Here is a 72,089-nt window from a genome sequence, read left to right as displayed (position 1 = left end):
GTCCCAACATTTAACAATATAATCAGTCCAAAAGTAAATTAAATATCAAACTAAACCAAAAATGTCATGCTTTTGAAGGCCTACCAGTATGCCGCTCCAAGAAACGCATGTCTCAAAATAAAAGAAATAAAGGGCTGTCTCGAATACAATCCTGCCCCTATAGGGCTGTACTTTGTCTTAAGACCCCGGCCATAATTTGAGGATTTACTGTATCTAAGTAGACAAACTGGCTTCAGATATCCAACAGAGTGAATAGAGATTGTGCAGTCTTAGCTGTGGTTAGTGACGTCATGCTGTTAATGGGGAGTTTTACATAGCTTAGCGTAAACCTATAGGTTATTATTTATTTGGCGTACCTATAAGGCTTTTTACCTTATCAAAAGTGAGGGGGATGACTGATCGATCTCTTCAACACTGCGGGGGATTTGGCGCTTGTCACTGTGTGTGTGAAAGAAGAGGAATGGGAGAATGCGTGTAACAAAAAAAATAAAGTTTATGAGCGATTTACGCGCAAATGGGAGAATCCAATGAAAATGACAATGAAGCACTAAACAGATGCTGAAAACAGCACTGGTATTTCGCACGGCAAAAGTGTGTGGGGGGGGGGTCAAAACTAACAATTTTAAAAAGTGTGTGTGTGTTTTGTAAGAATTTAAGAAATGTTTGTATATTTTAACTTTTAAATGCATCAATCAGGTGCACTTTCAAAATAAATTCAGAGGTCAGACTTGCTTATTTTTATGGAAATATTTGTGCTGTAGCCATGCACACACAGGTGGAATAGTTATGGTGATATTGCAATAAGTTCACAACCACAAAAACATATGCTACATTTCACAGTTCAGAAATGTTCAAAAATGTGTGTACATTTCAGCACTCCATGAAATTATGCAGAAGTGGTCACCTGTGTTATTCAGCTAGTTTATTTAAGATAATATATTGGTCATTGTAATGGCCATAGCCTATAGCCTACATGCTATTCCTTTTTCAGGATGTAGCCTACCCATATCTGCATGATGTGAATGTTTGCATATGGCTTATGTCAGGCTTTATATCAATATTTGTGTCTCGTTATTTGATTTTCTTCATATTTTTGCATTAATGTCACTAGGAAGCATGCCAATATAAATATATTCATTTATGGGATTGGCTGGAACCTGACAATATAAGAACCATGATAGTGGGATAATCTATGGCTGAGCAATTTACAAAAATGTAAACATTAGTTAACAAATAGTTTACATTAGAATACATTATAATTTCGCTCCAATGAGGCTATGTAGAAATGTGTTGCAATTTCAAAACCAGATTACTCAGGAACCACTTATTGCACAGAGGCATGCTTTATATCCTCGTATTCGGTACGGTTTGCTGTTTATTGTGATATTGGGTTTGCCACGTGTTGTGTGAAGGGTTAGTGAAATATTAAACCGAAAGTAATGGGTGTGCACTGTGTGCAAAATGCAAATATGATTAGCCTAAATTGCACGTCAGTTCAATGTTAATTTTCTTGCGAACCATTTATCACAGCAACTATGGCGCTAATATCATTGGAAAGCTTAGATTCCGCACGTTCACCTGATGTGTGATATGTGTATAGGTTTAGTTTAGTTGAACCTCATCTGCCAGGTATTTGACCTACCATGTTGACACTTCAGCGTGAAAAATATTTAGTTTGATCTACTGCCCTCTGGGAAGAGGTACAGAAGCCTGCGCTCCCGCACTACCAGACTAACCAACAGCTTCATACACCAAGCTGTCAGGATGCTGAACTCTCTCCCTCCTCTCCCCCCTCCACCCTCAGCTACATAACATCCTGGACATTGGACCCACAATGGCCGCCTGCACCACTCCACTTGCACACTTGTACACTTTGCAACTTGTTGTTGTTGTCCTGAAAACACAACACTTCTGCTGCTCTTACATAACTTGCACCACTATGCCACTTTATTTCTTACTTAGGTCAAACAGAACTACCTCAGCCTTTTATTGGCCTGACTTTGCACTAGTATTTTATTTTATTGACTGTCTATGCACAATTTCAACCAAATTTTGCTGCTCTTATTTTTTCATTATATGTGCCCTCTTATTTACTTATTTACTTACTTTTTTGTTTACTTGAATGTTATGTTTGTCTGTGGACTTAAAATTGGTAAAATATGTCTTGTCTCCACCGTGGGATAGTGAGAAACGTAATTTCGATCTCTTTGTATGTCTGGAACATGTGAAGAAATTGACAATAAAGCTGACTTTGACTTTGACTTTGACTTTGACTTTGAAAAATACTCAATAAAGCATACCTGAAGCCGGGGAAATGCCGGGGGAATGTGCCTGGGACGGCTTCTGAAGTAGCATCGCAAATGAGAGAAAATTTAGAAAATTCCACAGACGGGGTGCTCTTGAACCCTCTCACCGTCTCTGAAAGCATAAGCGTGGCTCAACAGGTAGATCTATAGATAGGCTAAACTCATTTTTCAGGCATCTGACCGACCGGGTTGACACATCAGCGTGAGAAATCGGGGGTGTGGCGTGTGAGTGTGTGAAACTAATCAAATGCGTGTGTCTCACGGCCAATGCGTGAGAGTTGGCACCTATGGTATATTCACGAAGTTTAGCGTTTGCAGCCATCTTAAATTTAGTCACGATAAGTCGAGCGATGAGTAAGAATGAACAGGTATGATAAGGGATCAGATTCCAAAAATAATTCAGTGGAAATGCATGGATTCCAGTTGCTGCTACTGGAAGAAACTGGAATCCATGCATTTATACATTTATTAAGTTCGGGAGAAAAGAGATAAAAGCCCGCCTACACTGAAAACTGATTGGTTGATTTAGCGAAACAGGCCAATCAGGATGCGCTCTGTCTTGGATGCGCTCAGACACACACGCACCACCCCTCTCTCTCTCCCGTCGTGTGCGCGCTACACTCAGATGCACACGAGGTCTCGCATGCGCGCTCTTGATCGCTCACTCTAGATTCCGGGAGATTTTATCTAATTTGCGGGCGTCAGGGTGCCGCTATCAATATGCGGGAGACTCCCGGAACTTCCGGGAGACCTGGGATGTCTGGAAATGAATGAAGTTATTACCTGATTATCCTGTTCTCTTCCAACTCCACCTCGTTTACCACCTCCGCTATGCATTCACCGAAGGCCGAGACTGCTCACGAAACTGAAACTCAGAGTTCGCCCGGCAACAAAACAAATCTATTTCCTGATTGGTTGAGAAATCCTATTTTCTGATTGGCCGATAGGCTAGTACCTGAACAGTAGCTCTCCGCAAAAGGTCCCACTCCTGGCAACAGACACTCCTCAGTAGACATAGCTACATAGCAGAGGCAATTACACCACCAGTTCCCCGAGGTTCGAGGCGGTCTGGGCTGTTTGCTTTTGATGCTTGCTGTACAAGGATACAAGATACAAGGAAGTTTATTGTCACATGCATATAGTTAAGTAAGAAATGCAGTGAAATGCTGGGGTCAGCCTATTTGTGCATTAATGGGGGGGGGGGGGGGGGGTAAAAAGTGCAGTAGAAGAGGGGTTTAGTAGATTAAGTGGCAAGGGCTGCACAAAAAAGGTGGGGGAGGATTGGGATTGGGGGGGGGGGCACCAACAAGGAGCACCCAAGAGCAACAGGGGCAAGGAAAAAGTCCCTTACCAAGGAAGAAACCTTGGGCAGATCCACGGTTCAAGGGGCTAACCCAACTGCCAGGGGTCTTGGTGTGTGTGTTGGGGGGATGACAGGGGAGATGGGATAGTGTGCTGTGTATGTGGGGAGAGGGCAGTGTGCAATATGTGTGTTGGAGAAGCTTCCTCATGAGACAATGTGCTGTGTATTGAGGGGGGGCAGTGTGCTGTAAGTATGTTGGGGACGTGTGTTGGAGAAGCTTCCTGATGAAATAATGTGCTGTGTATGTAGGGGGGGGGGGGCAGTGTACTGCAAGTATGGTGAAGGGACTTACTATTGCAAGCAGAGTACTGTATGTATGTATGTATGTGAGTGATGACAGTGAAGATGTGTGTGTGGGCGGGAGGGGAGTGGAGCAGTGACTGTGTTTGTGTGTGTGTAGTGTGTGTGTGTGGGTAGGTGGGGGCAGTGTGCTGTAAGTATGTAGAGGATGTGTGTGGGAGAAGATCCTGAAGACAATGTGCTGTGTATGTAGGGAGGGGGGGGCAGTGTGCAGCAAGTATGTAGAGGAGGCTTACTGTAGCAAGCAGTGTGCTGTATGTATGTGAGGTGATGACAGTGATGATGTAAGTGTGTGTGTTTTTTGTGTGTTGGGGATTGGGGTGGGATGGGGGTGGGGGGCAGAAAGGCTAGGCAATCAAGGACATGGGTAGATTGAGGAGAAATCAAAAATAATAAATAAAAAGTTCTATGGAGATGTGCAAAAGTTGGAGAAAATCAGATGTGTGTGTGTGTGTTTTGACGTGGGATGAAATAAGAAAATAAATAAAAGGTCTGTAGCATAGGGTGAGGGATGTAAAAGTGCTAAAAGTCTTGTAGTTGTGTGTGTGTGTGTGTGTGGGGGGGGTGTCATGAGTGCTGAGGAGTGAATGAGTGCAAAGTCAGTATAGTGTGAGTTCAGAGTTGGGAAATGTTTGAGAGTGCTGAGGAGTGAATGTGTGCAAAGTCAGTATAGTGTGAGTTCAGAGTTCGGATGGCCTGGGGATAAAAACTTCTCCTGAGTATCTCAGTTCTGGCTTTGTGACTACATAGGCGTCTTCTTGATTTCAGCGGTAGGAATAATCCATTGTTAGGATGAGAAGAGTCCTTCAGAATCTTTTGGGCTCTTAGGAGTACTCTTCTGGAATAGATATCTTGTAGAGCAGGGAGTTGAGTTCTTATAGTACGTTCAGCTGAGCGCACTACTCTCTGCAGAGTACTACAATCTCTAACTGTGGAGTTCCCATACCAGGTGATGATGCTACCAGTTAGAACACTCTCAACCGCTGAAGTGTAGAAGGCCTTCATGATGGATGTAGAAACTTTGAATTTCCTTAGCTGACGAAGGAAGTAGAGTCGTTGTCTGGACTTCTTCAGAACATATTGAGTGTTAACAGTCCATTTTAAGTCTTCAGTAATATGGACACCAAGGTATTTAAAACTTGTGACTCTCTCTACAGGTTGCCCGCTGATCATTAGTGGGGTGTAACTGTAGTTCTGCTGCTACCTTCTGTAATCCACTACCATTTCCTTGGTTTTATTGATATTCAGTGTCAAGCTGTTAGATTGACACCACTGTGCCACCTCATCTGTTCATTGTTGTTACTAATCAGGCCCAAGATCACTGTGTCATCTGCAAACTTGATGATGGAGGTATGACTACTGTTGGCTTCGCAGTCATGTGTGTAGATGTTGTACAGCAGTGGACTCAAAACACAGCCTTGGGGAGCACCAGTGCTGATGGTTAATTAGTCAGATGTCAGACCCCCCACTCTAACCACTTGTGAACGGTTGGTGAGGAAGTCAAATATCCAGTGACACAGGGTGGTGTTCAGTCCTAAGGCCTTCATCTTTGTGACCAAGGTGAGAGGTACTATCGTGTTGAATGCTGAACTAAAGTCAATGAACAGCATCCTCACATAATTCCCATTCCCCTGCTCCAGGTGAGTTAAGGTGGTGAATGAAAAAAGATAATGTCCGCAACACTGCTTTTGACTCCCAATATTTAATGCAACGTTTCGACCCTGCTGGGTCTTCTTCAGGCAAATGGTGGACACATTTGGTGAAGGGAATATGTAGGCCTTACAATCAGCTGACATACCATGTGATGTCAACTGGTGATTGGGTCTAAGAGCCCCACTAGTCACTCAATTAAGAGAACACTTACAGGTATTACATACACCTATACATTTCAAAAAGGGCTTACAAAAAACAATATCCCCAAAGGAGTACATGGCATTGCTATCAACAGAAAAGAATGAAAAGAAAAAAGAAAAAGAAAAAACAATCAGTGAATAATCAGTTCCATATATACAAGCCTACCCAAACAATGAAAGGACATTACCCCCACAGTTGTAAAACATGTAAATACACAGACAGTTTCTTATCAAATTATACTACTACTATAAGAACGGTTTTATATCAAATTCCTCATTAAGACCATGGGGGGACATTGTATTTAAAAAATGAATCCAAAAGGTTTCGCGTTGGAGCAACCTCTTGTCATGATCACCCCCTCTAGGTGGTTTATTGACCCGCTCCACCCCAATATATCTGAGGGCGCTGACATTATGTCCGGCTAGTTTAAAATGAGCAGCGACAGGACTGCGCTCATCCCCTGTTCTAATAGTGCTCCTGTGCTCACTGATTCTGGTCCGAAGCGCTCGCGTTGTTTTGCCCACATATGCTAGGCCACAAGGGCAACGAATCAAATAAATAACATGTGTGGTGCAACATGTAATGACACCGCGAATGGATAACGTCTTGCCAGTATGTGGATGATTAAAACTTTTGCATTTATGTGTGTACGAACACTGGGCGCAACTGCCACATTTATAGTTACCATCAGACATACTCAGAAAGGACGTCGCGGGTTGCGGACGTATGTCATTTTTGACTAGGCGGTCTCTTAAGTTAGGAGCACGCTTAAAAACCAGCTTAGGTTTTTCTGGAAAAACTCTCATAAGTTTAGGGTCCGAATCAATAATATGCCAGTGTTTGTAGACAGCTTTTCTGAATTCTGACACAAGCGGAGAATATTTTATGCAACATAGAGGGGACTTACTTGGATCTTTGGTACGCTTTTTTGATCGAAGACACTCCTTGTGTTGTGTGATGAATTGTCCCCCAGAAAATTCTGAATTTGTGTGTGTATTCTGGTGCATTTTTGGGATGGTCAGCTGGAGAAGGGCAACACCCAAATTTGTTCAGATTCATAGCCTTTTGCTTTTTGACTTATAGAGGTAGTGACTTCACGCAACTACTTTGGCTTCAGGGCCCCTTTACCTCTTGGGCTCGGTAGACTCATTCAATAATCCATCCTATAATCCATCCTTGCTCACATGCCAAAAATATTTTGAGGCTCCTCTCTAGACCTCTGGCTCCCTGGGCTTGGTAAACCCCTCTATTAATATAGTTGTTACTTACACCAAACCAGTCACCTTTTAACCTTAGAGGGTATCAGCACCCCTGGACCATCATAAGCCAATATGATCCACAATATTAATCAAAATAGTAATAATAACATTAATATCAATACAATATAAAATATCAATAGTAATAATTTAAAAAAAAATGAAAAAACTGTCTGCAGGGAATGTGTCTGACCAATTATGGTGCGTGTGGGCCACCTGGACCAAAAAAGCCAGGGCCGATTTTTTGTCCCAGTCCAGCCCTGTCTTAAGGGGAGCTGTCCACCTTAATAGTTCTGAAATATCCTCTAATTTGATGGTGATGTCAGGTGTATGTCACAGCTACTGCTTAAACTTCGGATCTACACATAAATTCACAATTGTAATTATTTAAGATTAGATTGTTGCGCCGTTTTTTATGTTTGTTGGAAGATATATGAACATATTAGGCTTAAACGTCCCACATACTCGACGCACCCGACCAGTAGCACGACAATGTGACGTCACAGAAGCGCCGTAACCATTTATACTCGCGCGTGGTGGTCGCGACACTAGTTGCAATATGTGAAAAGACTAACGCTAACTACGTTACACAGCAGAAGAAGCTGCAGTAAGAAACACTAGTAGCAGAGCCCGTTTACGGAGAGCCGGATCACTCCCTATTAACTCCATTGTACCTGCAATCTGTTGCAGTTCCGCTATGGGCGATCACGAATAAGTGCAAAAACAATGGGGGTCTATGGAGCTAGATGGCTAAATTTGTCTCTTTCACCTGGTTGTCGTTGAAAAATCGAAGATTTGATTGTGTTTTCTACAAGCTCACTATGGATTATAGGTCAAAAGTTGAATGAACGAGTACTTACGTCCTTTCGATTTCTTACAGGTTGGGTCGTTGTTGCCCACAACACACTAGCTTTCTGCTAATGAATGACATCATTGACGCATTTGAAAGGCTTTTTAGAACAAATAAGTGACTCAAAAAATATAATACTCAGCGGTGTGTATTTTCTCTGTCCCCTCTTTCGCATGCAACATTCAAATTTCTGGGCAAAAAATTTTATCCCGAGAAAAGTGGATTTGAGGGGTACAGCTCCATAGACCTCCATTAATGCTGCACTTATTCGTAAGCGCCCTCATGTGGAGGAACTGCAACCAGTTCAGAAACCGGAAGTTTCCCGAGAGTGGCGGTTCTCCCCTTATTAGACATTCTCTGCTAGTAGCCTCTGTGATGGTACTTCAGACTTTTGTTGCTATATTCACAACTACCATCATCATTATCATCTAGTTTCCAAGTTGTGTGCACAGGTAGATAGATAGATAGATAGATAGATGGATATATAGATAGATACTTTAGTCATCCCGAGGGAAATTTTAATAATTTAAACAGTTTAGTTAGCTGGCTAGCTAGCTAGCAGCTGGCTGAGTTTGTGTACTATCCTGAAGTGGAAAGAGATTTTGTTCAGGCCTTAATAGATATCCTTTGTTTGAAAATAAATAGTTTCTATTCCTTCCTCTTAATTCCATGTGTTGCAACTCTCACTGGTAACTTTGTTAAATTATCCAGCAAACTATTAAAAATTCATGACTGTAACAAAACACTGCAACTCTCGCTTGCCCTCGGACTAGGTGGACTAAACAAAAGGTAAAGATTTTATCATCACAAGGCTAGCTGGTTCGTTATATGGCGAAGCATATAGCCAACTTTGTTTGCAGCAGTGAAACTGAGTTTGTTGTTAACATTGTTGGTAACTGTCAGGGAATTTAACCCCAACATCTAGATACAAGAACCACAACACGTAGTATGGCTTTGCCCACAAACTCTGGTACCAAGAGGAGATGCACACAGAAAATAGGAAGCAAGACATAGCGACTTTATTGTGACACTCTTATCTCATCCACACACACACACAGACAGGATACAAGGATACAAGGAAGTTTATTGTCACATGCATATAGTTACTGGAAGTAAGAAATGCAGTGAAATTTTGTCTGGTGTCAGCCTATTTGTGCATTAATGGGGGGGGTAAAAAGTGCAGTAGAAGAGGGGTTTAGTAGATTAAGTGGCAAGGGCTGCATAAGAAAGGTGGGGGAGGATTGGGATTGGGGGGGGGGGGGGGGGCACCAACAAGGAGCACCCAAGAGCAACAGGGGCAAGGAAAAACTCCCTTACCAAGGAAGAGACCTTGGGCAGATCCACGGCTCAAGGGGCTAACCCAACTGCCAGGGGTCTTGGTGTGTGTGTTGGGGGGATGACAGGGGAGATGGGATAGTGTGCTGTGTATGTGGGGAGAGGGCAGTGTGCAATATGTGTGTTGGAGAAGCTTTCTCATGAGACAATGTGCTGTGTATTGGGGGGGGGGGGGGGGGGCAGTGTGCTGTAAGTATGTTGGGGATGTGTGTTGGAGAAGCTTCCTGATGAAATAATGTGCTGTGTATGTAGGGGGGGGGGGGCAGTGTACTGCAAGTATGGTGAAGGGACTTACTATTGCAAGCAGAGTACTGTATGTATGATGTATGTGAGTGATGACAGTGAAGATGTGTGTGTGGGCGGGAGGGGAGTGGAGCAGTGACTGTGTGTGTGTGTGGGTAGGTGGGGGCAGTGTGCTGTAAGTATGTAGAGGATGTGTGTTGGAGAAAATCCTGAAGACAATGTGCTGTGTATGTAGGGAGGGGGGGCAGTGTGCAACAAGTATGTAGAGGAGGCTTACTGTAGCAAGCAGTGTGCTGTATGTATGTGAGGTGATGACAGGGAGCAGTTCCTGTTTGTCTGGTTGCACACTTTTACTTGTACTCTCTGTTCTTAGAACTCAGCACAACAACATTTAACTTGAACTCTCTGTTCTTAGAACTCAGCACAACAATATTTCTGCTTACACAAATGGTTATACAATGATCAGGGTTCTCAAGTCTCACGCAATGGGCATGAGACACCCAATTCAACAAGTTCACATGCTTACACGCCACACCGTGCATTTCTCATGCAGAAATTACTAGGGATGTCAAGGTATCTGCATAATTATTAGTGGATGCGCAGGGATACGAGAGGATATCTCGCAGGGTTCGGAACTAGCGCACCACTCACCAGCCAAATCAAAAAAAATAAATAGCCACCGACATCCAATCAAAAAATAGTGTTCGTTGTATCCGGGTAAAATTCCAAAATAGGACACCACGTTATGTTTGTGCACTTATGTGGGGTTACATGTTTAAGATGTCAAAACTGCACCAACATTATTTTTATTCAGAAATTCAACTGCCTGTCATTTTGGTAAACCAGCCTACTTATGGCACTTTAAAAGTGTGTGTAAATCAGGCCTTTCTACAAACACCTGTAACGCTGTAGGCCTAGCTTACATTATGGCAAAATTATTTTCCTATTTATAAACTAAACTAAACTGTCGGTCATTAAAAAAACATAATGAAGTGTCGTTGTAGCTTTGCGTAACCCAGACATCAGCAACGTTCATTTTATACGACCTATCACTCTCGTGGCTGCCTGCATTTTCCCTGTCGTCGCGGCTGCAACTTTCGCACTCGTTTGTGCTTTTTAGCGGCATGTTCATCAGGTCCCGGGACACCCGTCTGAGCCTCTATGGCTGGACCATGTCAACAATGAATGAAATTAGCTTATTATCAATGAGTGTTATCAATTTTAGCGAGTATTCTACACATACATTTTTTTCTAAAGATACAGGACTGCTACAGACAATGAGCTGCCAACCACCATAATAAAAAATAAAAAATAAAAAGTTGGTCTCGGCATGCCCATTCTTGATCCAATGGTTATTTCTACTGACATGCTTCCTGGTGACATAAAACACAAATGGTTTCCCCTTGATATAAAGGCTGACATAAGAGACATAAGCTATGCAAGATACAAATCCCAGACTGTCCTGAAAAATAAACAAAAACAAGAGGATGTATACAATGACAAATTCAAGGTCTCAAAGTGTTAATGCTTCTTTCCAAAAATCTCACCAGAAGTTGTTATTTAAGGGGTTATTTTTTTAAAAATGCAGGTTGTCTGAATCTCAAGCTCTTTAGCCTATCATCTTAATGCTCTATTCACAGCACGGTGAATGACAAACGGTGACAAAATGCTGTTGTTTATGAGCTCATAGCCTGGTTATTTATCAAGGACTATATCACGTTTTATATGTTATTATGATCACTCGCATCGCATTACCATGGGGTTACTGTACCATGGGGTTAGCAGGCTACGGTCTGGAATTTAATTTAATATTGCTGTAATTGTAGGATAACTACACAGTTTACACAATAATTACACTGTGTTATAAATATTGTATATCAATGCATTTATTGTCTGTCAATTACCCAAAATTGTGGCTCTGTGTCTCATTGAACAGTAGCTCAATTTAATGCATTCTAATCCATTGTCAATCACTTCCGGGAACTTTTTGAAGTTTACATGAACCACGTGACCTTAACGAATTTTGAACACCCATTATCGCAACTCTACCTTTATATGGCTCTAGATAGGACCAAAGTTCAAAGAATTCTGAACGGAATCAGTTCAAGAACGCATTCTCTGTTGGTCGAAAAATGCCTTGAGTAGTCAAGAGTAACTGCAAGCACAAAATGGTCTAACTACAATGACAGACAGACAGACATTTGACAGAATGACAGACATTTACATTCTTGTAGTTAGACCATTTACACCTAAGCCTCTACTGGCAGGCACAGAGCCCGAAGCTCATTGTAGAGAGGCCAAGCACGTAGTGTGCTCTCATACAGTCTATGTATTGTGCCCTCCACATGTATTGGTCCTCCTAAGCTGACTAAAACCAGGTATATAAAAAAAATCATCTTTTTGCGATTTATCTTAATCTCACAATGACAGCAATGAGGGAAAATCCAACATTAAAGGGAAGCAAGGAATGAGAAAAAGGAATATCTCATAAATATATTTCACAAAAACTAAAAGTGCCACATTTATTGGTATCCCCCAGAAAATCGTATAAACAAAATGCAACACAAGCTTTTTTCCATTTATATTTAACCCTTACGACCCTTAAAAAAATAACTATGAATCTATGGTATTTTGGGACAAAATATTAGTAATCTTGTAGGAATACCATAGTATTTTTGGAACATACTATAGAAGTAGGCCTACTATACGATTGTAGAATAGGAACTCTGTAGATGGTAAGGATATTATGGAGGTATTATACTACCATATAACTACTAAATCTTATAGTATTACTGGAGTTCTTTTTCGTAAGGGAAGTGAGGACCTAGGAATCTGGACCACCCAGTTTGAGAAAATGCTAAGAAGTGCTCTAGGGGTTGGGTTTTGAGAAGGGGGCGGGAACATTCACTTAAGCTTAAAGTCATGCACTACCTGCCTCAGACTGACCCATCTTTCAGTGTTAACATTAGTATAAAGGACACAACACACATTTTACAGTCTGCTTATCATGGACAGCTTCTTGCCCCAAAGCTACTCGACCTTGCAGCAAATATTATGTGAACTTGCTCTTCCCAAGACTAGAGACCGTACTCAAAACCCTAGAAAAGGTAAGAGCTCATTTATATGTACAGTATAAAACAAGGCATTGACAAATATAATTTGTAAATAGGCTAAAGATAGTGTATTAAAAAGGACTGTTTATACAAACAATGGCTTACTTTGAGTCGTTTGCCGGTCATAGTTGGTTGACCGAGTCACTTAGCTGACAATACAAACTAAAACCAAACAAAATAGGCCTATATGACATATCAGAGTCAATCGTATCGATGTAACGTTTGCAGGATACTCAGCGGTTAGATGTCCATTTCCCTCCGGTAGCCTATGGGTCTCCGGTTCCAATTAATTTTTGGCAAATGAAACGTTTCCAGATTTTGCCATGTTTGCCAGGTTTACAAGGGAGGGAAACACTTCAATTGATGCCACACAACGTGTGTCTGGAGTTTCATTGCGCAAAACAGGGCTCTCAAATTTTGAGGACAGGCAAGAATGAGATCCCCCCCCCCGGAGGGTTAAAGGGGTGGCTGGTCAGACGGGTTAGTTGCGAGAATGGGGGTGTTTCATTATTAATACTACAACTTTGTGTTGCTGTTATTAATATGCCTTCAGATGTTCAGATAGAGCCTTTTGGGGGCCCTATAATAAGCAGAATTTGATTTGGGGGCCCCCTATGAAGGTATATTGGGTGCAAAAGTGGCGAGCACATTTAACTGCAGATTTTGCATGTGCACACTAAAGTCATAAATGTGTAACAGTAAAGTTGAAGTTTTTTTTTATATCTTGTTAACACAAAATAGGGGCTACGGGTTCACAAATCCTTTTTACAGGTACACAAATCCTATCCTGTGAGTCACAACTTTCAAGAGTCACGCACTCGACACTTTTGCTCCAATCGTTGCAGCGCAGTTGGTGCGAAACACATTTGCACATCCGTGTTTCATAATCTGAGAACATGCACAACATTCGTGCATTTGTAAACCCAAATGTGAACTAATGCATCCGAAGTTGTGCATCTGAGAAATATTTATCAAAATCTGCAGTTAAATGTGCTCGCCACTTTTGCACCCAATATACCTTAATAGCCCCCTCCCACAACGCGGAGTCACCTGTGCTTGGTGATTATTGACACAAATGTCACGCTGTAATGTTACATTATACATTAATACAGTGAGGTTATGTATTAATACAGTGATGGATTATTAACTGTCTCCTTGGGTACATATGAATAAGGACCCTAGGGGACCCTATTTGTGCAAAAGTGGGTATAGACGGTCGGGGGGGTTCTGGGGGTACTCCCCCAGAAAATTCTGAATTTGGTAGATGTGATTTCCTGTATTCTGGTGCATTTTTGGGATGGTCAGCTGGAGAAGGGCAACACCCAAATTTGTTCAGATTCATAGCCTTTTGCTTTTTGACTTATAGAGGTAGTGACTTCACGCAACTACTTTGGCTTCAGGGCCCCTTTACCTCTTGGGCTCGGTAGACTCATTCAATAATCCATCCTTGCTCACATGCCAAAAATATTTTGAGGCTCCTCTCTAGACTTCTGGCTCCCTAGGCTTGGTAAACCCCTCTATTAATATAGTTGTTATTTACACCAAACCAGTCACCTTTTAACCTTAGAGGGTACTAAAATCACAGATCAGCACCCCTGGACCCTAATAAGCCAATATGATCCACAATATTAATCAAAATAGTAATAATAACATTAATATCAATACAATATCAAATATCAATAGTAATAATTTTTAAAAAAAAATGAAAAAAAATGTCTGCAGGGAATGTGTCTGACCAATCATGGTGTGTGTGGGCCACCTGGACCAAAAATGCCAGGGCCGATTTTTTGTCCCAGTCCAGCCCTGTCTTAAGGGGAGCTGTCCACGTTAATAGTTCTGAAATATCCTCTAATTTGATGGTGATGTCAGGTGACTGCATGTCACAGCTACTGTTTAAACTTCGGATCTACACATAATTTCACAATTGTAATTATTATGACCGCCGCTAGTGAAGCTAGCGAAGCGGTCATATAGGGATTGTCAAAGTTTTTTTTTTTTTTTCCCGTCATCTACTTCCTGAATTTTTGGTCAACGATACCCGGGACACCGAACCACCGGGGTACATGAAATTTGGTGGGTATGTAGCCCCACTAGACTTTTACGGAACATTTTTGTTTCGTCCCCGGGGGCCACTCCCCCCCCGTGCTGGGCCCCCCGACCCGCAAAAAAAGCAGTTTTTCCTAAATAACTACCTGAACCGTGGCACTGAGGATGAAGAATCTTTTATGGTATGTTGGTCTCAAGGGCCCACATCAATCTGGCCCATAATCACTCATTTGTGATTTGCACCCCCCCGGTAAAAAATGAAAATGCAATATTATTCTGCTTTAATCGCCCCTATCTTATATCTTATATATGTTCAGAAGTGCACCAAATTTTATGTGTATGATTGACCTGGCATTCTCTGGGGGTATGCCAAGTTTCGTAGAATTTCATCCATGGGGGGGGTCTAAAAAAATTAGGTTATGTGTACATTTAGTGACTGTACACTCATTGGCCTGTAGATGGCAGTGCACACATATAAACATGCACACACACACAGGCACCCACATACTATCGGTATTAGAACGGCCGATACATAATTACAAATTCAGTAGGATTAAAAGAAAGCCAAAAAACATTTTCATCATCATCATCATGGCTGCATTTCCAGTATTGGCGATAAGTAGTCGTTTGTCCACTAGATGGCGCATCATTGCAGTGAGACGTAATTATGTTGGAAGTTAAAAGTGGGTTGGGAAAACAATGGACGCTTCCTACAAGGACTGTATTTAAACTATAGTTTACCGCAGAGAACGTCTAATAAGGATAGGATGATGTTCACATGAAATGTAATTCCCATTTCTTCTTGAAGCCGAAATAAATCTGAGGATGTTTATCGGACACGCTTGGTTTTTACTGCAGGTAGGCTACGTTAATCTTATAATATCAATAAGGACCTAGGTAATGTTACCGTTAGCGTTGGTTGAGTGATGGAGGCCAATTTGATTGATTGCATTTGTAGAAAACTATAAATGCGGTTATACCAAGCAAATTGATAGCAGCACTGTAATTGTATCTTTCGACTGTCATTTGTTGCACGTGCTACAAAAATCATTCTGTGCAATGGAAGATTTACCAACGTTACACCGGTCTGATACAGTTTTGCCTATACATGCGTGAGACTGAGCCGCCTGTTTATTTAGTTTTAAGTGCGTGCAGGGTGTGAGAGGAGAATCGATGTGCTTTGATTCCAGCTTGGTAGTTGTAGTCTGTGAAATTAAAAAGCACGTGTGTGTGAAGTATCCAAACAATGACACACACCTTCATTTCATTATGGCTGCTTTAGCAACACACCTTAAGCTACTGTGTAGTGGGTCCCATTTAGAAGTGGCTACTTCATTCGCGCTTTCCTTGACTCATGGAGCTGCGTGAATTTTTTTACAACTTTTCGCCACGATATGGCAGTTTAAGTCCGCTTGATACTGTAAGGCGTAAGCCATTGGTTTGCAAAGGGGATTTTATTTGTGTCGCCAGCATAGCCTGTTGACAATTTATTACCTTATAAGCCTACCTGTAGCTTAGGGAAGCTAACAGCTTTCTATTAGGATCTAGTTTGTTAGTTACAGTTTTGTCATAACTCCCTGATGCATTTTTGCATTTAGAATAGCCAGAGCGTGGATATCTCAATCGGAAAATTAAACAATATCGGGTGCCTATGGACTAGGCTGGGTGAACCCAGCCTGATCTGCCCGCTATTTATTTTTTGATTTCTTAAAAGATTGAGCTTGGTCTGGTGAAAGCCAGACTAGCCATGGACCTCAGTTACACAATGCAAGGGAACATGAATCAGCCTATATTTGCACGAACAATAACGGACAACAGCTCTTCAACTTTGGCCCGTTAAAATGTGTATGAACAGTCTAGCGACGCATTTCATCAAGGCCCATTTGGACATGTCAGTTATTTGCACCACTGGTTAGATGTAAAACAGCATTTCGTTTCAGACTACTGTTACTTAATTTGTGCATTAACAATAACGTTTCAGACTACTATTACTTAATTTGTGCATTGACAATAAAGTATTACATGAACTAAAGATGACTAAAATCTTATGTAGAAGAAGAAACATTCACAAAAAATCCATCCATCCAAAAATGACCTTTGTTTTTGATAGCTGTTGAAAACGGCATGGAACTGACAGAGATGTTTTTGTTTATAAATAAATAAATAAATAAATAACATTATGCTGATACCTTTTGCTTTTCCCAAATACAATGTAGCCTACAGGTGTAAGCAGGGTAGGAATTTCACGGCGGCCACGACGGCCATGGCCGTTGTAGCCCCTTGCGTTGGCCGTGAGGCCCCTTTGAAAATCAGAGGTTTACAGGCCACGGTGGCCTTGGTGCCCCCTTTCACTATTCTGCTTTGCGTCCTACTAATAGCGATTTTTATTTAGCCTGTGGCCTGTCAAAATAATCTTAGCATTCACAGCGCAAATTAATTTAGTATTTTACACAGTGGAGAAAGTGATAGCGCAAGAAAGAAAGTGCGTCCAAATTCACCCATTCTCAGTTGAATTACTCGCGAAGTAGCCTATGCATCACACAGACATCACCAGTATCACATGAAAGAGCTTTTTCTCAGCTTTTAAACGATGTTAGCCGATAATTGCTGTGTTGAACGGTTCGCGAGAAAAGTAAATATAATTCAATTTAACCATACATTCTACTGAAGGTTATGCGTCAGATCTCCCTACCCATTCATCTCTGTGGAATACTTCACGAACCCTTCTTTTAACACATGACAAACCATAGCAAACAGCAGACTTTACCGAACACAAAGGTGTAAAGCAGTCCCCTGTACAGTTACCCGTTCCAGAGTAATCCAGTTTTGAATTTGCAGTAAATTTCGACATGCATGGATGTCTCCAAATTTGTGCTTTAAGTTTTACAATGTGTTTAAATTGTTCCACATGATTTCATAACGGGCCAAATACAAAATAAATGTTACAAATATCGCCTAGATATTAGTAAATCAGAGGACAGCTGACTAAGAGTTTGTGAAAGTAGTGATCACAAAATGCTAAGCATGCATCTAGGCTATTTGAGTTTCTTAAAGCTGAGCTGTGCTTTTCTGTTCAATACATGATTTCATAGCAGGCCAAATATAAAATAAATGTTATATATTGCCTAGATATCTGTAATTATTAGATGATCAGATGATTTACAGTTCTATGTAATATGCCATGTTTTTGTAATGTTTCATAGGCTACAGTGATGCAGGTCTACTGCAGTGAATGGGCAAAATACAACTTTGATAATTTTTATAGCCTACTGTATAGTTAACTTTGGCCTTGGTGCCCTGACATGTGGCCTTTGTGCCCCCCACCAAATATACCCAACTGAAGGCCAAGTGGCCTTGCCCCCAGAATGGTGAAATTCCAAGCCTGGGTGTAAGTGACCTTTCATCAATCCAGTTGCAATGGATGAACTGTGATGAACTGCCCTACTTGTGATTGTTTAGAGATTTTAAAGGTTTTATAACAATGCTACATCTTCTTTGGCAGTGGTGGATAGAGTACTGAAAATCTATACTCAAGTACAAGTATATTTACTTCCTTCAAAATCTACTTGAGTAAAAGTAAATATTCCAATTGGACAAACCTACTCGAGTAAAAGTAAAAAAGTACTTCTTTATGAAACTACTCAAATTTCAAGTTACTTTTCATTTTTGTATTGATGTGCTTGGATCAGTGAAAAAGACATAACAGGCCCTATTTTGGTGATCTAAAACACATGGTCACTTGCGGATATAGCTTAAATACATTTAGGGGTTTGTCCAGTCCACAGTCCAGTGGTTTTGTTATCAAACGTCAGGCGCCTGGTGCAAAAACCAGGCACCTGGTGCTTAAACCAATAAAAATGACACCTGTCATTCCCTTTAGAAGCAAGCACTGCAACTTCAAACAGCGCATCTGTATTTTGATAGTCAGTGGCGCATTTGAAGGAATCAAATTGAAACACAACTACCAAAGGAGGGAGAGAGAGAGAGAGAGAGAGAGAGAGAGAGAGAGAGAGAGAGAGAGAGAGGAAGAATGGTAGAGGGAGATGATAGCTGGAACAAGTTCCCAACTATTACATTTTGGTTAAGCAATCTACAAAATCCCATTCAATAATTGCTGCATATAATCAGTTGTCAACCCTTCCTGAAGCATACATTCTACTAGTTATACCATGCAGGGTCTCCAACCTTTTTGGGATTGAGGGCTATCTGAAGGATCCAAAATCATAGGGCTACTCATTTGAGACAAACAGACCCTCACTTCTTTTTTGCAAGGGTGATCCTCCTAAATAATAGACCTATGTGATTTTTACATTTAAGATCAATATTATATAGGCCTATGAGCCTTTATATATTAAGCAACTGTATTTTTATCTGATTCTTCAATACATCAATATCAATATGCAACACTGACCGTTTTTGTTCAGTTAGTTCAATTCAAAGCTTCCATGAGGAATCTGATCTAATTTTTTAAACGAAAAAAGCCATATTTAATGCAATTAATAATGTAGATTACTAATAGCATTCCCACCATTCATAATTCAGAGGTTGTTTAAGTTCTGATTTCAGTGAACAATTCGGTTGTAACATTTCAATAGCAATCACCAACACCAGACTAACTTATGAAGACGCCTTATTGCACATCTGAAATCTCTCCATGATCTGACAGTCCTATTGGTATGCATGCCACAAGATTTTCAACGCTATTGCTACACCAGTAGGCTACGGAGGAGAAAGGGCCCGTGACCTAAAGCAATTGTTTTACAGTCCTTGAACAATCATGCACGAACCGTACGGACACGGAATAGCCACAGAACTTTTGCAGAGATATGCTTGCATTGGCTACACCAGATGAGCAAGCTAATATAGCCAATATTACAGATGTATGGTCTACAATTAAATATCTATTTAAAAATACACAATGGAGGATGTTTTAGAGCGTGATCTGCAGGCGACTTGTTGGCTATTTTTAGAAAGTGCGCTGTGGGCGCCGTAAAGGCATCCCGCAGGCTACATGGTGCCCGCGGGCACCGTTTTTGGAGACCCCTGAGTTATGTCAAGAAATAGCCTTTGTTTCAGTCGAACACAGCTAGGACTAGCTCGCTAAGTAGCACTACGAGAACCACTGATAGAAAACAATGCAATTTACCTCAACATTTTGAAGGCTGATATTGTTATGCTTAGGCTGACACATTCCTTTCATTACGGTTGTCTCCCTTCCTTCGCATGGGACGGAACAGTGTTGCAGATGTGGTCAGACGTTGACCATGGGAGTGGGGGCTGCTTTTGGTAGTAGGCTACTAACGTTCATCTCTGCATCCATGGCGTTTCTAGTCCTCAGTACCAACTTAGCAGACTCGTCTCCTCTGCTGTGTAATCGCAACAATGTTGCAACCTAGGGAGGGCACGTCGCTAACGTGTATGCTTGTATTCCAGTCAACAAAGATATGTGTAGCCTACTTCTATCGAAATACTCATTTTAATGAAGGCCCAATGGGAAATGTAATTGAGTAAAGAGTACAATTCTAGTTCAAATATTTACTCGAGTAAGAGTAAAATTACAGCCTTAAAAAAGGAATGTGGAAAGTATTCGTTACCCGAAAAAAGTACTTTTTTACTCATTTGCGTTACTTGTAACGCGTTACTACCCACCACTGTTCTTTGGCTATTCTACAATCTATTCACCTTTTCAGCACCAGTAGGCTACTTTCTATGCAGCCGCACACACACACTCAGGCATGCCAAACAAGCATACACAAAAGTTTCAAGAGTGGGGGATGGAGTAAAATATGGAGACAAATTGAAGTGTGATTTATTTTCGCAGAACGGATGTACAGGACTGAACGGCGGTCATATTTTGTACCGCTATGCGGTACATCTAGTTTAAGATTAGATTGTTGCGCCGTTTTTATGTTTGTTGGAAGATAAATATACATATTAGGCTTAGGCTACTCGGTACATTGGTCATGCCAGTTTTTTGCTACTTGTGAGAGTCCTACTGTGTGTGCTGCCTGTGCAATAATGTTTCGGGGTGTCACTTAAGAAGACGTTTAAAGGTCGAGTAAGAAAGCAGCAACATTTCCGGAAAGGTACTGGCTTGATGAAATTCATTCTGGACTCTCTATCCGACCACATAAAGACCTCGGGATACTTCGGTTTGGCTTTAGGGACCCTCTACTCACTACCACGTAAGTGTAATGTTGTTTGGAACTGTAGAAGAGGTATAAAAATAGCGTTTTGTAGCGGTGAAATGACATGCCCTGGTCACTTCCAGGCTAACGAGTTTTGACTAAAAACGGTAAAATCGAACTTTCTCAAAACACATCCGAATGACATGATTTTGATGTCAACTCAACATATGTACTCCCAATCATCCATAAATTGATCTAAAGTGCATTTTACTCCGGATAATTCCTTTAAATAACATATAGGCTTAGATTTTGACGCAGCACAGACTAAACCACATGTTCCTTCTCTGCTTTTACCTCATATGCCTAATAAAACATAGCCTACACTTACACAAGATAATGACAAACTATTCTGGCAACGTCTCGTTTCATAACTTAATTATTTGTCCGCTTTTAATCACATTGTTATGACTATTAAATGTATGCTATTTTGCAAGCTAAAATCTGATTCATCACAAGGAAATACAATAAAGAATGGGAACGTAGTTGGATAATTGTACGTAGAATAGGAAGAATGGGAACGTAGTTGGATAGTTGTATTCCCCTGTATGTCCTGTTGGTGACCTCAGTGAGAAGTACCTGTTAAGACACTCTTAGCCAGTATTTATTTAGTTTTTATTTTGATCCGTACTATATATCAATAACCTTAGATCAAGACCAACTAGTATGATTTACCAAGAATAAATCACCTATTCAGTGTAAGTAAGAAATTGTTGAATAAAGACATAATAAATGTGTAATGACAGTTAATACAGATCTTATTGAGCACCAATAAATACAGACGTTACTTATGTATTAATGGTTAATATCGTGTTCCCTAAACTAAAGTGTTAAATGCTTTTTCAGTTAATGCAATACACATGACATAACCTCACATTGGATGTATTATATGAAGTGTATTCTTTTTCTTTTTGCAGATGTTGGCAGGTGTGATGTAATAATCTGTGTCATGGCATCTCCTGATAAATACCTCTCACTTTTGCTGGCTGGTGGCAAGAAATGCCCAGGTAATTGACAATCTACCTTAATTGCAGAAATAATGACCACATAAGGGTATCATTTCATGAATGCCTCATTTCCAATTGCATGATATTCCAACAGAATATCATGCAATTTCACTGGGGTAGATTTCTATTGTCTCTACTAGTGATGGTATCAGATTGGTATCGGTCAGGGATGGGCAGAAATACATTAACCCTGATCTTAAGTCTATCAAAATAAACCACAAAATACAGTAGCCACACCATGTATCAAAATAAAGTAGGCCTACTGTATTTTAAAAATACTAAAATACTCTTTAAAAGGAGCATGAAATCACACTTTGTCTATTTAATCTGTACCTTCATACCTGACTCTGTTGATTAAGTGGACAGCAGAGTTTCCGCTAGAAAAAAATGGTGGCGGTCAAAGTGACCAGCAGAGGTTTCGTTTTCCGGACATTTTGATGATATGCCGGTCAAATATCCTATTATCCCTTCTTAATTAGTCAAACTGAGGAAAACTGGAGACAGGCTATGTAGCTTAAAGAATTACATAATCTGTGTAGAATGCAACATGTTCATTAGCCTAACTTAAACATGCCTAACAAGATCTAGCCAGTATCTTTTCACGGACAGCAAGAGTCCGCTTCGTTCGTTGTTTTAAAAAGGCTACGTTGTTTGTTGCTGCTACCCACGTTATCTCAGTGGTGACTGTTTAACTTACACAGATGCGCACACACAAGAATGAGCGCTCACACCACTACCCCCTAATGCTATGCCTCTTTATTTGATAACAATAAATTAAGAAATGTTTCCTATTCTGGGAAATGTTTAGTTTCTTTTTCTTTCGGCCGCGGTTCAATGATACCGTTTAATTGTGCCAGAAATTATCCGCGGACCAGTAATCGCCTCGTCGAGGAGGCCCTAACCCTGCAGATCATAGACAGAGAACGCATAAACCTACTGTATGCTTTGGGTAAAGAACACTTTGCATGTCCAATGTACACGGAGAATGACAGTGTCTTGGAGCAGCCGTAGGCTACCCCCCGCAACTCCACTTTCAATGTCACTGATTCCGACAGATATACGCCCGACACTTCTGCTTTTTATCTGGTGGTGATGGAGTTGACCGGACATCTGAGGCTTCAGACGGTACCAATTTATCATCATCCATCGCGTCTGGCCTCTGAAAAAACGTTTAAGGCTAGTCTGCCTGCCTGGGCCTGGCCATGTTTGAACCGCCTCTCATTTGTTCGTTGTTTAACATGGACGCTTCCTATTTGAAATGCAGCATAGGTTATGCGTGTTGTTTAATAACTTTCAAACGGTAGAGCCTGTTCATTTAAAAACATAGCCAAAGGACGTATAATATAGGCTTAGGCCTACATATTAAGGCTTATTCTCAAATTCAGATTGCGTTAGGGGACGGGATTATTAGCCAATTTCAATCGGACAATTTGACCGGAGAGATTTAATTTTGTCGGACATTTCATTTTTTTTCCGGCCAATGTCCGGTAATTACCGGACAACGGAAACCCTGGTGGACAGTGTTTGAGAGCAACAGCTTTTCTCTGCCTTTTCATGCCATAAATCTGCAAACTGTAGGCTACGTTAGGTGATACATGGGGCAACTTTTTGAACAATGTTGCACATAACTGGTTGCATGTACAGGAATGTAGAGGCTACATTCATTGTATTGCACTTTTATGATGTAATCAGATCACCAAAACTATTGGTTTTTTTTTAAACAAAATTACACACCAAGTATTTTGATACAAACATGTTATCTGGATTACACGTATCACAGATTACACGCCCAGATTACAATAAAAAAATGTGTAATCAGATTATAGTTACATTGTTGGGGATTATTTGATTACATTTTATCTTGCAAACGTTGCAACTTTTTTATGATAGCCTAACTAATGTTTTAATTTGACAAGCAGTCCATTCGTTTGTCCACTAGATGTCACTATCATCCAATTGCCTGTGTAGTTTCTTGACGAAAAAGGTTCAAATCAAAACCTAAGATGGAGGAGCCGTTGACGCTGACCGATAGACCGGTTCCAGTCCGGAAAACTTCATTCAGCACTTTGCAATATCACATCTTAATTAAAGACTGTGGAAAATAAGAATGTGTTTGTTGTGTGCAAGTTGTGTAAAAAGTAAAGTAATCAGATTATGTTACATGTTTTGGGTAATCCTATTGATTACGTTACTGGTTACAAAAATTGCCATGTAATCTGTCGTCAGTAATGGATTACATTTCAAAGTAATCTGACCCAACCCTGGATATAAAATACACAGTCATTTTCTTCAACCCAATAAAATACAAATGACAAAATACTATTTTGTATTTGAAATACGTATTTGAAATACTGTCCATCCCCGGTATCGGTATTGCCAGATATTCAAAGTTATATCAGGAATGAAAAATATCTTTTGTTGCTTTTGTTCTCAGGTCGAATGTTGCTCTGTCTGTGCCCCTCCTGGGTGTGCAGATCCCCCTCCAACACCCAATCAGGCCTGTTCTCCCTGTTTATTGTGAAGGCTGTTACCTTTGAGGCTGGGGGCTATACTTACCTGGACACCTTCGGTTCTCCCTGTCGTGTCATGTACCTCCTAGAAGATGGCTCAATGGGCCCCTCTGTGGGGGAGGGGCTGGACTGCCTGACCTGCAGCTCTCCCCAACTCAATACCCTCACTGAGGATGTTCTGTTGAACTACCAGCTCTTGGGGGGGAAGGGGGTCCCTCTCCCTCCTATGCTGGCCCTCTCCTATCGCCCTCCAGAGGGGTTAGTCTCCTCTCACCCTTCCCTCATGCTCCACCCTACACAAGAAAAGGAAGATCTACAGGAATCTATGGAGAAGGTCATCAGTGACTTTCTTCAGCAGCCCGAGGTACAAGGTTCTGACAAAGTAAGTTCCCTTTATCAAGATCGGTAAGTAATGCCATTGCTGTGTAATGAAGTGATACTTATGTAACACGTCAATATATTGTTGTAGGCCGTAGCCATAAAGTCAATATTGTATGTGCCCCATATACAAATTCATGAACAGATTTGTGATATGTTTATATACGTTTTCTTTTTACAATAGCGTTTAATAGTATTAGTCCTGTTCTTCCCCTTTTCGTATTATTCTATCTAATGGCATTGATTAAAGATTAATAATTACAAATGTCACTATAATGATATGAACAAAAAATGTGCTAAGAAGAATAAGTCCAGATATTAAGGCAAAGCTTAACAAGGTGTGTTTTGTTTTATTTAGAAACGTAGGCGTTGATAGTATATTTTTACTACCATATTTCTCTTGAGACTTAATCAGGACGATGCAATATCAGGATCCAGGCTTTATTCTTTTCAATGAGGGCCAGTGGCCCCTTTCCTGGGAAGTCCTTCAGAGGCTTGGACACATGCGGTTCTACAAACATCAACATTTCACACCTGGTGATAGGCAAGGGCTATAGACAGGCTTTCACTGAATTCAAGGATAAACAAAGGATGCTTGCATACAGACCAAAGACACACACACAGGGTACACATGGGTACAAAATCACAAATGACCATAAGAACTACACAGTATTCAAATCATAAAGACTTGAATCATTAAACCATTCACATAAAATATGAATACAGAATTATTTCCTTCAATTCCCCCTTTTCAAGTCCTTAAAGACTTGAACATCTAAACTTGCTTACATAAATTATGAATCAGCTTATTAACAACAGAGGACTTTTAGGGTGTGGAAGGAGGTTACAGATAAAAATAACAACAGTAGAAAGACTGACATCATCTATCATAGAAACAGCTAAGAAAATGCAACCAAAGCCAGTTTCCATTCTTCATGTGGTGCACAATGTTTAGTATGTGTATGTGTGTGCAAAATGTGCTTAGGGCGGCGCTTGGCTCTATTAATAGGGGGCGTTCCCCCACACCCTGTGTTCCTCTTCTTTTTCTTCAATGTTTCCTTCTCCAGTTAAAGTATACCAACAAAATAAAAATTCTCTAGTCTGAAGGTCAGGGTCGACTACCTGGAACCTTCGGATCCTTGCTGTTTTTGGGGGTTATTCTGCCCACAGCAGGTCCACTATTCTAAATTGCTTTCTCGTGATGTTCTGACCAAGGTCCTTTTGTGGGATGGTACACCAGACTTCCAAATGCATAGCGGCTCTCCCAAGGACACTGTGAAGTCTGCTGGGGTCTCCAGGGGTGGTGTTGGTTGCGGTCCCCCTTTTGATAAGTTGTGTCTCATCACACTTCTGAAGCCAGCGGGGGAAGTGAGATATGCGTCGTTAGGATGTTTCTGGGTCTGCGACTTCAGAATCTGTAAACAGATCTTGCAAATACATGTAGCTTTGGAGCAAAAGGTTTTAGCTGTCATTCCAGTACTAATAAGGAAATGATTATTCAGTGGAGTTCAACATTTTTCAAAGATGACGTCAGCTGCAGTCAGGTCTGTCTTGACCTCTCAGTTATACCTCCAAACACGCAAACAATATAGTACATGAACTTTGAGGCTTGTGATGCCTCAGAACAGAATTCCTAGTAATAATGTAAACATTTCTTATGACAGTGGTAACAAAACATCTCGTCCAAATCTCGTCTATTAATCAGTGTTCTTGAGAAGTAAAGTTTCTTGAGGAGTCCAAGTCCTCAACCTGTAATGTAACAGGCTATTTACACACATCACCATCACCATTGTTAAAAAAACCATCAACATGGTAAGGGTCTGTTTGTAGACATCAAATATCATCCGGTGATGGGTGGCTAGGAGCAAAGCTTGTAAATGTATGAAATAAATCATTACAAAACAACAAACAAACAAACAACATAAAAATGAAACTTCAACCCATATGTTTTCTAATGAAATTAAAATATATCAGCAGTTAAGGCAAGCAAACAGACCATCAGAAATTAAACCAATGAGAACAAGGAAAAATAAAATAAAAATAAAATAGCAACACAGCCAGCAAAGGCTCAAATGAGGATTATATAAAATGATCCTCCTGTTATCTTAGCACCTATAATGGAATTGGGAAATCTGTAACCATATCATCTGAGCAACAAGTATTCCTAGTCAGGACAAACTGAAAAGGAAATCAAATGAAATAAACCGTAGTATAAAGAAATAAAGGTGCAACAGAATAACAAAAATAAAATTCAAAGTCAAAGAGAATCAAATCAAAGAAAGTATAGAAATGATATTAGTTACTACCAGCATCTGTACAGCCTAGGTGCTTTAAAGCAACAGAAACTTACAGAGTCAAGCAGTGTCTTACAGAGTCAAGCAGTGTCTTGCAGTTTCACACGTCAACAAAAGTATGCTAATGTTTTCAGTTTCTCAATTGGAGACAGTCACACCTACAGTATGGGTCTTTTAACATAGCAGGGCTATTTACCTCCAAACAGTTACTACACATTTGCATCGGATCAACAGCAAAAGAAAAATCCACAGACTCATGTGGGTAGGGTATCCCTTTCTTTAAAGAGATTTTGCATTAGAAGTGAGGGTCAGTAAAACAAAACATTAGTCATTTAAAACAAAATGACAATTTGAGCAATAAAACCAGTAAACTTAGAGAAGAAAGTATTTCAAGTCAATACCATCTATCCCCCCCTTTTTATAGTTTCTTAACTATAACCAAATAAAAGTAATTTCAAACATAAAGAAACTCAAGTTGTGGGTATGAATCCATTCAATTGAACATTTGCCCACATCAAACAAGGCGTAAACATGTAGCAAACATTTCCCATTGGCATACAAGCAAAAATAAAAATCTCTCTTAACATGTTAAACCCCAAAAGGGGTCCGTCAAAAGATAAATTAAATGAAAGAAAAAAAAATGGTTGAAATCTACAATGGTATCCCATTAACACTCCTCATAGGTTCATATCTCCCCAGTGAAGTTCCTTTGTGTCCATGGGGGAGAAGCTGGGGGGTTGGTTATAGAATACAGTGATGCTAAAAACAAAGGCAGTGAGATAAGATAGCAAACAGTGGCGCAAAAAGTGGGTATGCGCTATATGCGGCGCAGCTCTATGGGGGCGCCAAAGCGATGGTAAAAAAATAAAATAATATATTTGGTATTTTCTATATGTAGCTACTGCTGTCCGTTTCTAAATCATTTCAACATTTTCTCAATGTTCTATAACATTTTAGATGACTAACAGGCTAGAGTAGGCGCCCTATCTCATAAGATTCCATCATAGAATTTTGACATAGAAGAGGGAGTGGGGGCGCCGTGACTGCAGGCGAGCAGATAGGCCTACGAGTAGTGAGTTGCCGTCTATGGAAAAAGATGGATACAGTAAAAAAAAAGCTGTTGACGACTAAAAATAGAAAAAGAAAGAGGGAAAAGGCATGTCAAGGGATGCAACAGCAGTTAAATAAGTGGACGGTGAAAGGCAACAGGTAGGATTTAAAGTGATGACGTCTGTACTTGGAGGCTTGCAAATAACAGACTAACTAGCGTTTGTTAAGCATAATGCCGATTGAAACATAGCCGATTCCATTCAGATAGCTGCAGTGGCTACCATGCTCATACTGCACTTTTAATGGCCAACTGCAAACAGAAATGTCATGCTAGCAGCAACTCATTACATGTTTCTATATCCTAACAATGAAGGCTCCTTGTAATAACTTAATATTGTGTTGTCAATGTGGTGCAAACAAACAAGGCTAGAGTGCCTATCAGCCTTATCCATTGTGAGCAATAGCTGGCAAAAGGACGTTATGAGAACCGTTTAGACTCTCTTAAAGTGGCAATGCACCATTTATCAATACTTATCAAGTGTAACATCAAGTTAAACATCAAATTGGCAGCATTTCTTTAAAAACATATTCAATAGACACTAATGCACAGTAATAGTGTAAATTAATTGGCCTTTTGTTTTGCTTTAGTTGTTTGTGTTTTTTTTTTTTTTTTTTTTTTTGGGGGGGGGGGGGGGGGGGCGCCAATATTGTTGCTGCATACCCCTCAAAAATGGGTAGTTGCGCCCCTGGATAGCTGGATGGCTACCATGCTCATACTGCAATTTTAATGGCCAACTGCAAACAGAAATGTCATGCTAGCAGCGACTCATTACATGTTTCCATATCCTAACAATGAAGGCTCCTTGTAATAACGTAATAGTGTGTTGTCTATGTGGTGCAAACAAACAAGGCTAGAGTGCCTATCAGCCTTATCCATTGTGAACAATAGCTGGCAAAAGGACGTTATGAAAACCGTTTAGACTCTCTTAAAGTGGCAATGCACCATTTATCAAAATTATTGGCCTTTTGTTTTGTTTAGTTGTTTGTGTTTTTTTTTTTGTTTTTTTTTTTGGGGGCGGGGCGCCAATATTGTTGTTGCATACCCCTCAAAAATGGGTAGCTGCGCTCCTGATAGCAAAAGGTGTGAAAACTTTTGACCCAAGAAAACAAAGACAACATTTCAACATTCAACAGTTCAGATAATCCTGTTTCCTAAAACATTTTAAACAGCAATCCATTTCAGCTGGGAAATAAAAGTTACAGGAAAGGAAAAAAATACTTGATACATAAAATAAAGGTATTGAAGTCCTTGATCCTGATAAGATTATAAGCTTGCAACAATTCCTTACCCATACATTTCAAAACAGAAGGACTTGAAACAAAAAATGGAAACGAACACATATAAAGAAATAAACAAATTTCACACACAGGGCCGGCCCACACGCGCATTCATTCATACTGGACACACACAGACACACACAGCTCCATGGAGCTGGAGGACAACTTAAACGGGCTGCAAGAATATTTTCCTGCTTAAAAAAACGGAACAAAAGAAGTTTAAGGCATTTTCGTTATGTGCTCTCATGTTATCTCTAGACAAAGACATCGAGGCGCCTCTAGCGGCAGCTAGTTAGCTCAGGCGTACTTAAAAGAGGCCTAACCATGCTCTCTTGAGCTTATGCTGTTTGAGCTTATGCTGTTTGCACACTTGAAAAAGGTTATTAGCTTACGACATGAATACTGGTTTCATCATCCATCATAAGTCTCCATAATTTAGAAAAAAAAAAAAATTGCATTATCAATCCAATTTCAAAGTAGTTGTAACTTGAAGAACACAGTATCATATCCACTCCAATGTCTTTACTTTAAACGGTGGAAAGCGTCATTCGACGCCCCAACTATTACATTACGCTTTTAGTTCAACATCTTTATAGGCTACTTCAAACTGTGATCTTAGTTACACAATCTAAAGATGGTTTCATACATCTGTTATGACCAGCAACACTCTTATGCAATTTAATTTTCAGGTGAGAGTCTAGGCAAGCAGTCCCCCAATGTAGCCGTAAAAATGGCGACTGGCCAAGAACCCCGGCTACCCCTGAAAAGCTTAGCAGCTAATCCGAAAAGCTCCAGATTGTGTCCACAGGACCGAATATGTTTCTGTCTAAAACATATATGGCTATTTCCAGAACTATTGTTCTAACGCCAGTCTCATAGAGACGAAAGTATTCTCAGTGATACTTACGGGCCATTTACAGGAACAAAACAAGCTTGTTACTAAAGCCCAACAGAGCTCCCTACTGGAACCCGATAGTCTGACAAGAACTATATAGGACTTTTACTCCCCAATCTCACCACCAGAAAATATGAATTGCCTTACCTTAAGAGTGTGCCGTCAAAACACGATGTTGAAGATCTCTTTCAGCAAAACGTTGAATCCAATTTAAATCCACAGTTTTTATCTCACAGTTGGAACCTCCATAACTGATAGTATATCTTTACTACCATATTTCTCTTGAGACTTAATCAGGACGATGCAGATCAGGATCCAGGATTTATTCTTTTCAATGAGGGCCAGTGGCCCTCAAGGGAGAGAGGTACATGTTTGTTTCACCCCATCATGGATTCCACCAGATGTTCTCAGTATTTCTCTAACTTCTCTGACTAACAGAGACCATATTTAAAGTTACACACAAAGAGAGGGAGTGACCTACTGGTATGAATATGCAAGGTAAAGGTGTGGTGTATGAGGGATGTGGCCATCTGGCCAGCTTCTATTGTTTTTTAATTAAAACTACCCCCTTTCCTGGGAAGTCCTTCAGAGGCTTGGACACATGCGGTTCTACAAACATCAACATTTCACACCTGGTGATAGGCAAGGGGCTATAGACAGGCTTTCACTGAATTCAAGGATAAACAAAGGATGCTTGCATACAGACCAAAGACACACACACAGGGTACACATGGGTACAAAATCACAAATGACCATAAGAACTACACAGTATTCAAGTCATAAAGACTTGAATCATTAAACCATTCATATAAAATATGAATACAGAATTATTTCCTTCAGCGTGCAACAATTGCATGCTTGCTCTGCTTCTTCAAAACATTAGAGGGATTATCAATAAAAAAAAAATCTTGCATGAAGTTCAGGAATGGACAACTAATACATAGCACACACTGCATGCATGAAAACATTTACTGTCATGGGACATGGACATGACCATGGTTAGATCCTCATTTCCTGTATGATTACAGCCTTGCCCCCTTCTTTATTATAACTAATCCACACACACACACACACACACACATACACATTTACAGTTGTGTTTGATGGTATTTCTAAAGAAAAAAACCCAACAATATCTACCAGATAATACCAGTCTATGAGGTTCACAGAGACACAAGCTGTCCTATCAGTCACTCATCATCTCTGTTATGAACATTAGGCAGGGTTCTCAATGGGCATGAGACAACACATTTCAACCAGTTCACACCCTCACATACCACACCTTGTATTTCTCACACAGAAAAACACAGTGTCTAAGCACTCACCAGCCGATCAAAAAATAAATAGCCACCCAACAGCCAATCAAAAAAAAGCATTTATTGTATCCAGGTAAAATTCCAAAATAGGTGATCCCACTCCCTGCAACCACATTATGCCTACATCCATGCAAAAACACACAGAGTGCTGTCATGTTGAAAGTGAAAGAGCCAGATTGGATGACCTCTTAATTTTGTTAATTTTGATTTTATATTTTCTGAACAAAATTACTCACCAAAATGATAATGAGAACAGACTGATGTGGAAGAATATAGCCAAATTTGTGCTATTCTCGCCGCAAAAAGAAATCACGCTTGTCAATTTGTCTCTGTTATGTACCTGTTGGTAATTGATCGCCCCCTACCGATGAACGGGTTATACATGGAAAAGTAGGCTTCTATCAGGTAAATAGAAACGTAGAAACGTGTAGTTCAGCAAGTGTTTTGACTCAGTAAACAACCTAACCTGCATACTAGTGTTGCGCGGGTCAACCCGTTACCCGCGGTCTCCCACGGGTCAGGCAGGTGCGGGTAAGCTTCATCAGAAAATATCGCGGGTGCGGGCGGGGCGGGTCAAAAAGATAGATAGATAGATACTTTATTGATCCCCAGGGGAAATTCAAGAAAAAATCAACAAAAAAAAATCAAAGCAAAGCACTTTTTCTCACAAAGTTCTCACTTAGTTATTAGTAATCTATGCTACAGAACATTAAGTGCAACAAACCTCCTCCTGCATAAAACAGGTTAAGATATGATTAGCCTACAAAACCTTAAGGATCTCACTATGGGACACGCCCCCCTCGTGGGTTCCCCAGAAGCCATATTTCCTCCTTCCTCCTCCCTTATATTCTACGGCGCAACGTCATTGCTTCAGTCTAGCTAACCAACCTCTTCTCGCCACCAGCAAGGAGGGTGGTCTGGTGAGATACCTCACTCATGCTATCAGAGAACCGGGGTTACGTGAGTAACCTTAAGTTCTCTTTCAAGCATTCATTTGGCATCTCACTATGGGATATCGTGATTCCCGGATTGCCAGACAAGCTTGCGATCCCCAACAACATCAGTGCGCCCCCGGCGTCCCAGCGCCTAACACTGAATGTGCCAAAGTCGGAGCCGTGACATCGAGTCTGTAAAACCTGACAAACGTTTTAGGGTTTGCCCAACACGCTGCCAAGCATACATCCTCTATGGGGAAGCCCTGAAATAAAGCCCATGATGTCGACATTCCTCAGGTGGAATGAGCTCGTAAACCGACTGGGGGTTGTAACCCCTTAGTCATATAGGCCAGGGGCAATAGCCGCCACAATCCATTGTGATAGACGCTGCTTAGTGAGCGGTCTACCCAGATGTGACCTTGCACAAGACACAAACTGCTGTTCCATTTTTCTTAACTCCGCTGTTTTGTCCACGTATGCGTGCAACGCTCTGACCGGACAGAGCGCATTCAGCCGATCCTGCTCCGGGGAGGTGAAAGGTGGTGGGTTAAAAGCAAAATAGACACGTGCAATCGGCCGGCACGACAGTGACGGATTGAAAACCTTCGGAATGAATGCTGGGTTGGGTTTTAATACAACCCTCGAGTCACCCGGGAAAAATTGCATACAGGCTGTATTCACAGATAGGGCATGAATATCGCTTACGCGTTTAGCCGTAGCCAAAGCCACCAACAAAGCTGTCTTGAGTGAGAGCACTTTAAGATCCAACTGTTGTAATGTCTCAAAGGGAGGGCGAGACAGAACATCCAAAACCATCGGCAGATCCCATGAAGGGGCCAGTGGTTTAGAAACCAGGCAGAGGCGTCGAGCCCCTTTTATAAATTGTCGTATGAGAGAGTGCTGGCCCGCTGTTTTGTCCCCAAAGCCTACATGACAGGCCGAAATGGCAGCCAGGTAAACTTTGACAGTGGAGAAGGACTTGTTTTTATCCAGTAAGTCTTGCAGAAACGTAAGGATAACGTCCACAGAGCACTGGAAGGCTATCATCCCTGTTTTAATACACCAATCATTAAATACACGCCATTTGCTATCATACAACGTCCTAGTTGATGACGCCCTAGCGCTCAGAATGGTCGCTATGACATTGCAGGGCAGTCCTGCAGCTGTCAGATTCAGCCTTTCATGGGCCAAACCCAGAGGGCCAGGCGCTCTGGATGAGGGTGAAATATTTCCCCGTTCGCATGGGACAGTAGGTTCCTACGGAGGGGCAGCGGCCACGGTGGGGAGTGGAGTAACGGGATTATTTCTGCTAGCCAGGGTTTCCCTGGCCAGCGCGGGGCTACGAGAATGAGTGAGAGGCTCTGTTCCTGCACCCTGGCGAGCGTTGGAGTGATCAGTTCCAACGGAGGGAAGGCATAGAGCAGGACGTGTGGGCACTGGTGTGCCAACGCATCTATCCCTAACGGGGCTTTCTGATCGCGCAGGGAGAAAAACATCAGACATTGCGCATTATCCCCGGAAGGGTATTAAGTCCACTTTCGCCCGACCAGTTCGCAACCAGATTTGAGCCACCACATCCCTGTGGAGTTTCCAGTCTCCGTAGCGGGGGTTGCCCCTGGAAAATAAATCTGCACCCAAATTCAATACACCGGGGACATGCGTGGCTTTCAGTGACAGGAGCCGTGTGCTGCTCCATAAGATCAGTCTGTGTGCCAACGTGTGCATATGACGAGACCTCAGTCCCCCCTGCTTGTTGACATAAGCCACCACCGTGGTGTTGTCTGTTCTGATCAAGACATGATGCTCTCTCAGGACGGGCAGAAAATGTCTGAGTGTGAGCCAAACCACCATCAGTACTAGACGGTTTATGTGCAGAGATCGCATGTGTGAGTCCCACAACCCGTTTATCGACCTGCCCTCGTGAGTAGCTCCCCAACCGCTCAGCGAGGCATCCGTCGTCACCACTTTCCTGTGTAGGACAGCGCCCATCGTAGTTCCCTCTTTGAGGAAGAGTGGGTGTTTCCAGGGCCTTAGCGCAGCGCAGCAGGCTGTTGAGATTGCGACGGGGCGATGGCCGTGACGCGAGGGATTCAATCCCAGCGACGCCACCCATCGCTGGACAGCCCTCATGTATAAACGGCCGAGAGGTACAGTACGACCACCAAGGCTGACGCCATGAGGCCCAGGAGTCTGAGGCAGACCCTGAATTTCAGAGTAACCCCCCTGCGGAAAAGCGCGAGGCATACGCGAAACGCTTTGACGCTTTGACAGCCCTATAAAGGGGGTGATCTGACACGGGCGCAGCACGCTTTTCTCCCAGTTTATTCTGTAGCCTAGTAACAACAGGTGCTCCGTTAGGAGAGCCGTATGTTGCTGCGCTTCCTGGTATGAGTGCGCGGCCACCAGACAGTCGTCGATAAAAGTAGCCAGACGTAAACCCTTTTCCCGGAGCGGCACGATAGCCGCTTCGGTGACCTTGATGAAGACTCTGGGGCTGAGCGCAAGGCCAAATGGGAGGGCAAGCCACTCGTAGGCCACACCTCGAAAGGCGAACCTTAAGGAACTTTCTGTGGGGCGGATAGATCGGGACCACCGGTGGAGCTTTGGCTCCGCCTAGACAGATAGATACTTTATTGATCCCCACAGGAAATTCAAGGTCTCAGTAGCATACAGACAACACACACACACATTCACCAACAGCAGAAAAAGTAATTAAAAGTATATAATATAAAAACACAACTAAGCAATAAGAACAGTAGAAGATAAAGACTATACTAAATATACTAAAATACAAATTATACTAACTAACACTTAATCTAAATAAATTCTAAAAACAGTATCCACATAGTGGTGATTAATCAATGAAGAGGCGCTTGCAATGACTGAGGCAGGGACTGAGCCTGTGATTCTCTGCATAGTAAGGTAAGGTAAGGTGCTCTGTGTGAGTGAGTGTCACGGTGATAGTGCAGTGGTGATAGTGGTAATGGTGATAGTGCAAATGAGTAAGTCCAACAGTGCAACAGTGTAAGAATAAAGAATAAGAATAAACTATTTTAAGAAAAGGTATAAGTGTGGCCACAGTTCGGCTGTGGCATGGAGGGAGGGGTTATGCATATGTGCTAATATAGCACGCAAACAGTGAGGCAGAAAGACAGTGGTAAAAAGTGGCTAGTGGACAGACAGTATCCAAACATGGAGGGGGTGAAGAGGCAGACAGACTATGCAGAGAAGTATATCTCTCCTCTTCCCTTAAGTGAAGCATTGAACAGTTCAATGGCCCTGGGGACAAATTACTTCCTCAGTCTGTCTGTTGTGCAAGGCAGTGAGCGAAGTCTCCAGCTGATCAGGCTCTTCTGCTTAACAATAGTGCTGTGGAGTGGGTGACACTCATTGTCCAAGATGTTGATCAGTTTGTTCAGGGTCATTTTGCCATGGGTTCCTGTCAACTGTTCAGTAGTCTGATCGCTGAGGGAAAGAGTTTTTTAGGCGTGATGTTCTGCATTTCACACTTCTGTTCCTCCGGCCTGAGGGTAGAAGTGTGAACAGTCCTTGTTGTGGGTGGGGTCTTTGAGCATGGAGGCAGCTCTCCTGTGGACACTGCGATGGTAGAGGCTCTGCAGAGAGAGAAGTGGAGTCCTGGTAATCCACGCTGTGATGCGGCTGGTTAAGGTGCTCTCAACAACACAGCTGTAGAAGTTGCTGAGGATCTTGGGTGACATGCCAAACTTCTTCAGCCTCCTTCAGCCGTTGTTGGGCTTTCTTAACCAGCTGTGAGGTGTTCAGTGTCCAGGTGAGGTCTTCACTGATGTGAACACCCAGGTATTTGAAACTGCTCACTCTCTCCACTTCAAGCTGCAGGATAAACAGTGGTTGATGAGGTCTCCTCTCCTCCTTCATGTCCACTATCTCCTTTGTCTTGTCTGTGTTGAGGGAGTGGTTGTTGTCCTCACACCATGCCACTAGACCGGCCACCTCCCTCCTGTAGGCCGCTTCATCCCAATGATGCGACCCATCACTGCAGGGTCATCCGCGAACTTCAGGATGATGTTGTCCTTGTGGGAGGTGACGCAGTAGAGGATGGGGCTGAGGACACATCCCTGTGGGGTGCCAGTGTTGGCGATGATGCTGGCTGAGGTCTTATTGCCAATCCTGACAGACTGAGGCCTGCCAGTCAAAAAGTCTAGGAGCCAGTCACAGAGGGTGGGGTGCAGGCCAAGTGTGAGCAGTTTGTGGGTGGGTTTGTGGGGGATGACCGTGTTGAAGGCCGAGCTGTAGTCAACAAAGAGTATCCTGACGTAGGAGTTTTTGTTTTCCAGGTGGGAGAGGGAATAGTGGAATGCAGCAGTGATGGCGTCTGAGGTGGATCTGTTAGGCCGGTATGCGTATTGCAGGGGGTCCAGTGTGATGGTATGGCTGCTCTGAATGTGGGCCATCATCACTCTCTCAAAACACTTGTGATGATTGGAGTGAGTGCTACTGTATAAGCCTATAATCATTCAGACAAGTGGGTGGGCTTGGGGAGAGGAACAATGGTTGTGGTCTTGAAGCAGGTGGGAACAGTGCTCTGGCTGAGGGAGAGGTTGAATAGGGAGGTGAGGACGTCAGCAAGCTGGTTGGCACATGCTCTGAGGGCCCGCCCTGGTTTGTTGTCCAGTCCTACTGCCTTGCGGGGGTTGATCTTCCTCAGTGCTCTGTGCACCTGGCCTGTTGAACCTGTTGGGGGAGGGGAGGAGTGTTGAGTGGTCTGGTGTGCAGGCCTCCTCTATGCGCTGGGACTGGAGGTCTCAAACCGGGTGTAAAAAGTGTTGAGATCATCCAGCAGGCTGCCTGTTGAGCTGATAGTGCTGGTGGTGGGCCTGTAGTCAGTGATCTGCTGCAGGCCTTGCCACATCCGCCCAGTAGTGAAGCAAGAGAGCGCGTATGCAGCATGTGTCGTACCTGACTGTTGGTCCAGGGCTTTCTGGTTGGGGAACTTCCTCACTCGTGTGATGGGCACAATGTTATCAACGCAGGTGCTAATGTACCCAGTCACATACTCAGCATAATCCTGTATACTGACAGAAGAGTCCTCCAGAATGCTTGCAGCTTTGAAAACATCCCAGTCTGTATGAGCAAAACAGTCCTGCAGGATGCTCTCAGCCTCTGGGGTACAGAGTTTGCCCTGTTTGGTGACAGGGTTAGTTTGTTTTGGTCTCTCAGAGGGATATGTGGTCTGAGTGACCGAAGTGGGGGCGAGGTGCAGCCTTGTATGCACCACATATGTTGCTGTAAACATAGTCCAGTGTGTTCTTGTCTCGGGTGGGAATGTCCACGTGTTGATAGTATTTGGGGAGTACAGTCTGTAGATTGCACTGGTTAAAGTCGCCGGCGACAGTAAAAAACAGCATCAGGATGAGCAGTCTCTAACACGCTGATGACGACATGGAGTTCACTGTGCGCTGCCGTGGAGTTGGCTCGCGGGGGCAGAGGCGATTCTAGGGTCTGTGGGGGCCCCAAGCAAAAATTCCAAGGGGGCCCTACCGACAAGTGTTACCATTATGTTATATCACCATTAGGTTATTATGTTAAATGATAAAAATACAAAAAGCGTATTATAAAAATTCTTATATTTTGACATGTATCTCACAAAATATAATTTTGAGTGCATGGTGTATGTATGAACATGCTGACACACGATAGCGTTGGATTATAAACATGCTTTGCCACAAAAACAGACAAAAATTCGTAAACGTGGAGTAAGTCCAGCTATATGAAGTTATTATTTTGCTGTCACTTCGTCTGTTTTATAACCCAGAAGGATGTACTTGATATCAAATGATAGCTCTGTGTCTCCTCTTTCATCTGACGTGCGTATCTGACGTGCATATCTATCCGATCACTGGTCTGCGAGTAATTCAAACAAGAGTAATGGGTGTGCAGCGTTGGTTTGTGGACATGACATTATTATTTTGCAGTTACTTTGTCTGTTTCAGACGAAGTCAAAGTCAAAAGGATCGATATTCATGGTACCAATGGATAGCCCTGTGTCTCCTCTTTCATCCGATATGCTTGCCATATATATGCGATCACGGGTTTGCGAGTAATTCAAACGATAGTAATGGGTGAGTGGGTGAACGCAGAGAAGTATAGATTGTAAATATGATGCAAATTGATTTAATTTCATGATTTTCTTTTATTTTCATACTTGAAATTAACGTATGAAAGTATGCTTGGTCCTTATGCATCGCGATTAACATGTTATGGCTGACAGCCCTAATACAAACATAACGTTAACCATATCTTTGCTTAACTAGTTGTAAGTGCCGCTAGCTAGCTGAAGTTTACTGTCGTATAGATGTAGCAAACCATGTTCAATCTTTCTGCCAATTAACATTAGCCTACTATAGCTTCATTTAGTAGGCTAAATGCCAAAATCCGATGTTGATCCGTCATCACTGCACCCTCGATTGACGTTTACCACAGTTGCCTAAATATGTGCGGATTCTTTGAACTTTTTTGAACACAGATCCATAAGGCCATAGCATAGGGCCTACATATGCACGTACTGTTTTAAAAAAAAAAAAAAATATTGCAAAATAGTATAATACAAAGTGGTACAAATGGTATAAAATACAATTAATTAAATGTGTACAGTAAAGTAACAATGCATGAACATAAACAAATATTACAAACATTACCAGGGGGTACAGCATACAATAGACAATACTTAAAAATCATATAGTTAGGAAAGAAATATGTTAAATAATATACATAGATCAAGGGTTTTAAGGGCTTTGCTGTTTTTAGAGAATAGGATGGTCTTGATGTATTGCCTGGATTCTCGTTCAAATGCTATAAAGGACGGTTTGGATAGAAATTTTCATTTTGTGAATATGTGCTTTGGCTAGTATTAAAAGCAGATTGATAATATAGAATTGGTTGGATTTGGATGTCGGGTATGAAGAGAAGCCAAACAGTACATCTTTAAGAGATAGAGAGGAGAAAGAGAAATCAGAGAGAATATGTTGAGAAATGAAAGCACTGAGGTCTTGCCAAAAGGTACAAGAGTGGGGACAGGACCAGAGTAAATGTTCAAGATTCTCAGGAGCCTGTTGACAGAAAGAGCAGTCTGTAGTAATGTCCTTCTTGAATCTTTGCATAAAAGTCTTACATGGGTAAATTCGATGGATTATTTTAAAAGACACTTCTTTAATTTTATTCGTAATCAAATATTTAGAAGATAAACACCATACTTTCTGCCATTCTAGGTCAGAAAATAGGTTATTCCAGTATGAAAGCGCTGTTGGGATAGAGACCTTGTCTTTTTGAAAAAGAGTGCGTATTCTACGGTTGTTATTTCTTTTATTAGTAGAGAAACAGATTTGGCCAATCTCAGTAACAATGGGATGCACGTACTGTTTGTAAAAAATACATCATTCAATCTCTATGGACGAAATTCTCGCTTGACTCACCGGCAAACGTGCTGAGACCAGGTCGGGGGCCCCCTAGCGGCTCGGGGCTCCAAGCAGTTGCTTGGTTTGCCTGTTGACAAGGTGCGCCTCTGCGCGGGGGGATGTAAACAGCGGCCAAAAACACAGCAGTAAATTCCCTTGGTAGATAATAGGGACGGCATTTCAGTAGTAAAAATTCCGAGGTCAACAAAAATCAACCATAGCTTATCATAACAAGCCAAACATGAATAGCTTACCTTGGACACTCCTTAGGTTAGAACCTGATTGACACAAAAACACAACCTTTCTTCTCTGTTACATTGCTTCGGAACTGTTCATCGCAGCGAGATGAAACCTTTGTTGTGTGACAGAGCAGTGGGGTATACAAATCTCGATTAGTGGGTTAGCGAGGTATGTTGCGCTCAAAGCCAGGGTATGGCGTCTAAATAAAAAATGACATTTATTTCTGTAAGGCGCACACCATATATGTCTAAATTTCTCAGCCTCAAAGTCCCCTGGTTGTTATATTGCCAGATTCAGGACAGTCTGGCCTACACATACATGAAAGTCATGTCCAGCTGGCAGCTTGCTGTGGTGAGATACATTTCAAAATGCAAATTGTATAATACGCTTTTTGTCTTTGTATTATTTAAAAATCAAAATCAAATCAATGCAAGTATTGATATATGAAATGGTGGCAGATCTGGGTAGCCTAGACTGTGCTGAAAAAAATATAGCATGTGAAAATGGCACTTACAATGACCAGGAAAAATGCTTATAACTAAAGGTAGGGAGAATGGCCAAAAATAGAGTAGGGCTCATAGGGCTAAATAAAAAATGCCATTTATTTCTGTAAGGCACACACCACATATTTTTCACATTTGCTCAGCTCCAGAGAATCCCTCCACTATAGCAATGATATTGCCAGATTCAGGACAGTCTGCCCTACACACAGATGAAAGGCACGTCGAGCTGCCAGCATGCAGTGGTGATTTTACATTGAGCACGTCAGTGTTCAACTGGTTCTTATAAATGTCTATTCATATGATGGTTTGTGTGTGTCATTTGAAAACGAAATACCATTTTGAGAAGAAATAACATTGTTTTGAATGTAAGGTTTCATTTTGCGGAGGGGTTTTGCCCATTATGTGTGTGTGAGTTCTGAGAGTATGAGGCATGCTTTCAGAAAATGTGTGTAAACAATCTAAACCCATGATAACACCAATGGACTAATTTTTCAGACTTTAAAAAAATGCAACAGCCAAACTAGAGACAGAAAGAAACAGGCACATTATACTGAAGTGCAAAATCTCACTCCAAGCTGAACTCAAAACTTGAGAATCCTGCTTGAAGCTTGAAAGACACCACAAACAGGGATGGGCACAAATACATCAAAATGTATTTCCAAATAAAATACCAAATACCCACCTTAAAAATGTGTCAAAATAAGCTACAAAATACAGCCACCAAAAAATGTCTAAAAATAAAATACTGTATTTTTGTATTTTCAAAATACTACAAAATACTTCTTTCTAAGCCTTTGTCGTCCCTTCACTTGTACACTACCTGGAAAAACATCTGAAAGCAAGACTCCTTTCATAATCAGTCAACAGATTAGATATGCTGACCCCTCATGTTAGGTGAGGTGAGGGGGCACCTCACCTCACTTTTATTAGTTATTTTTCCAAAATTGCCATATAATAAAGAGCATCCTTTGAGCCTTTTGGATAACTGAAACAATATGTTAATGGGGAAAATAGTGCAAGAACATTAGCGGTCATAGTGTTTAATAGACTAGCACACAGCGTTTAATAGAATAGTTGCATAGGCTACAATACAAATAGGCTAACAGACTCACCACTAGCAGGCCTAGGCTACAGCTGAATGCAAAATCTCATCATCACTGTGTCCTTCCACTCATTTTGCTCAAAAGAAAATTGCACATAGGGCCTTCTGATAATATTGCAACATTGAACGTAGGCTATGTGATCGCTTGAAATGATCTTTAAAGTACAGAACTAGTTCTAACACTTTACGAAGTGGCTAGGCAGAGGCACCAAATGTGATGGAAAGTTTAAGAGCGAACAGGACACTCGGCATGGCTTTTATTATTTTTTGCTGCTCTGTAGTCTACTATTTTTGAGTTTGGAGATGTACTGTTTTGCAGCGACAGGCTATGAATGCCGACTCCAGAACTGTTGCACTTCCCAGCCAGTTGGTGTAATAGATTGCCCACTATGAATGAGTCTACAGTAACTCAAAGACAAACAATCCAAATGGATGACTTATTTAGAAATTGAAACTAGGTAGCATTTTAACCTTTTAAGTTATTTAACAGCATCACTACCACACTTATGGTGAGTTTCATCACAGTTGAATCATTTTGTATACGCCTGAAACTGGTGTGTGCACAATCTCTATCAATGTAAATACAAAAAAAAGTTACAATAAAGAACAAAAAATCAGGTTGTCACATTAATACCATCCAATCAGTTACGCCAATTAGAAGCCAATTATTATGACATTATCAATCATTTCTTATTTAAATGTGCAAAATTGTAAATGTCCTTGTTTGAGGTATCTTGTCATGGTACCATAGCACTGAAATATTTCAGAGGTCAGAGAACATAGACAAATTTAAAGTCTAGAAAAAAACTGTAAAACAGAAAAAAGAAAGGAAAATAGCAAACTCAAGTGTTCCGATTAGGGGTGTCAAAATAACTGATTAATTTCGATTAATTAATTTGAGAAAAAATAACAGATTAAAAAAAATAGTGCAGATTAATCGATCCCGTATGACCTTTGACCCCGAGCCGTTCTAGTCAGTAACCATTAGACTGTAAAATGAAGGAGAGAGAAGAAAATGTGCTGCCTACAGTAGATCATTGATTGAAACATTTACTAATAAATGGTGTTGATAAAAATAAAGTATTGATTAAAATAAAGTCCTCTGCAATGTCTGCAGCAAGGAATTTGCATATCACCGGAGTTCGTCAACTCTAAAGTCGCACATCAATGCAAAAAAATAGTGTTGACATTTAGGGGTTAATTTATTTTCATTGTGTTCCCTAGGTTATATCTGTGGCCTGAAATACCTTGTATGTGAAAAAATAACTTCTTCCCGAAGCACTTTTAAATTTATTTTCTCAGCATATTAAGTCATATCATAGATTATTATGAACTATTATTTGAACAGTGAAAATAATAATACAAGAGTTTTTGAACTTTAATGTCACTACTGCTTATTATTCAATGATTCTTTTGAATTTAAATATTTAAAATACTTTCACAGCAAAAATTCTATATGCGATTCATTTAGATTAATTAACTACAGAGTATGTAATTCATTCGATTACATTTTTTAATCGATTGACAGCCCTAGTTCCGTATAAGCTTGTGAACTCAAGTCCTTGTGCTATCCATGTGTGAGCAAAGGAGTGTGTGTAACCTTAGCTAGTCCTGTCTCCTCAGTTGATGCCTTTAAGCACAACTAACTTCTCAAACAGTGTTGCATTCAGACGACACCTATGGTGCCTGTTAATCAGTCCAGCAAAGGAAAATAAACGCTCTACTGGAGCAGAGGGCTGAAAGTAATTGTGGTGACTAATTACTTAATATTGATCTTAGACTGGCGAACTTCAGGAAAAACTCAGGAATCAGGTTTATTATGTTTAGGCTTGGGTATCGAATATCGAGTATTGGTTGGAACCGGGACTATCTTTGCGATTTTCCCGGAATCGTTCAAAAGTTTAAATTTCGATTCCTACTTTCGATTCCCAGTCTGCCGACAGGAAGAAGAAACGTCTGAACACCAACGAAGAAGCGCATAGTTAATAGAATTAAAATTCATGGAGAAGGTCAGACTATTTCATTCAGAAAGCAGGGTTCCCGAGGATCCTTAAAAAGTCTTAAATAGGCTACAACTGAATTTTCGAAAGAGAGGTATTAAATGTGCGTATGGGACCGCCAGCGAGTGCAAGAGAGCGAGTGATGTCTCCATCCAGTTTCGTGTATTTAAAACGCAATTGTATACGTGATAGGCTATTAGGCTACGGGAGGAAGTGTAGTGGTTGCAGAGTGAAGATGTTTTTCACGGGTTTGGTTAAAGGTGTGAAAACGGTAATAATACAGTAGGCCTATGTACAAAATAATATGCCTGGTGTTTTCGTGGTGTAGCTGAGGCCTGAGAGATAGACAGGGTAGCCTACGTGGAATGAGGGAGCCTACGGTAGAATGAGCGGGAGAAAGAGTTGGTAAGCCAGTTAGCGATAGGTTGGCCATATGTTCGAATTTAGGCCGGACATATGGATTTTAAAAGCCCTGTCCGGCGTCCGGCGCAGCCTCAAGCCGGACGTTTATTTGTTCTCCTTTTTGGAGTTGCGCTTGGCATCTAAAGTCTTTGCTCGGACGCAGCATCGTTTCACAAACTATGGACGCGAAGACTGCTGGTGAAATTATGTGCAGTGCTTCGCAATCAGGAGGAAATACTGTATACCGGTATGTTAAGTTGATCTGTTTGCATCTTTCCAGCGTGTGTTGCTGGCCTAGCATAGGGAAGAAAATATCTGTCTTAAGTTATAATAGCCTACCTGTAATATCTGCCAGCAGCTTGCTTGCCAGCGTTTCCCAGTAGGCTAGGCCTACTTAGCAAAAGTTGTGAAATATAACCGCATATGCTTTGAATGTCGGCGACTGCTACATAAAAATACGTGCGTTCATAACGTGCGTGCTTGAGATGAAACCAGCAGTTTTCAGCAGGATCATGCGAAGAGGACCTGTCTCTTAATTAATTTAAAACAAGTCAATGGTTTTACAATGTTTCAGTCAAGCTTTGGTTGGTTTAGATACAACTGGTATGCAAAATGTAAAGTAGTGGATTAACTTTAATTTGCTGTGCTGCATATGGACAATAGATGCACATAGTAAATTATATAAAGTAGGCTTATTAAAATATGTAAATAGCTTAGTTAACTTTGAAAAAAATATTTAAGGGAATCCAGTCCAGTGCACATGTCTTTGGCAAGTAGCCCTAGGCTACTACAGACACAGGTGAAGAACAGCCTCAGCAGTAAGCAAAACCAAATATGTACAGTACAGCCAGCTTCAAAAGCAAGCAGTCCAGACCCTAAAATTGGGCATTTATAGCTGTGAAGGTAATTCACACACAATTATTTTCTTTCGCCAAAATATTTTTGGTAACTTCTGTAGACATCCAAAATGGGGTGGGGGTTAAAATTAGTAGGAAAAAAAAACTATTGCATTAAACAGTCTTATATATCTTTTTGCCGTGGTATAGTCTTAATTTTCATTTAGATGTCTTGAAAAGGTCTTTAAAAGTCTTTAAATTTGCACTTGGAAAATGTGCAGATACCCTGAGAAAGACCGTTGGTTAGCTAGCTCATTTAAAATATCCTAAACTTTTTTTGACCCTGCCTTTAAAAAAAATCGGAATCGAGAATCGTTAGGAACCGGAATCGAAATAAGAAATCGGAATTGGAATCGGAATCGTTCAAATTGAAACGATACCCAACCCTAATTATGTTACAAGCTGAGAGAGAGTACAAAAAAGGTCTATGGTCTATGTAGGCCTAGCCCAGGCCTGAGGCCTAGGTTGGCCTGTAGCCAACTTATCCTCTCTTCCGCTACATCCTTAGTCCAAGTCTAGAAAATCTGATCTCATTTCAGTTTAGTTACTTTTAAATGTTTTAAACAAAGAACAAAATGGCGCCAAGAACAAGCCCACTTGATTGGTTCTCCAGTTGGCATCAGACACACCTACTCACACCCACTTCACACCTATATGAATAGCATGAGGAGAGATATCTTATATATCAGAAATATCACTTATAGAATGTTCCAAACATTCTCACAATCACATCATTACAATCCTTGTAATGAGACTATCAGAATGATACCAGACATGAATACATTTACATTTCATGATACATGGATACATTATATCAAGGTAGCATCCTTTGTCTTGTGTAAGTGATAGGCCTTAAACCAGCACATTAGCATTGCATTGGGGGAGGGGATGGGGTCTTTGTTTAAAACCACGAAGGGTTACATGGCTAACTAAAAGTAGTCTTGAAGTTAAATTATTATCCATTTTAACCATAAATGTATTGCTATCAATTCCCCCTTTTCAAGTCTGAATGACTTGAATTTTAAAATAAGATTCCATAACATGAGCCTTCTTGAACAATTTTACAATTTTTTTTTTTTTTTTTTTTTTTATTAAGTCCATAATCAATGTAAGTGTGTGCGTGAGCAAGGAAAGCAGCGTTCAGCATACATCCTTTCTTGCGTTTCTCTTCCGTTGAAGAAGGGTCCTCTTATGAAACTTGAATGTGTCTGCATTGTTTCAGTGTAAGTGTATGCGAGTGCAAAGGGTGTGCATGCAGGCCGCGTTCGGCGTGCACCCTTGTGTCAGTCCAAACAGTCCATGAACAATGGGCCATGAGTGTCTTTGATGATGCGGAGTGCGATGCTGCTTTCGGCACCCCCTTTCGTTGCTTTCAGTCAGTCCAGTTTTGTTGCTTCCAGAGTCATGGCAGTTGGTTCTGCCACAGGTTCTGTTGGACCTGTGGTTCCTGAGTCTCGTCCAGTCTCGTCCAATGACTGGCCTGGCTGGCCACTGCTGCTGCTGGCTGTACCTGAGCCCAGGGGCAGAGTTGTCTGGTCCATCAATCTCGTCCAGTGGCATGGCCTGGTCCACACTGCTGCTCTGAGTTGTACTGGCGTGGTAGCTGAGGCTGGTTAGTGGAGCCATCCGCCATCTTGAAAGGATCTTCTTGAGATGTTTGCGTAGTGGTAGTCGAAGACAAAGGCATGTCACACCTCCCTTTGTCCCTTCTGGCATGAAAGAGATTCTGGAGAGACTGGAGAGTGGTTTCACAACAACTTGGGAGAGACATTAGCATGAGTGTAAACAGAGTTAAACAGTGTCTCGTGAATGCAGATTCACAAGTCAACAACAGTATGCTAATGTATTCAGTTTCTCAATTGGAGACAGTCACACCTTCTAACATAGCAGGGCTATTTACCTCCAAACAGACATTTGCATCTATTGGCAAAGGCCAATATAAAGAAAATAAATAAACTTTTGGTTAAGTTTAGATGTTTAAAAGAAAGAAAGAAAAAAAAATAATAATCCACAGACTCACGTGGGTAGAGTATCCCTTTCTTTAAAGAGATTTTGCATTAGAAGTGAGGGTCAGTAAAGCAAAACATTAGGCATTTAAAACAAAATGACAATTTGAGCAATGAAACCAGTAAACTTAGATGGTATTTCAAGTCAATACCATCTATCTCCCCCTTTTTATAGTTTCTTAACTATAACAAAAAAATACAAACTAAAAACAAATAAAAGGTAATTTCAAACAGAAAGAAACTCAAGTTGTGGGTATGAAAATGAGTAAGTCCAACAGTGCAACAGTGCAAGAATAAGTCTATATATCTATATATATTTTACAGTATATATAACTATTTTAAGAAAAGGTATAAGTGTGGCCACAGTTCGGCTGTGGCATGGAAGGAGGGGTTATGCATATGTACTAATGTGCTAATATAGCACGCAAACAGTGAGGCAGAAAGACAGTGGTAAAAAGTGGCTAGTGGACAGACAGTATCCAAACATGGAGGGGGTGAAGAGGCAGACAGACTATGCAGAGAAGTCTATCTCTCCTCTTCCCTTAAGTGAAGCATTGAACAGTTCAATGACCCTGTTGTACAAGGCAGTGAGCGAAGTCTCCAGCTGATCAGGCTCTTCTGCTTAACAATAGTGTTGTGGAGTGGGTGACACTCATTGTCCAAGATGTTGATCAGTTTGTTCAGGGTCCTTTTGTCAGATATTGAAGTGATGCACTCCAGTTCAGCTCCCACGACAGAGCCAGCTGTCCTTACCAGCCTGTCAATTCGCCCCGCATCCTTCTTCTTTGTGCTTCCTCCCCAGCATACCACTGCATAGAAGAGGACGCTGGCAACAACAGACTGGTAGAACATCCTGAGGAGCTTGCTGCACACATTGAAGGACCGCAGCCTCCTCAGGAAGTACAGCCTGCTCTGCCCTTTCTTGTAGAGTGCATCAGTGTTGGCTGACCAGTCCAGAGTTTATTGTCCAGGTGGAGACCCAGATACTTGTAGGTGCTTACCACCTCCACATTGACCCCATCAATGGGGACTGGTAGCAGAGTGGGCTTAGACCTGTGGAAATCCACCACCATCTCCTTTGTCTTTGAAGTGTTGAGTTGAAGATGATTGAGTTTGCACCATTGCACAAAGTCCTCCACCAGGCTCCTGTACTCCTTCTCCTGCCCGTTCCTGATACACCCCACAATTGCAGTGTCGTCAGAAAACTTCTGCATGTGGCATGACTCGTGTTGTAGCAGAAGTCAGATGTGTACAGGGTGAACAGGACTGGAGAGAGCACAGTTCCATGTGGCGCTCTGGTGCTGCTGATCACAGTGTCAGAGAGACAGTTCTTCAGTCTGACGAACTGTGGTCGCTCGGTCAGGTAATCTGTAATCCAGGTTACCAGGTGAGCGTCCACACCCATCTGCAAGAGCTTTTCTCCCAGTCTGAGGGGTTGGATGGTGTTAAAAGCACTTGAGAAATCAAAGAACATGATAACGTGAAGTCAACAGTACAGTATTTGTCTTTCAAATGTAGTGGAGTAAAAGTCACTAGTTTCCAAAAATCTTAATACTCAGTACAGATACTCAAAATGTAAGTATAGTAATCAAGTAAATGTACTTAGTTACTGTCCACCTCTGATAACAATGCATAGATTTTTGTTCAGATCAAATACAGTTATGGTTGTAATGAATTCATCCTTAATCAATGCCATTAGATAGAACAATACAAAAAGGGGAAGAACAGGACTATGTAATATTACTATATACAATAAAAACATATATAAGCACATAACTCCATTTGTTCATGAATTGCTATATGGGGCATTTGGTCCCCCACCCTTGATCGAATTACATTGTAATTCATACAGTAAATGAATTTACAGAATGTTTAACCTTGTTGTGTCTCAGGTGTTGGTGCAGCTCTCCACCTCTGGCTGGGGCTCCCAGGAGAGTGCTGCTGTTTTGAGGCGAGAGGACAGGGAGGGGTTGCTGAGAGCTGCAGCTGCCCTGGTCCCACAGGTGAGAGAGGGAGAGGCCATTCTGCTGACAGCCTGCTACCCCTCCATTCAACCTCTCCAAAGAACTATGGTTAAGAACTCACTATTCAAAGGTAAAGATAACATCCTCTTGTCTGAGTCTAAAATTAATATGTATCCTTCAGGACTTCAGAGAAAATGTGTTTATTGAGAAAATGTGTTTATTTTTATTTTTTTAAATTATGTATGTTATATAGAACCCACTGTGAAGAAGGAACAGCTCTTCCTTCATATCAGTGCCCAGGTGTGTCGAACACCAGATGACAAGCCTCAAGTGACTCAGGTATATATTGGTAACTGGGGAATCAGGAATCAGAATGTTCAAAAAAAAAGTTTAAAAAACTACACACACACACATAAACAAGCTGTAAGTAAACATGATATTGTGTTATTTACATATTTAGCTGACACTGTTATCCAAAGGGATTTATATAGACCAGCTGTAGGGACAATTCCCCTGGAGCAATTCGGGGTTAATGCTGTGTTCATGGATTCCCTCAGTAACATGTTTGCATTTTTGAGAGAACGCATGAATAAGTTATTCAAATTGCTTTTTGTGTTTGAGCAAGATTGTCATGTCAGGTGAATGTTTCTATTTGTAGTCTTAATTTAGTGATAAACAACTTTGCCAGATATGTAATGGGAGTGAAGTTCGCCTCTTGTGTGAAACAGAAGCCGCTGCGATTGGGCACAATATTTCCATGTCGGAGGTCGAGATTTGCGAATTTTCGACATGAACACAGCATAAATGCCTTGCTCAGGGAGCACCCTAGAATCAAACTCATGACTTCTAGGCTGCTTGCTTCTTTAGCCAGTACAGTTGGAGTGGAACAGGAATGGTGGGATGTAACTTTGAATAAGGCCTCTCTTTTCTTTGTTCCTCTCCCATAATTTCTCTAAGATGCTGTGTTGGGTTGACCGAGCAGAGACCCACCCGAGAGCTGGTCCCAGCATACTGCAGAGCCTGGAGGAAACTTTAAGAGACTGGGGCTTGTCTCAGCTTGATGACATAATTTCCTCCCTTGAGAAATGGGCAAAGACAGCCCTGCAAGCTATTATGGACCACCAGTCAGAGTTAGAGGTCACAAAAAAGGGGGGACTTCATGCAAGGACAGATTTGATTGGTACATTTTAAGATAAAAATCAGATTCAGTTCATATATATGATTTTTAATCCACTTTTTAGTCAACTTCAGCATGGGTTAATATACAGTGGGCAGGGCCAGGTTAAGGTCATCTGGGTCCTGGGGCAGAGGCCTCCCCGAGCCCCCCCATTTTTTTTCAATATATATTACTATTATTATTATTATCGATATAGGTAAGACAGAGAGAGAGAGAGGCAATTAAATTATGACAGATAATGTAAAAATGAAATTTGCATTTATATTGTGGAACTGTTAACCAAAATACAATTGTACCAACATACAAAAAACAGGTAGGCCTTATGGACTTATCACTATTTTGATCCTCGTTTTGAAAAAAGTGGACAAGGCGCCTGCAGGAGTGAATGCGATGGTACGCACACACCCACCTAACTTTCAACGCTTTGATATTTGTCTCGGTTAGGTTCCTGCATTGGTCAGTTAAAAAGTAGTCTACATAGTAGGCTAATGACATCCACATGCAATATCTTTACAACAACAACAATGCCTAACAACAACCTATTTATTTGGACAACTTTGTATAGGCCTATAAAGGCTAAAGTTACCTTTAGTTTTGTTCTAGCGAAGGCTACGTTCACGTATGCCTTTAATCAGCGGTAATGCTAGCCATTTTGACAAGCACAATAATCTTGCCTACCTTGTGCTTGCGGCTTGCCCATTTGAAATAACTCCTCGCTTTGCTGTCTCCATCCTTTCTGTTTTCGTTGTTTAAAAAACGTGTTATATCCATGATGAGTCTCGAGTTAATGAATTAGCTTATAACATTGTGTGCTGATAACCAGCATAGATAGTAATAGAAATCAACAAGCTAGCCGACAACTTCTGTAGCATGCGTAGGCTCTCCTGCTCAAACAAAAGGTGCGCGCGTGCATAGTTCTGCATTAAGTTGATTTTGATAACGTGTTTACAAACTTACTTGACAGACAATTGTAAATAGCCTATTGTCATGCAGTTAATGGAATACTGTGCAGAGTTGGGAAGTTATGGTAGCCTAGGCCTATTTGGTGTGAACACACACACACAGGGGCAATTGTCTCTCGAGTAGCCTGATGATACGCACAGTGCGTACTTGGGTACGGCCGTGGTTTTGGCGCGCCTTACTGAGAACGTCTGGCTGCCGCTCTTTTTTCGAGCTCCGCTTTCATATTTCCTAATTGTCTCATGCAAAGCCATTGCTGTCTGGGATAGCATGCATTGATAAGGGGAAAGACACCTCTCCAAGTACACCTCGAAAGACAGGTGACGATAAGACATTTGTTTTCTTTTTCAAATGTCCCGCGCCGGGGCCCCCTAGTGGCCGGGGCCCCCTAGTGGCCGGGGCCCGGGGCAGCATGTTGACAATGAGTAGCCTAGTTTTGGTTGTTGTTGGTGGCGTTATTGCATGTTAGTTATGCCTAAGATTTGCATGAGTTCTTTCTATCTGCTTTACTTTTGCGAGTTGCGACCACCTAGGCTACGTTCTATGAGGTACCAGTGTTTAGCTGTGTCACAAAACAATAAGCTTTGTCAGACTACTTTTAAAATGATATTCAGGGCTATATACATTTTAAACATTCGGGACTGAAGACCCGACAAGGCCTTGCGTTAATTCTTCAAGTGGGAAGTGTCAGGAATTTTAATACGAGAGACGCTCTCATTGGTGGTAAGGATATGGAGTAGGGGATTGACAGCAACATAGCCAATCACATTATGAGAGATGCTGAATTTAACATCAACAGCGATGTTTGATTTTAAATTAATGTAAATTTAGCCGGGACTGTAAGCTGGCACACGTGGGTGCTCGATATTTTCTGTGGGTGCTCGAGCGACGGAGCACCCACGGTATCGGCGCCTATGAGCCAGAGGGGAGAACCGGGACGAATGAAACACTTTTTAATTAAACGTAATTTACAAAGACATCATACTGAAAGTTAATCAGTTAGTTAATCAAGTTAATCAAATTAATCAACACTGAAAGTTAATATTTTGTCACTAGCAACATACATCTGTCATTTGTCAAATACAGTAGCATGTATAGCTCTGAACAAAACCGTTCAAGAGTTATTTAAGGAGAAGTCAAACGTGTGTTTTGTTTCATTCGTCCCTCCTGGCTGGGAGCCTGGGACAAATGAAACAGCATGGGGGACGAATTAAACATCCTACAGCTTAAATTATGTAAACTTCACACAACTTCAATATTTGACAACATATCATGAATGGTACTTCATGTATGTGTAATTTTAGATAGATTGCTGCTGGGCTATATGTCTTGGTTCATGTCTGTTAACAATTCATTGCAGTCATGGTAAAGCGCGTAGCCGTAGCCTATCTTGCGGTTGCATCCATTACAAACAAACATGCAATGTGAACGTCTGGGATTGGGGAGAGCACTAAATGCTCTACTAAATAAGCATGAAGTCAAACCTTTAAATGAAAAACACTCTTTAATAATCAAGAAAATAAACCGCTAATGAAGTAAACTTGTGACCATCAAAAATCGTTTATCGCCTGTAACTCCTTGATAACAGGACGTAACAGGAAGGCATTTGGCTGAGCAACGGAGGTAGATATGCTCTATATTTTGTCCAAATGATGTCTGTCTATCATCGTTGCACTCGGAGAAAACCGGAATGTTAACAACTGCCAGATTTTACGTGATAAATTACTGTATCATGGTCATGGTTATCAATTAGGCAAATAAATATGTGTGAATACGATATATTAAAATGAAAAAATAATAGTCTACATTTCAGTCAAACACTACAACATAAGAATACATTTTTATAGACTTTATACATTTTATATAGCTATGCGTATCTGATTCTTTTCAAGGAGATGTAGCCAATACAGAAATAAAATAAACAGAGTGTCTATTTGCACCCCTGGTACAATTGGCCTTGGCACAAAGCTGAGCTATTCACACCCTGTGACGTAACAACAAAAACACGTTGCTCGCGTGCGCAAAAACATGGCAGACATTTGTTTTTTTGTCAGCAGAAAGTGAAGAATTCTAAAAGGTTTTGGTACTAATATCTGTTCAAATTAAGTTTCGGGTGGAAAAGTTTATTTTCATAATCTTTGTTCAGTGAATACATACAACCGTCAGTTTGTTAGTTAACAGAAATTTCATGATTATGACACTCAGGCCTATTAATAACTCTAATCTGAATGTAAAGCAGTCCTGTGTAAAGCATTTTGGCAGAGGATAGGGTGTAAATAGCACACATTACCAGACATAGGGGGACTCGAGTCACTTTTTTTAAGACTTGAGACTTGCTTCATCAACATGTATAAAAGACTCGACTTGACTTTGACTTGCTATTCATGACTTGAGACTTGACTTAGACTTGAGACAAATGACTTGAAATGACTTGACTTTTTATTTTTTTCATAGATATTAAGGAGTTAACTTTACGATTTTAGAAAATCTGCTTAGGTGCTGTTGCATGCGTCACAGGAGCAACCTGTCATTGTACCAAGTGACGCGACAGAGCAACAGCAAGTGCCAGATCAAATGAGACAGACTGAGGTAGGCTAACTTGCAAATATGGAAGGCTCTACGTTTATACCAAAACATAATAATGTTTGGCTTCACAGATGATGTAATCTGAACATCAGTCTGCAAGTGTGCAAAATAGCGACATAACCACCACCACGTTGATTTTCAGCCGAAGTTAGTCGTGTTATAAACCTAACGTCAAATTTGAGGCATGTTAAGAGTTGGCTTTGAATCTATTATGCTTTTTAGTTAACGCCATATTAGGTTAAAATGTGTGAAATGGCAAAGTGAAACATTTTCTTGTCTAAGTTTAATCTATATATATAGCGAAAATGTTGCCAATGTAACCTAAAGTAAGCGCCTCTCTTTCTCCCTCTCTCAAACACGTCCCTGTTCCATACGTTACAACCTAGTAGTAGGCTAACAACAGTAAGTAGGCCTAGCTAACTGCCAGCAATCAGCATAGAAAAGTAGCTTATTTCACATGTTAGGCTTATGTATAATATGTAGGGCTGTCAAAATAACTGATTAATTTCGATTAATTAATTTGAGAAAAAATAACTGATTAAAAAAAATAACGCAGATTAATCGATTCTGTATGACCTTTGACCCCGAGCCATTGTAGTCAGTAACCATTATACTGTAAAATGAAGGAGAGAGAAGAAAATGTGCTGCCTAGATCATTGATTGGAACATTTACTTTTCAAAAATGGCTTGATGGTGTTGATAAAAATAAAGTGTTGATTAAAATAAAGTCCTCTGCAATGTATGTGATAAAAAAAAAAAACTTCTTCCCGAAGCACTTTTGAATTTATTTCCTCAGCATATTAGGTCATATCATAGATTATTATGGCCATTATTAAAATAATAATAAAATAGTTTTTGAACTTTAATGTAACTAATGCTGATTATTCAATGATTCACAGCAAAAATCATATATGCGATTAATTTAGATTAATTAATCACAGAGTATGTAATTAATTAGATTAATTTTTTTAATCGATTGACAGCACTAATAATATGATATAGCATTGACGGTCCTAAACCCTCTTAAAATCCATTGCGCTGTTGCGCTTGTCAAAGTTTGGCAGTGACGTCTGTTGGATTCACGATCGTTTTTGCGTTGTGTTTTAGTTCTGATGTCTGTATTGAAGATGGTCAATAAAGCTTGACGGCTGGATCAGGATCGGTGATTAGATGATGATTTATTGTAGATGGTACAACAATGAATAACAGAACACAGGCTAAGTCTCAAACAGTAAAACTGTGCAGAGTCTAACAGTTGTGGTTGTTATTAGAAGCGGCTGCTGAGCCTTCCGACAGAAGATGCTCCTTGGGTTGCTTCCTCGATCCGTCTCCGTGTCAAAACCTAAGACAAAGCCTGTTATACTAAAACATACAAACGTCAATCATGCCAACGTGGCAGGTGACAACCAGTGTACAAAACCCGGCCCTGGCCAGATGGAGATACTAGCCCGAATAGGCAGACATGCTGTCTCCCTCGGCCCATGTTATCACTGATGTTCCTCGGATGTTCCTAAACATCGGCCTCTCTGACCTTCCTGCTGGTACACAGGCCTAAGGCACAGTTATGCACAATAATATGAACCTCTCCCTGTTGTATACTACACACAGAAGTAACATATGAACACATCAGAATACAGTAGGAATACCCCAGAATTCTACAGTCCCCCCTCTTGATCAATCAAAAACACAGATTTTGTATAGATCAAACAATCGTAAACAGAGTCTGATGTGTCAAACAAAAAAAATAGAAAAATAATAAAACCAAGCATTACTTCTCAGGCACTTTAAGGAAAAGAAAAGAAGTGCGGGCACCTTGAAAGAAAACTTAAAAACTGATTATGTTGCTGATGATTATCTCACATTCTAAGAGTCAAAAGAAAAGTAAAACAAAGTCTTTTGGAAGTTCAGGAAACCGGCCGGCAACAGTTCAGTTCAAAGGCAAAGTCTCTGTCCCAGATGTTGTCTGTGGTTCCCGGCAAACTCATAGGCACATGTGGAGTGAAAAGAAAGAGCAGTATCAGTTGAAGGATAGTCATGAAAACAACAACATATATAATTATCTATTATAGGGGTGTAGCATCCTCCCAACCCTGGTCCCCCAGTGAGTCCCCGGTTAACCCGTTGCTGCGTGTTCAGCTCCCTTACGGGTGTCCCCAGAATCCCACCTGTAGAACCAGGACTACAGAATTACTCCCCCCTCTCGATCTAGCTTAATTGTAATCATTCTCAGTTTAAACATTTCATATATCAGTAATCACACATATTTAATCATCAAAATCAATTATAAGACTTATCTAAGTCTATCATTTTTCATAACATGAGTTTGTGTCAAGAAGAGTCCACTACCACAACACTCTGAGCATGTTCAGATTCTCAAAGGAAGATTCTACGCTCGGATCCCTAACCTTTCATTTCTCCTGACGTCATAAATTCCCTATCATAATGAAAGTCTCCTGTGAATCTTCCCCCCTCTAGTTCACACCTCACCCCTAAAAGAAGATTGGAGGAAACTCAGATAGAATTCGTACCCTACCCAAGCGCGTCATGTTTCAGGCGGTTCTATTAGTTTGCAATGCCTTTGCATGTATCCACTTTTCTCTCACCCTGGACCTTCACTGCCGACTGTGTTATCAACAAAATCTGATATGGCCCATCGTACTTTGCCCCTAGCGCTAACCTTTGGGGCTTGTGAATCATCACCCATTGTCCTGGCACTAGAGAGTGGCCTCCTTCCTGAGGGTCTCCCCAGGCCTCTTCCGGGTTAGCCGCTGTTTGGACTGCCTTCGTCAATTGCACACAGTAAGTCAGCATCGCATCTGATGTCAGGTGGATGTCGGCTTTCCTCAAATCAATCGTTCCTGGTGCCTGCCAGTCACAATCTCGAATGGGCTGAGTCCAGTGTCTCTGTTGCTTGTAGCTCGCATGCTACACAAGACCGCTGGTAAGGCGTCAACCCAAGGAATGCCTTCTTGATGTTTCTTGGCCAGTCGTTCCTTCAACGTCCGGTTGGCTCTCTCCACCTGCCCCGACGATTCTGGATGGTATGGGCAGTTCAGGGACCAGTGCACATTCAGCATGCGGGCCACCTTGGCGCAGACTGCTCCAGTGAAGTGTGTTCCGTTGTCTGAGCAGATCTGTTCCGGCAATCCATATCGGGGAATGATGTCTTTCACAAGGACTTTGGCAGTGTGTAGTGCAGTTCCAGATCGTGCAGGGAATGCCTCGATCCACCTGGAGAACTTGCACAGGACAACCAGAACATCTCGGTAGCCTTTGCATTTGGGAAGAGTGATGTAATCTATCTGGAGAACTCTGAATGGTCCTGGTGGAGCTGGTGTCTTCAGCATTGGCAACTTAACCTTCTTGTCGTGATTGTTTTGCCGACAGGTGACACACCGCTTGACAATGTCTTTGGCCGTTGCTGTGAACTTCGGTGACCACCAGACCTGTATGAATCTGTTCCTCATCTTCTCCATTCCCACGTGTCCAAGCGAATGAATTTGCGCCGTCAGATATGGTAGAAGACTTTCTGGAGCCACTGTTCGTGTTCCAAACCTCCACAAGTTGTCATCATGGAGCTTCGCCGCATTTTCAATCCAAATCCACTTCTCTTCTCGGCTTGAGCTGTTCTGCATGTCTATGATGTTGGCCAAACTTTCCCGTTTTCCCTCTTCAGATGTTTCCTTGACCTTCTTTGTCACTTTCATCATGCATTTCTCGTCGTCATTTTCAAAAATGTTCCTGTTACCGTTAGATCCGTCTGTGTTTCCATTTCCGTGTCCATTCTCGTTATTCGTTTTGTTATCTCCTCCCTCTCTTTCTTGCGGCTGTTCTTGACACCGCATCCGCCATTGCATTGCCTCTTGCTTCAATGGTGTCTTGCCTTGTATGTGCCTTTACTTTGATCACTGCCAGGTCTTTTGGCAGCTGCATTGCATCCAACAATTCTGCCACAAGCTGTCCATTCTTGATGGGACTTTGTTTCACACACAGAGGTGGTTTTCCAGTCAGTCTGACAGGTTCCATTTCCAACAGTCCACAGTCATTCTTTCCCTTAGCCAAAGCAGGATGTTCCAGGAGATCCTCTCTTTTTAGCCTTCTCAGGTTCCACAAGACTTCTCCATCTCCTTCTCCAATGGCTATGGTGATTAGGGCTGTCTGCTTCAGACTGCATTTTTCTCCGGTTGGTCCACCAGCTGTCTTGATGACGCCTGACAGAGGTATTTTGTGTTTCTTCAATAGGTCGGATGAAAAGACTTTAAGTTCAGCACCAGTATCAATCAAGAATTCAATTTTGATGTGTTCTTCAAGCAAGGCAGTAGCATAGAGGGTGTTGTCAGTTCTCGCTAGTTGGTAAAGCACAGACACGCCGTCGGTGGTGGCTACTGTGCGCACAGGGCATATGAGTGCCTCGTCAGCTGACTACTCATCTCAGGCATCCCAGTCCTCCACCGCTGGCCTGGTTTTCATTGTCTTAGGCCTTGTTACCGGAGCAGTCGCTCCCTGGGCAGCATTGGATGTAGATGCCCCATCATTCACTGGTGCAGGTGGGGGTGGGGGAGGTGGGGGTGGGTGATGTAAAGAGTTGACAGGTGGGGGTGGGGGAGGTGGTGGTGGGGTAGGGAAAGAGTTGACAGGTGGGTGAGGTGGGTAAGGGCTTGTAGCCAGTGGCATTGGTAACAACAATGGGGGAGGAGGAGGTACTGAAGCTATGGCTAGTGGCTGTGGATAGCCATACTGGAGTGGAGCAGTTTGATGATGGTTGGTTGCAGACGTTCTTCCTTGTCTTCGTGGATTGTAGAAAGCAGTGGCTGCTGATGGGGCCAGAATGATTTGTTTCGTGTCACCTGCTGGCTGTTGGTCAGGTGGGGTGCTGTTTCTTGGCCCATGTGGGGTTCCCATAACAGCAGCATTCTGTCCAATGAAGCTGTCTTTATCAATGTCCACTGCACTTCTAGATGTCTCCACCATGGCATATGGCGCTGTTGAGTCCAAGTCAGGCAGAGTCGGTTTGAGGCGGGTGCTTGGTTGCCTGTTGCGACCCCCGCCCACAATAGGTGCCGGGGTGTATGGGAGGAGTTGGCTCCTCCCCATTGAGTGGGCCTCTGAGACTACTCCTCTTCGCCTCATTTCACTCTGTTCTGGCAACACATCCGCTTCCATGAGTTGTTCCTCCAAATCACGTCTGTCCATCTCTGTTCTCCAAATCCTGTCTCGGATCTCTAATTCCAACTTCTCTATTTTCCTTTGTAATTTTTTCTCAAATTTGCCCAATTGTAATTTCACTGCCATCCAATCTGAAACATAGTCTTGTATCTCAGCTAAGGCCTGCAACTTAGTTTTCCTACCAAGAACCATATCTGGATTGTGCTAATATCAAATCATTAAATATTAAATTGTACTATGTGTTTCGTGCAGTGACGTGATCTTTTTAAATATATTTTTTATATTTTCCCGTGATGTGGTAGTGATATAGTGATGACAACTTTGCACTTTGAAAATTTGGTTAGTAATTTGTTCACCTCTCAATTGTTCACAAGTTGTCTGTCTTTCTTTTTCTTTTTTTTTTTTTATTCCACACTCACACACACACACACTCTAGCTGCTCCCGCCAGGGAAAAGGAAACACTCTCTCTCTATCTCTCTCGCTCCGTAACCTGACACTTGGTAAGTTATTTTACTCACAGCATGAAGCCACAACAATACATTTCACCAGTGTCAGTTCCACTTAACTCAGACTGTTTCTTTTCTCCCAAAACGGCTGGACAATCATACAAATTAATGGCTCACTCACACCTTTAACGATCTTTCGTTAAATTCACAGTTGACCAAGTCAACAAAAAACATAGGTGGAAACCCTATCCCACTTTTCAAATACTGCACAACCAAAACACCCCACTCTGGTAATTTCGTCTCCTTTCCGTATCACTGTAGCACTAAGTTTAGTCCTAGGCCATTAAACTAAACAAAGACCGTTGAGAAACAACCACACAGTTCACACAGTTAGCTCAGCAAATTAATGACTGTAGCAACTCCTATTTTCTCATTGGCACACGCACAGAATTTATCTCATAAAACTCACACAGCTTCACATGTAATGGCAGTACAGAAAAAGAAAAGATTTAATCCCCCAAGCTTGTCCGTAGTTAATCGATTACTTCTTTTAATTCGTTCACGAATCTATCCAATTACCCATAATATGTGTACACTTTGACCTTTTACTTTTTTCCAGAAAACTTCTTATATCAAATGACATCTAGAGCTCATCAATCATTGATATAGGTACATTACTTGTCAAAACACTTAATGACACAAACTTCAATACTCTCATTAATGTGCAGCTTTTAATTTCTATTTTCCCGCATAAAGGAGTAAAGACTTTTTGCTTTCACCTGGTCAGAATGTCTTCACTGCATGCAGGGTGCGCAGTGCAGCAGTGTTTCCCCTCTTGGCAGGCTTCCAGCTGGGATTCAGTCACGTCAATCAGGGTGCCAAGATGGACTCTTCTTACAGATGTTCAAAATCCAAAATCTGCCCCCGAAGTCTCTTCGAACCCGTTGGATGTTCTCGTCTTTCCTCTCCTCTTGCAGTCGGGTCACGATAACCAAATGTTGTCGTCTTTCTTCTCCTTTTGCGAGAATGGTCACGGCACCAAATGTTGGATTCACGATCGTTTTTGCGTTGTGTTTTAGTTCTGATGTCTGTATTGAAGTAGTGTTAATTTTGTCGCCTATTTTTAATTTAGTCTTAGTCTTAGTCTTGTGACAAAATGTCCTTTTTAGTCTTTGTCATATTTAGTCATTCAAATATCATTTTTGTTAGTCAAGTTTTAGTCGACTAAAAGTCTCGTCATTTTAGTCTAGTTTTAGTCAAAAGAAAACTAAAGGTATCTTAGTCTTAGTCAGTTTTAGTCAACACATTTTAGTCTTTTTTTATAACAAATTATTTCTGATTACCATTTGAGTCAAATAGTGTTTCACACATCTCAATTTTCCAACAATATTGTGTGTCCACAGGGCTACTCGTCTGTTATAATTACTCATTCTGATTTTTTGTCAGTCAGTATGTTTACATGCACAGGTAAGTCAAGCTACAGTTATAGCTCGGCTGGGATTTGACCATAGACAGTAAAAGATTTGACTGGACCACTGTCACTGGTGGTCCGCAAACTATCCCAAGTGGTCCGCGAGCAGACGTGGTAAAATATAATATAGTTGAGTTGTTTGCAATATTGAACCAACTTGTATGTAAAAACAGTTCTGCAACACTGTCTATGTAAGATATGCCAGTTTAAATCATACAGTATGAATCCACACAATAAGCAAAGTGCAAAGACAATAAGCAAGGTGGTTCAGTGAGTAGGCCTATAGTGTAGACTAATTATAGGCTACTGTTGAAGTAGGTCTAATCTTTTTTTTTTTTAGCTAGGGTTAGTTAAGTGGTCCTGAAACTGAAAAAGTTTGAGAAACACTGTCGTAGACCAAAGTATTAATGTTTTACTCCGCCTCGCTAGACGGCGATATGCGCCCAAACACAACACATTCCCCAAACAGACTCTCCATCTTAGCCATAGCTAACTTGCTAGCGAACTTTCCATATTAGCTTACTTGCTAGCAAACTTTGCATCATCAGTCTAACTAGTTAAATAGTTGAGATTACATGATGAACATTTTCGTATGGACATTCTGGGGGATGTTAATTTGTATGAGAGAAGCTTCAACTTCTGGGTATGTAGCATTGTGGCATAAAGCTTAGGTAGTTAGCTTCCTAACCCTGGCAGAAAATCTCCAGTGTTCTTGTTCAATGTAGTTTCGTGTTGCAGCCACAGGGTTGCAGCAACAGCACGTAGACTAGCCTACAGAAAAGCTGTTGCGTATGAACTCATTCGGAATATTTTGAAAACATAACAGCTAGATATTCTGCCTTCTCATTTTGTAGACGAAAATGAAGAGAGATTTTATCTTAGTTTTTATTTCATGCAAAACATTTTAGTCTCGTCTTTTTTCGTCAACAATAATGCATCTTAAGATAGTCTTAGTCAGTGTTTCAGGACATTACTGCCGTCTCGTCATCGTCTTGTCTTAGTCATGAAAAAAAAGGTTGTTGACGAACATATTTCCTCTCGTCTCGTCTGACGAAATTAACACTATATTGAAGATGGTCAATAAAGCTTGACGGCTGGATCAGGATCGGTGATTAGATGATGATTTATTGTAGATGGTACAACAATGAATAACAGAACACAGGCTAAGTCTCAAACAGTAAAACTGTGCAGAGTCTAACAGTTGTGGTTGTTATTAGAAGCGGCTGCTGAGCCTTCCGACAGAAGATGCTCCTTGGGTTGCTTCCTCGATCCGTCTCCGTGTCAAAACCTAAGACAAAGCCTGTTATACTAAAACATACAAACGTCAATCATGCCAACGTGGCAGGTGACAACCAGTGTACAAAACCCGGCCCTGGCCAGATGGAGATACTAGCCCGAATAGGCAGACATGCTGTCTCCCTCGGCCCATGTTATCACTGATGTTCCTCGGATGTTCCTAAACATCGGCCTCTCTGACCTTCCTGCTGGTACACAGGCCTAAGGCACAGTTATGCACAATAATATGAACCTCTCCCTGTTGTATACTACACACAGAAGTAACATATGAACACATCAGAATACAGTAGGAATACCCCAGAATTCTACACGTCGACGGCAGCGTTTGATGACTTGACTTGCTTGACTGTCACAAAAAATGACTCGGACTTGCTTGAGACTTGAAGGTTAAGACTTGAGACTTGCTTGTGACTTGCACATGTGTGACTTACTCCCACCTCTGCACATTACTATATACACCAGAGGAGGAATAGCATCCACTTCTAATTATACAGTGATGCAAACAGCATACCTTATTCAGAGTGTCTATTTGCACCCCTGGTACGAATAGCATAGTTCACACAGCTTAATTATATTGTGTGATCAATATGCTAGGGTAAATGCACAAAGGTGCAAATAGCATACACTGATATTTGTACCAGACAGGGTATTAATAGAACACATTGCTGTGTGCATCAGGGTACAAGTACCGTACATTGATATTTGTACCAGACAGGGTATTAATAGAACACATTGCTGTGTGCACCACGGTACGAATAGCATTCACTTCTAATTGCACCAGGGTAAGAATAGCATACACTGCTAATTGTACCAGGGGTGCAAATAGCCTCACCCAGTGCTTAAGACACCCTTGGGCTTTTCTCATATCTACAAGAATAAAATAGGCATACATATCACTGAACAATCTGGGCCTATTTTGTTCCAACAGTAGACTTAATATCCAAAAACCTAATGCCAACAGTCTGACTGAATATGAATAGTATTATAACAAAATAATAATCATTTGTGCATCGTTTTAGCTGCAAGGGCCAAATTATTATTTAAAGCAACACCAAAGAGTTTTTTGTACCTTAAAATAATGTTTCCAAAATCGTTTCAGTGGTTCATCAACTTGTAACAGGGTGAACGGCACTTCTGCCTCTATCGGCTATAACCGCACTATGTACGTTTGCCAGATCGGGTAGCGGATCTGTAGTCCGATGGAATGAGACATAAGAAACTACAAATTTGACTTGCGTTTGATGTCGCAATACATCATACTTTCATATATCATGCAACATATTCTACCTTGTCTGTGGACATCTAATCTTTCCTAACGATCCGCTAGCTGTCTGCCCCATAAGGAGGCTGTCAAAAAACTGTCTCTGTAGGCTCTAGGCTCCGAGATCTGTACACAAAAACAATTGCTACCAACAAGGGTTGGCAACCCACTCAAAGGAAAAAGAAAGTGTTTCAACCAATAACCGACGAGATTCGCGTTTAGGAGAGTTTTAATTGCACGGGAGGGAGGGGGAGGGAGTAGCGAGCTAGCTCTCTGTTTTGTTTGAACATCAATAGAAGTGACATATCCCCGCTATCGCTGATACAACCTTTAAAGTGATGGTTCGGAGTAATTTCACCCTAGGGTCCTTTGCACCAAGACCTCGAGGCAAACACCCTCCCAGAAGCTCTTTTCCCTTGGTCGAACATTGGTCGAGTAGCGCTGTCAGGCGAATACAGAAATGAATGGCTTGTGCAGGCACTTATGGAACCAATAGAGTATCTCGTAAATTACCCTACTAATAATGCCCTGAATGGTACGAAACTTCTACAGTAGTACAAATATGTTCTGTACTCATAAAACGAGGCATTGGAAAGTTTGTAAGTACACCAGGAGTTTATTTAAATAACACTTGCCTGATGGCTTCTACTCTCTGCTGCTATTTACCGCTGCGGCGACGTTACTTCCATGATTTGGGAAAAGCCTGTAAAAGTCCTGGCAGGAAGCGATTACATAAAGGTTTTTTGGTATATCCAGTTTTTTATTTTTTTTTAAGAAGTGTTTACAACTTAGTGTTAAAATTATTGTTGCAAACTGGTACTACGAACAAAATATTAGATCTACATCCTTATGCATCGGAGGAACAAAAATCATCTTCATGCCTTAATTTTTTTTTTTTTAAATTAGGAAAAATCCAACCTTTCAGGACACCAATTTCCTTTGTGAATGAATAATGTTTTTTAAATAAATACATGTTCTTCCTTAAAATACAGGAGGCATACACACTATGTTAAATTCCCATAGAGGCAGGCAGATTTTTTATTTTTAAAGGCCAGTTATTTCATGGATCCAGGATACTATGCATCCTGATAAAGTTCCCTTGGCCTTTGGAATTAAAATAGCCCCACATCATAACATACCCTTCACCATACCTAGAGATTGGCATAGTTTTATTTCAGGTAGCCTAATAGCTGGTTTGATTTGCATTGAGAGATGATCACACATGAACACACACATTTACATACACAACAATTCTAAGAGTAGGGGATGGAGTAAGAGATGGAGATAAATTGAGAATGTGCAGGACTGAGCGGTGGTCATATTTTGTTATTTTTAGTTATATTTCATATAGTCATGTTCTTATTTCTTTTTAGGAGTTGATTTTTCCCTGGGGAAGATGGATGGTGAGCTGCTGCCTTTCCTCCTGGGGATAAAAAATGTTTCAAGGGGAATGTTCAGCACTCCAAATGGCCTTCTTCATCCTCAGCTGTCATCCTCAGCCATCGAGCCCCTGCTACAGACCATATGTCATCACTCACACTGCTCCATCCTGACTGGAAAGACTCTGCTGTTTATCGGAGCAGGGGAGTCAAAAAAACTTGGAGTCTTTGTCACAGCCAAGCAATATGGCATTAAGGTAGATGAAATGAATATGACACTGTTTTTTAAAGAGAGTGTGACCTTTACAATGTCAAACCTAATTGTAAGTTAATGTATAATATGTGCGAAACAATGAATTTAAACTTTACTGACGCTTTCTCTTACCAGAGTATTCTTGTCTGCAACAATGAGCGACACCCTGCATACGACTATGTCTCAGAATATTTGGTCTACGACTACATGGATCACACACAAGATGAAGTCCACACTGAGAACATTGTGTCCCTGCTGGAAAAAAAGGGTTTGCAACCAGATGGCTGTTTAACATTCATCTGCAAAAACACAATTCTCTGTGCTTTGGTGAGGGCCAAACTGGGCCTGCCTGGAGATACAGTGGAGGCCATCTCCATTGCCAAGAGGAAGAGCCACACCCAGAGGCATCTGGCTGCCGTAGATCAGGGCTGGTGTCACCTCCCTGCCCCTAGGCAGTATACCGTCCGTTCTGAAAACTTTGAGGACCTGACTGATCTCACCAGAACTGCCGAATCTTTTGGATTTCCTGCTGTGGTGAAGCAAGAGTATGGAGCTGGTTCTGTTTCTGTGAAACTGGTGGAAAATGCTCAACAGTGTGAGGAGTATGTCCAAGAAATGACGGCTCTAAAAACCTTGGATCCTAATGATGGCTTTACATCGAGACCTATGATTATGGAGTTTCTAGAAGGTGTTAAGTATGTGGTGGACCTGGCAATCTTTGAAGGAAGGCTGCTCTTGGCCTTCGTGTCCTGGTGTGGTCCTTGTGTCTTGCCGTACTTCATTAGCTCCTCCCACCTTATGCCCTCTGGTGTCAGCCAGGAGAAGGAAGCCCAGATGGTAGCTGCTGCCTATCAGAGCTGCCTCCACTGTGGTCTGGAGAATGGAGTCTACAATGTTGACCTCAAACTCACTGACCATGGGCCCAAACTCATAGAAATCAATCCACGCACTGGGGGGAACTTTCTTCCCACTTGGATAAAGGAAGTATATGGTGTTGATATCTTCACAGTTGCTTTCCTGATCGCCTGCAACATACAGCCTCAGGTTTGGACACCTCAACCAAGAGGATACTCTGTTGGCATATCTTGTCCGATAAAACAGCACTTTCGTGCCAAGGAGAAGACACCGGAATTTGATGTCATTCTGAATAGTTTGATTATCAAAGGTCTTGTGAAATCTAGCATGATAACCGATGTTAAGGATTACACTGCACCTGTCGCCACCCTTAACCTGTCAAGTTTCAGTAAGAAAAGAGAAGACGCCATCAACAACATCCTACTGGCTTCCCAAATGCTATGCATAGACTCTGAAGATTATCCTGTAAGGTACTTCTTGGAACCTTTCATGTAGTTTTTCATAGTTTCATAGGGCATTTGTAGCCTGGAGGTCCAGACCCAATCTGAAAGATTAAGGGTCTGGCTATGAGTAATGAAAATGGCTCAACTCGAGGGGCGGGGCCCAGCATGAATTTGAAAATATCACTGCACGCAATTGGATAACACTATGACCAATGTTTCCAGACATCGATGTCACAGCGCTGTCGTCCTCTGTTTAGCTCGCCTCTGGCCCGCCTATATCATCTGCCAATGTGATTGGTGCAGCTTGGTTTCATGGGCATAGGTAATGAACATCAATACTCATCGCCAGAGTTACTTGCTGAGCAAATTCAAATTTAGGTCTCGCGAGAACTCTTTTTTTTCCAGGGTAGGACATTTGAGGTTAACTAGGACCAGCTGCAGAACGAGCTGCAGCTCACTGATGAAGAATGCCAAGCACCATGTAATTCAAATGACACATGCTACTTTTCAAAATTCTATATATGAAACGGATCAGAATTCTTTGTGTTTTTAGACTTGTTGAAGATGAAATATACTGACATTAATAGAAATTGTGTATAGCCCAAGTCAAACACTGGGTTTCCACTGCCAAACTAGATGTTAAATATGTATTTGAAGCTAAAGGGGGTCAAGTGGGTGTAGGTATTGAATGTTTTTACATGTAAAGGTGTATAATATTTAGGTAGATGATGGTTGATTATCTCAGAAATGTCTGAAATATTAGGTATCAATTATGTTTTAATGTTTAATGTCTGGAACATGAATATATTTGGGCATGTTATAAAATAATAAAAATGACTCTTTTAACCCCTCCTTAGATCCCATTACTAAGGCGGGGATCACACTGGATCACACACGCTCAGACCATAATAAGTTCTATCTCGTACACAAACAGTTTGCCTTAACTGACAATTGAATACACTTGCGTTGCGCTTTGAAAGTTGAACCAAGTTCAACGCTCAGCTTGTTAAATGCTAGCGTTACGCCAGCGTTGCTACTGTTTCGTTGCCGAACTATAGAGAACAATAGGAAACTTGCCGCTGGCTAATGTGATTAAGGGACTGTTCGGTATTTATGGAATGGAGGAAAATAGGGGAGGGTCATGTCTTTTTATTCTTTGTTGAGGGGAGGGTCACCCAACTTTTTTTAGCCTAGGAGGGGGGTCCACCAACTTTTGTAATCATGAAAACAGCAACATTTCAAAGTGGCCTGTTTGGTGCATATTTTTCCATGTAGCTCTCAGTCTCAGTCTTCACACTTCGGCACCCCTCTCTGCACACCACGTTTACCCCTCATTTCCTTCTTTCTTGCAGAGTAGCAAGATAAAGGAAGGCCTCGCGCTGCGGCTTTCATAGAAACTCAATGGAGACTGAGGGACATCTAGGCACTAGCAAAGGTTCTAGAGGGAATGTGATTTCTGGCGCCATATTACGCTCTCTTTCGTTCCATAGCTGTCAATATTGAACATTGAAAATAAGGGAGATGACCCGGGTTTCTCACCCAAAATACAGGAAAATGTCAACATTCGTCCCCATTAACGTCGGAAGGGTTGCAGTTGTAGCAACAAAGTAGCCTACTTTATTCACGCCTAACAGTATATTCGCCACTACAAAACGCTATTTTTATACCTAAATAAAAAACGGCGACGAAATTGTGAATTTCCAGAGCGTGTTACTCCACACTCAGCAATCGACTCCTACGGACTTTCCCCTTTTTTGTGGAGATGCTTTCTAAAGCCTGAAAAAGTGCTGAACCTTTGACTATAGCCATTTTGATCACAGACAACTGACATTTCTTACCAGGGTAAAAGGCATGGGAAAGTTTTAGATGCCGAACCAGATCTCTAACAGAGTTAAACGTAAATTTGCACACAAAACATGAAAGTATCTTATTCAATTCCATTCAGTTGTTTCAATTAAGAATCTTAGTCCTACATATATTGTAAATGGTGGTCTGGACAAATGTATACACGTTTTGCAGAGCCTGGTCATAGGAGATGCCCAACACATAGTGTGCTTTGAAAAGTTCGTTGAAGGCAGAAAGTGGCGACTTAGCCTTGCAGGGAATCAGCTGACCATCCACCACAATGTAGAAGTCATGGATGTTGTTTCTTGTCGTCCCAACTGCAAGAATGTAGGGCTGCCTAGTCAGGGGGCCTATGTGGTTTCTGTGGGATTGAAATGTTAATGTTTGGAGAGTGGTTGGACTGTCTTTAGAGGTCATTGAACATGGAGAAAATGATGTCTCCATTTTTTTTACCTGTTTTAACCCTATTTTTGTGAAATTGTATATTTCACTATAATTAACACCATAAATCTTGCCTAAATCACTGGCTATGTTGAATAAAGTTCACAAAACAGTTATTTTCTTATTTTCAACAGTATGATTGTATGTCAGTATTATGATTTCATGTTAAACAATTAGAGATAAGATCAATAACCAATCACTTTCACCAAATACACATACTCCATTGCTGAAAGATCACAGATGCAAAATCACAGAATCACAGATGAGACCTCAAACAACATTTAATTAATTTACATATACACAACATATTAGATCTCATCTCCACAATTTCCTTATCAAAATCTACAACTAGTCTACTGAACCCTATTTGTACTTACCTTTTTAAGACTGGTCTTCCTGGATAATGTTTTGCTCTAGATTATAAATAATTCTATCAGGGAATGTACCACAATCATTTAAGATTAATCTGTCATTAAGCCCTCCCTCAAAAAACCTAGCCTTGTATCGATACTGGTCCTCCTGGACCTCAGCGCTGCCTTTGACACCACAGATCATGACATACTACTTAGGCTTGAAAATTTGATAGGCATGAAAGACTCAGCACTCGCTTGGTTTAGATCATACCTTCCTAACCGTCAACAATTTGTACAGGTCCATAATAAACCATCTATCCAAATTATGGTAAAATATGGAGTGCCTCAAGGCTCAGTACTGGGGCCCCTGTCGTTTAGCAGATGATACATAACTATACCTCTCCATAAAACCTGATGAATTAACCCTGTTAGCCAAACTTGACACATGTATAAGAGATAAAGACATGGATGACGAATAATTTCCTGCTTTTGAACTCAGATAAAACAGAAGTCATGATTTTAGGTTCTAAAAAGATGAGGGATATCCTATCCACATCACAGGCTACATATAGTGATTTTCCGCTGACCTCATCCACAAGTGTTAAAAACCTGGGAGTTATAATTGACCAGAACCTAGCACTAAGTAATCACATAAAACAGATCACCAAAACTTAATTTTACCATTTAAGGAACATTTCAAAGATAAGGAAGTCCTTATCCTTACCAGATGCCGAGAGATTAATGTTTTGTCATCTCAAGGATAGACTATTGCAATGCTATTGCAATGCTATCATACTGGCTGAAATAATACCTGTCTAAAGAGCTTACAGCTTATTCAAAATGCAGCTGCTCACACACACAAAAAATATGAACATATTTCCCCCATCCTAGCATCTGTACACTGGCTACCTGTTAAAAGTCATTGACTTCAAAATATTACTTATATCTCTTGGTTGGTTGCCTGCATTGAAAGAGGACACCTCATGAAGACGCTCTTTTGTCTGCTTCTGACAGAAGTACTTATCTATGCTGGCAGCAGCTGCTGCTGAAAAAGTGTACAAAGTCCCTCTAGATGGACTTGATGCAGTTGCAGGTGTTGCTGCAGGTTCAGAAGATGGTCTACCACGTCTTTTCTGAAGACACTGAGTCCTGCCTGCTTCACATGATTTCTAGTAGCGAATCTTAGCATGCTGCAGATGCTCACTGTTACAGGTGGATTTGTAGCAGTTCCTGTGCCAAACTGCTCTGTTCTGTTGTAAAATAACTGCACTGTAACAGTGTAATCGTAGGCTGATCTGTGATCCCCATCTCCATACTCTCTCATGGACAAAAACAAGAAATTTGCCATATGTCTTTAGTGATGGGTCATTCACCAGTCCACACATATCTGCCACTGGATACATAGCCCAAAATCTGTTTTTTTTTTTTTAAATATGTGTGCCATCACCTGACTAACAGAAAGACACACCTCAGAATATAACCTAACTAGACTGCCACCATGAACTATGAAAATGTGCTTGCTCAAATGTAGAAGGCTAGAAGGTCACTAATATCACCAACCATGAAGAACAGAGCACTATGTGCTTCAGGTTATTCGATATTCTAAATTCTATCACTGCCAGCTATCATCAGCCAACTGTCACTGGTAGTCAGGGATGATTTACTGCACGGGCCTACCAGGCCCAAGCCCAGGGGCCCAAGGAGTCAGGGAGCCCAAGCCATTGCATGGAATCATTGCCTCAATATCATCATATCATATCAACACATAGGCTATGAATCTGATTGAATTAAAGTATTGGCCATCCCCAAAATGCACCAGAATACAGGAAATCACATCAAATATATTTTAAAAAATGACCCCCGCAACAATCAGTGGGGGGCCCTTAATACATCTGGGCCAAGGGGCCTGAAAGTTCATAATCCGTCTGGTAGTGTCTCTTTCTCTCTCTTACACACACACACACACACCTACCTGTCTGTTTGTCTATCTGATCCTTTACCCTTTCTTTTCTTCACACTTACATAGGCTACAGAAGGCCTTACAGACTTCAGCTGGTACTATGTAAAAGTCTATTAAACTTGATTTAACAGAGATCTCTGCACTTTTTGCTCTGAATGGGTGTAGACAAGAACTGACAGAGCAGGGAATTTTAGGCACAATTTCTTGTTAAAGAGATCAATCATTAGCCTAAAAATGTTTTATAATGTTGTATTGTTTATGTGGCCCACTACCTTGTAGAATATCTTTGCTTTTTGGCATCAAACCCTATGCTATGATACCAGCAATGTGAGGTTTATGGACAAAACACCAAATTTGACCATTTCTGAATTTGACCTTTTATTTGGTCCTTAAAAACCTTGTTTTTTTTACAGACATGTTTTTTTTTACTCTTAAGAACCCCTAGAACAAAAATATAATACTCTCCAAAAATGAACATGCGAATCCCACAAGCCCCCAAATTAGACACATAGGCCCCCCTACATCGTTTACATGTTTTTCTGCATGGGTAGCTATCATATTGTTGTTTGGTGATTTACTCCTTTACTACACCCACTTCTAAGCAAACAAAGCATATAGCTGTCATATAGGCCTACTGTTCTTTCTTACAGTAAATAACGCATACCTGTCAACACTCCGTTTTTCCCGGGTTTCTCCCGTATTTCAAGGTCATCTCCCAGCACCCTCCCGTTTTGTTATTTCTCCCGGAAAACTCCCGTAATTTGCATGGCCATCAAACTTCATTTTAAAATCATTGATCCATTCAGGTTGCCAGATTGTGTATGAAATACACCCTACACATACACGATCACTTAGGCTAGCTTTACACGACAACGATCTGAACACAATCCGCAAAAGTGGCGTTGCTTTCCCACTTTTTATTTCGCGTTTAGACGAGTGTCTTTGGGTGGAAATCTGCATGCACACGGTGACGCAAAAGTGTGTGAAATAGTATGCATGCCAGGTGGCTAGGTGGTACTGTGAAGCACTGCCATACAACAACACCAAGAGCGCACGCATGCGTTGAAACTTCCTTC

The 72,089-nt window shown here is 41.3% G+C and overlaps 1 protein-coding gene across 1 annotated transcript; it reads left to right on the top strand.

Annotated features, from left to right (window-relative positions):
- The first annotated feature begins 12,464 nt into the window (after positions 1-12,464).
- Positions 12,465-67,260, top strand: LOC143132380 (carnosine synthase 1-like). Its single transcript, XM_076291858.1, has 8 exons — positions 12,465-12,614; positions 21,769-21,858; positions 24,293-24,750; positions 49,049-49,250; positions 49,374-49,459; positions 50,078-50,300; positions 64,858-65,120; positions 65,252-67,260. Exons 1-8 carry the CDS (start codon positions 12,515-12,517, stop codon positions 66,464-66,466), a joined length of 2,637 nt encoding a protein of 878 aa, XP_076147973.1. The 5' UTR covers positions 12,465-12,514; the 3' UTR covers positions 66,467-67,260.
- Positions 67,261-72,089: the final 4,829 nt, after the last annotated feature.

This window comes from Alosa pseudoharengus, unplaced genomic scaffold, assembly GCF_046254945.1.
Source record: "Alosa pseudoharengus isolate Yale_2024_CS ecotype anadromous, Long Island Sound unplaced genomic scaffold, YU_APseudo_1.1 YU_APseudo_1.1_scf_19, whole genome shotgun sequence".
NCBI classification, from domain to species: Eukaryota; Metazoa; Chordata; class Actinopteri; order Clupeiformes; family Clupeidae; genus Alosa; species Alosa pseudoharengus.
The sequence above is the reverse complement of the archived record's forward strand: the minus strand, read 5'-3'. Positions and strand labels throughout refer to the sequence as shown.

Coding starts and splice junctions, on each gene's coding strand:
- LOC143132380 (XM_076291858.1), top strand. CDS start 12,515: ATGGACAGCTTCTTGCCCCAAAGCTACTCGACCTTGCAGCAAATATTA. Junction 24,751..49,048: donor AGGTACAAGGTTCTGACAAA/GTAAGTTCCCTT, acceptor GTTGTGTCTCAG/GTGTTGGTGCAGCTCTCCAC. Junction 50,301..64,857: donor TGCAAGGACAGATTTGATTG/GTACATTTTAAG, acceptor ATTTCTTTTTAG/GAGTTGATTTTTCCCTGGGG.